Source organism: Enoplosus armatus, chromosome 8, assembly GCF_043641665.1.
Source record: "Enoplosus armatus isolate fEnoArm2 chromosome 8, fEnoArm2.hap1, whole genome shotgun sequence".
In the NCBI taxonomy this organism is placed as follows: domain Eukaryota; kingdom Metazoa; phylum Chordata; class Actinopteri; order Centrarchiformes; family Enoplosidae; genus Enoplosus; species Enoplosus armatus.
This window is the reverse complement of record NC_092187.1, coordinates 6715242-6786278: the sequence shown is the minus strand read 5'-3', so window position 1 is coordinate 6786278 and position 71037 is coordinate 6715242. Positions and strand designations below refer to the sequence as shown.

The 71037-nt window shown below is 41.0% G+C and overlaps 5 protein-coding genes across 6 annotated transcripts in view; 1 reads left to right on the top strand and 4 right to left on the bottom strand.

Moving 5' to 3' along the window:
* Window positions 1–4795: 4795 nt before the first annotated feature.
* LOC139288944 (mitochondrial carrier homolog 1-like) lies at window positions 4796–11045 on the top strand. The gene is made up of 12 exons (XM_070910414.1): window positions 4796–4993; window positions 6492–6576; window positions 6655–6761; window positions 7459–7521; window positions 7788–7845; window positions 8232–8283; window positions 8867–8926; window positions 9013–9106; window positions 9899–9946; window positions 10032–10099; window positions 10302–10377; window positions 10657–11045. The coding sequence occupies exons 1-12, from the start codon at window positions 4841–4843 to the stop codon at window positions 10729–10731; spliced, it is 939 nt and encodes a 312-aa protein (XP_070766515.1). The 5' UTR covers window positions 4796–4840; the 3' UTR covers window positions 10732–11045.
* A 1983-nt stretch (window positions 11046–13028) lies between these two features.
* Window positions 13029–23980, bottom strand: LOC139289054 (serine/threonine-protein kinase 38). Of its 2 annotated transcripts, none has more exons than XM_070910554.1 (14): window positions 23942–23980; window positions 21569–21706; window positions 20902–20953; window positions 20161–20283; window positions 19945–20028; window positions 19733–19856; window positions 19021–19175; window positions 18343–18454; window positions 18107–18168; window positions 17028–17145; window positions 16790–16913; window positions 16562–16657; window positions 15970–16064; window positions 13029–15868 (listed from the first exon to the last, which is right to left on the bottom strand). In XM_070910554.1, exons 2-14 carry the CDS (start codon window positions 21697–21699, stop codon window positions 15732–15734), a joined length of 1413 nt encoding a protein of 470 aa, XP_070766655.1. In that variant the 5' UTR covers window positions 21700–21706; window positions 23942–23980; the 3' UTR covers window positions 13029–15731. The 2 variants fall into 2 exon arrangements, with proteins under 2 accessions (XP_070766655.1, XP_070766656.1); XM_070910555.1 differs by having other exon boundaries at window positions 18352–18454.
* Window positions 23981–26901: 2921 nt separating this feature from the next.
* On the bottom strand, window positions 26902–45708 carry LOC139288746 (DENN domain-containing protein 2D-like). Its single transcript, XM_070910147.1, has 17 exons — window positions 45676–45708; window positions 41898–41964; window positions 41717–41803; window positions 41472–41531; window positions 34320–34358; window positions 33988–34080; window positions 32068–32240; window positions 31808–31920; window positions 31638–31707; window positions 31471–31548; window positions 30132–30272; window positions 28695–28843; window positions 28057–28228; window positions 27896–27946; window positions 27735–27816; window positions 27395–27637; window positions 26902–27239 (listed from the first exon to the last, which is right to left on the bottom strand). The coding sequence occupies exons 1-17, from the start codon at window positions 45694–45696 to the stop codon at window positions 27172–27174; spliced, it is 1707 nt and encodes a 568-aa protein (XP_070766248.1). The 5' UTR covers window positions 45697–45708; the 3' UTR covers window positions 26902–27171.
* A 15733-nt stretch (window positions 45709–61441) lies between these two features.
* On the bottom strand, window positions 61442–66527 carry igf3 (insulin-like growth factor 3). The gene is made up of 4 exons (XM_070911012.1): window positions 66480–66527; window positions 64448–64592; window positions 62680–62867; window positions 61442–61663 (listed from the first exon to the last, which is right to left on the bottom strand). The coding sequence occupies exons 1-4, from the start codon at window positions 66522–66524 to the stop codon at window positions 61442–61444; spliced, it is 600 nt and encodes a 199-aa protein (XP_070767113.1). The 5' UTR covers window positions 66525–66527.
* Window positions 66528–67375: 848 nt separating this feature from the next.
* LOC139288475 (uncharacterized) overlaps window positions 67376–71037 on the bottom strand; it is a 5615-nt gene continuing 1953 nt past the window's right edge. Inside the window, exons 2-4 of the mRNA XM_070909778.1 lie at window positions 70841–71037; window positions 69637–69762; window positions 67376–68614 (exon numbers count right to left, since the gene is read on the bottom strand). The exon at window positions 70841–71037 is cut by the window's right edge and continues 385 nt beyond it. Of these exons, the coding sequence (XP_070765879.1) occupies window positions 68072–68614; window positions 69637–69762; window positions 70841–71037 (866 nt within the window). The 3' untranslated portion in view covers window positions 67376–68071. The remainder of the gene's footprint in view (window positions 68615–69636; window positions 69763–70840) is intronic.

Sequence of the window (71037 nt, the reverse complement as noted above, 5' to 3'; positions counted from 1 at the left end):
AAATCCCAGTTTTGGTGCTTTATCTTCAACTGCTGTACTCGGCGTTCTCCTTCCCCAGATGGTATTATAATCACAGTCATTAGTGTAAGGGAAGTCTGGTCATTTTTCCTGCAGCGCTATGGGGAATCTATCTGTTTGCAGAGATTTTAATGAATGAGCTGGATGGGGGGGGCACTCATTAGTTGGCATCTGTAGTATCACCATGAGAGACTGATGAATAACTATCTTAACCCCAACTTAATAAAGGTACACAAAGGAAATGTGAAAAGGGAATGGGAGCAATGGGAAAAGATGGTGGTTTTTAGTTTTACAAGTTAATATTTCTGTGTTGACAGGAGATTAGAGAACATGAACCTCATGGAGATCTCTGTAGTCTCTGTGGCACAGTCTTCCCCTGATGATGCTCTGGATATACACAGGTTATTAGGTTCATCTTGCTACTTCTAATGCAGTCTAATACAACAGCTCTTGTGCCATAAAACATTAAGTACATCCACGTTGGTGCTCCTGTATTTCAATCCATCGACTTCTATTCCACATCAAACTCTTTATCGTGAAGATGTATTTATTTTTCATCGCTTGAAGTGTCATCGCTTGAAAAATGTCCGTTCATCACATGAAACACTGCTGTTCAAGCTGCTTTATATCAATTTGCACCGCAGACTTTTTCATTTCACGGCATGTAGCCCAGAAACTGCGTCAGAGAAACATACGTCTGTTACCTGTTAACTTTACCAAATCAGACCAGAGGAGTGCACTGGAAAGAAATGCCCATCATTCATCACGTCACATTACATTACAAAGTCTGCAGAGGCTCCTCCTGTGAGACTGACATGGTCTTTATAATCGATTATTACTAAAGAAGAGTTAACTTTAAAGCTGCATATTCCTCTTTTTGGGGGGCTACTTGGGGTCAGACCTCAACAAGAAGCTGGAAATCACACATGTCTGACGTATTATCACTGTATATATTTGATATGATGAACGTGTTAGCAAACACTTATATACACGGCCTGAGAAAGGCCTCAGACACCATCAGGGGTTACCAACCACACAGTCTCTGCCCACTACTTAAACAATCTGACAAGAAAAGAGAAGCGAGTATGATTTAATAACCCAATATACAATTTGTTGACCTGCTTTCAGCTTTTGACCTTGTCTAAACCCGAGCCGACCCCGCTGACCTCACACTGGGTGGAATCCATACAGCAGCGATCCATCCACACCCTGTCCGAGCAGCAGCTAATAAAACACACAAGCTGTGCGTATATATCAAAGAGCAGAAAAATGATGTCCCTGGGATCAATAAAAGATGGAAAGAGAAGACGCTTTTAATTAAAATGAGTCGGGGAAATTTTTACTCGACCCAGTGCGAGAGACTCCATCATTTAAATTTACGATGAGCTGACGGACACAGAGATTTAATTCAAACTTAACAGGAGGAAGAGGAATATAAATTCACACCTCTGTTTGCTCACTCTCATGTTGGGATTTATGAAGCCCATTAAAATGTGACTTACAGTCAGTTCAAAGGCGTCTCGTCACATCAACAGGCGACTACAATCAACACAGTTAATATATCAGCGTGAGACAGATGCTTTTTTTATTTTGATTTTTGGCCATGTTAGCGGTGTGGATCAAGACTGAAATATCTCAACAACTAGACTACTGGACAGAAAGTTTATACAGATATTCATGTTTCTCAGAGGATGAATCCTAGTGAATGTTCATCCAGTGACAAATCATGTTGCCCTAAGGATGAATCATAGTAACTTTGATGATCCTCCGACTTTTCACCTGGCACCTCAGATGCACTTTGTTGTGCTAATAGCATACTACCACTCTAAACTAAGACAGTCAAGCATTATACCTGCTAAACATTAGCATGTTAGCATTTAGCTTAAAGTACTATATAGCCTCACAGAGCCACTGGTGTGGAAGTAGACACTCAGGGCCCTATTTTAACGGGGCACAATGACCGCGGTATGTCTTGGGCACATGTGTTGTCGTCTCCAAGCGCACCAGATGTTTAGTTCATATAGCTGGGGTGTGGTGAGGAACCTCTCAGCCAGTCCCTTTACTTGTTTTACAGCTACAAGTATTTAGTTTGCTCTTGCTGACAGAATCACCAAATTACCAGCTGAAGAGAGACTTTGTGAAAGAAACAATCCCTTTTCTGAGATGTTTATTCTCAGACCCATTTTCCCAAAAACAACTTGCTTTACGCTGCCTTATTTGAATTAAAACCTCTCCTTCTAGTGTGCTCTGTACTGTTCTGGGGACCGAAATACCACACAGTGGGCGAGTTTCAAGGTCTAACACAGGACCGTCATGACTTAGTCTTCTGCAAAGAAAACCTAACACCATCAGAATAGTGTAATAGATTGTGTTTTCAAATACAGACGCTTAAAGCTGACAGAACACATTTTGTTGGAGGCAGCAGAACAAGCTGAAAATACACAGACATATTATGAACTGAGTTGATATGACTAATATGTTAGCAAAGAGTTTCCTATTTCCACTTCCAGCAGTTACAGTGCATCATGATCACTGATTTGTGTTGTGATGGAAGATAGCACTGTTTCTTAAAGGCTCATCTTTACCAGCACTGCATCGCTGCTCAGACAGCAGCAGCATGAAGTAACTGATTTGGCTTCTGTCTGTCAGTGGGAATGGAAACGGTCAGCGGGCTGAAACCAGCTCCTGCCATGATGACAGTAAATCAACTGATCCACAGTGTCTGCGACCAAATCACGCTTGTTTGTGAGGTGTGTGTGTGTGTGTGTGTGTGTGAGAGAGCTCCCCCTCCTTCTACCAGTCATATTGTTTATTCCAGACTCATCAGATCTGGCTTTTTGGCATGTCGTCATGTATGGAAAAAGAGGCCATAAGTATGCATATGATATGATGCTCAATAGTTTACCATGAATGATACGGTGATGATGCCGTGCACAAACAATGACACCAGATGACATGTTGATTAAAGTGTCTCGTTGACATTTCGACGAATCGAGCCTTAAATGGGGATGAATCAGTGTCGTGTTCAGACAGCATTTCTGTGATGATGTGTCTGTGGCCCCAGACCTCCAACACTTGTTTTCACATGTTTTTCTGATGTTTAACGTAACAAAAAATAATATGACACATATAGAGAACTAACAACTGATGATTTCCCAACAGGAAATGTCAGTACAAAGACAGACAGAGGACTAAAATCCATGTAAAGGTGGGGTGTGTGTGCTATTGAGGCAAATGGAGATATATCGGTGAAAGAAAACAAAAAATACCCATATATATATATAAAAGAAAAGTATCAAGCATATAGATGTTTGGCAAAGGTGTGTTTAAAGGGGGTGATAAAGGTTTTTTTTAACTTGTGACCCTTGTGAGATCTACTTGAGAGTCATGACCACGTCTCACAGGTTGCATATGTACATGAGCTGTGAGGAGTTCAACCAAAGAGGGATTTTACCTTCTCAGCTTGTTTTATTTAAATTTGGAGGCAATTTTAGAGGCATGAAAAGGTTAAACTATCAAGTATTTTATGTAGGACATAGTTTGCTACACTGGTCACTGACCACTGGCATAGGACTCCTTTCTTTCTCCTTTTTAAATTCACTTGATGAAGAGTGCGACAGGAATGCTTCTAGTGGTTTACTAAACTGAACAGCACCTGTCGACCCTCAAGGAGCTTATTTGTTGGGGGCTTTGCAGCTTATTTCATATTATTTTATTTATTCCGTTATTGTTTTGGTTATCATCATTATCACTGTATATATATATAATATAATATTAATTCATATTTTCATATTATTACATTGATTCAGGTGGTCTGAGCTCTGTTTCATAATTTTTCCATTCTACGTTTTCTTAAAACAAATTGTCATATTAAAAGGCACAGAAATGCAAAACTAGCTCCTTCAGTTTCAATACAGAATGGTTTCATACCAGTCTGACTTGGTTCATCATCTGAGTTGAATCTGAAGGACACTCACTCTGGGCCTTGTGCTCCATCCTGCTGCTACGGTTTGGGTCCTGGGTGGAGGAGAAGACGCCCAGGACCACTATAAGGATAATAGCTCCACCTGCTGGAATTAAAGTGCTCCTTTGCTCAAATCCATCTGCTGAAAAACATCATCAGATATGAAATACTGATTAACATGAACAACATGTCTCTCAGTTTCTTCTTGCAGCTCCTGATTCTTGTATGTTGGCAGATATTTATTCAGAAACAAATCCCTCACAAAGTCTCATGACGAGATGGGAGAGAGTTTTTTTCTTCACATATACCAGATGTTTTAGATAATGTGGTACGTTTTAATGTGAACTGGCTGAATGACACAAAGTACAGTACTTTCCCTTTGCTTTACAGATACTGAAATGGAAGAAGAAAACAAAACTAAAAAATATACTTAAAATAGTCTTAATATATGGCTTTATAGTGACATTTGATCCTATTTACTCTATTTTGTTATTGCATCTGATACCATCTCTGTCATCCGTGTGGCTGCGCGAGATTAAAGAGAGGTGCGTATGCACGTGTTTATTTGATGGCACGAGCTAGACTCCGCCCATGTGTTGTGGTTCCGCTGTCATGTGACAGATAATAGACTGCTGTTTTTAATCGGAATAAGTTCTGAAATCACAATAAATAAAACCACTGAGCTCATTAGCCGGAGCGATTTATTACAGCTGCATTTTATTCTCGGTAACAGACTCCTAAATCTCATCTGAAGCAGGGAATATTATTTTGAAAGACCAAAGCGGAAGTTGTTTTCACGGTAGTCCGGCTTGACAGTGACCGGGGATGAACAGTCTTCCTCCCTCAAGGTAATTAAAGATGGAATCGCCAGAGAACCTGTCCGGTCAGGCAGTCGGTGTTGAGCCAGATGTAAGACCGACCCCCGTGGATGTGGACACCGCAGTGTTCCTGCTGGGAGCGGGAGTAACGGCCATCACGCACCCGCTGCTGTATGTGAAGCTGCTAATACAGGTAGCTAATGTAGCTGGCTAGCTAACATCAACCATGATAACGGCATCAAAACGCCGCCGGCTGCTGGTCGGCTGCTGGTCGGTACCTCCACGGCCGTTATCCAGGAAGAGGAGTCCCGCTGCGGTGTGTTGTTGTTGTTGTTGTTGTTGTTGTTGTTGTTGTTCCGGGAACAGGAGATGCTGCTCGGCAGAGAACCGCTCCCCAGTGACGGTGTCCGGTGCTGTGGGGTTTTGGCTTATTTATCTTTTATCAAAGAGTCATGCACATTTCGGTCTGTAGTCTTTCCTTATATGCGGCTGCATAGTTGTTCACATGCAAACCCTTTCTCAGTTTTCTGTTTTTCCCTGACTTGAACTGGCTGTTAAGGTGCAGGAACTATGCCAGCACTCATAAACAAGATGATCCCAGTGGATTATAACAGCTCCACCTTTTCCCTTTTCAAGCGTCCTCAAAGGGTTGAGGTCAGGTGACTGGAGAGGAAGCCACTTCCTTTGACATCAACAGGTCCAGAAGAGCTTTGATGCTTAGAGGACCTTGTTGAAAAGGACGTTTCCTGAACTCTTTATTAGTGGCAGAAAGATCCCAAAACAATCCCACAGAGAAACAGTGCCTGAGATACTGTGGACATGTGCAGTTGTCATGTTTGACGCATTAGCATGGACATGTCTACAAGGGTCTGATTGAAGAGGTCAGCTGGCACTCAACGTATTTGTTGTATTGTGATAGACTAAGACACTTAGATATGCCTACAACTACATTATATCCAGCAGATGTGGGGCATCGGGAACGAAAATAAGTGTCAGACAACAGAAACTGCATCTGTGAAACCTCACAACGTCCTGACAAAAAGACTAGCATGTCTTGGCCTTTTCTCAAAAGAGGAATGATCTTGGTGCTGTCAGCTGGAGTGTGTGTCTGCTGTGTCTCTCAGCCAAGTCACAGTGCGACTTTGTGCCTCTACGATCATCTAATCTGACAAAGTGACCATTTTGAAAGACAAACAAAACTGCCAACATCTGATAAGAGGTCAGCACAGCCTGAGTTGGTTAAACATCTGATCGGTCCCCTCCTGCTCTCTATACTGTGTTTGAATACAGGCAAATTCATGACTTAGTTGTTAAGATGAAGAAAATAGTGTTTGATCTAATTTTATCTGCTGAGAACAACGACTGTGCTGTGTGATCGGCTGTATTGATGTAAAATGATTGATCACAGAGAAAGCGGTCTTCTTAACTTTACTGCCACACAGGCCGTGACCATGACCGGGCAGGCTTATGTCACTAAAACAACACGCTGGGGCGTTTTGTGGGGCTGTTTTGGGAAAGCACTGTTTTTGGGTCCAAAGATCACTACTATAGGGTGGACCGGGGCCAGAACTCAGAGAAAAAAGATGCGTTTTAAAATTGAACTGGCTTAATGTGAATATACTTTAAGGGCCATTGTGTTTTTGGTGATTATAGTAGTTCCCATGTTTAATCTCAGTCTTTGTTGTTTCCAGGTGGGACATGAACCTCTTCCCCCAACTGTGGGCACAACTATGTTTGGACGAAGAGTCTTATACCTGCCTGGCTTCTTCTCCTATGGTGAGTGAGGTGTGATTAATCAATGTGTTATTGTTTTGTCAGTTAAGAGCAGGTGACAGAGAGTGATTTTGTTTTCAGCACAGCACATTGTGAAGGTGGATGGAAAGAGTGGACTCTTCCGTGGCCTGTCGCCTCGTATCGTGTCCAGTGCCATCTCCACCGTGGTCAGGAGCAAGGTTAAACAGGTAAGCAAGGACTGAGACTGAGACTGTGCAAATATCATTACAGTTTAACAGTTTTAAGTTATTTGCTAACATGAAGGCGGATGCCAATATGTTTTTGATCCATTTTGTATTTAGCAGTCATCAACACATTTCAATGGAGGACAAATGGATTATTGTTTGGTTTTAATCCCCAACTGGATCCATCCAGTCATGTGTTGTAGACTTGTTGGATTATGAAGAAGTCTACACTTACAGTGCTTCTTAAAGTGGTTGCCATCAGCAAAACACAATCCAAACCTCCAAAGAATCGTAGCAGAACAGGACTCGCTCTGATCTGGCCCTTACCCATCGCTTGTTCACATATCAATGCTTCTGTTCCACCAATTTTCACACCTGTCAATGAAAGAAACGTACAATTTGACTGATTGTGTCACATCTGCGAGGCTCTCCAACAACAGCTGGATCACTAAGTCCACACATGTACCTGTAAACCATCATCATCGTGTAAAGTAATGTATTAAACGTCAGAAATATAATCAATGATTTAGTTTATATCAAGTTGTCACAAGTCGCCTTAAGTCATTCGTATGTGCCACTCTAATGTGTTGACATGAGTCTGGGTGTGTGATTAACAGGAGAAAACGTCTTTGGGTAAGAGCTTGTTTCAAAGCATTGAAAGGTGCAGGTGTTGTCATAGTAACTGTAGTTGTTTATTCAGCAGGTGGAGCGTCTGTCAAAGAAAGATGAGGTGCAGACTTCACTCAGGAAAGTGGTCCAAGAGGTGAGTGGTCAGCTCCTCCTGGACAACATCCCTGCTGACTGCTTTCAAATATGACTAAATATCAACACGTAAATAATAATGAATAATATTCAACTGCAAAATTGAATTTGGCTCCTATAAACATGTTCATATTCCTCAAAGTCAGGTACCAAAGAAAACCAACCTGTTCTACTCAAGACACATCTACACTGTACATTCATTTTTGTTGCTTTATTTCAGAACAAATCGTTTCAACTTGTTGTCTCTTCAACTTGTTTCCTCTCCAGACGTCACATGAGATGATCATCCAGTGCCTGTCCAGAGTAGCCACACATCCTTTTCATGGTACGTCCTCATGAAGGCTGTCGAACTTTATTCCACCATAACAAGGGTGTTTGATCACGTGGCTTTATTCTGGAGGCTTCTGCCTGATCTACAAACATCACAACCAAGACTAGGGCTGCAACTAATCATTTCCATTATTGATTGGTTGTGAAGTTATTTTTTCAATGAATCCTTTAGTCGATAAAAAGTTCTCCAAGGTGACGTCTTCAAATGTCCCAAAGACATTAAACATGCACATAAAACAGAAAAAGTCCTCACACTGGAGAAACTGTGTGCAGTGAAGGTTTGACATTTGTTCTCGTTCTTGAACGATTGGACCATCCGTCCATGTTGTGCTGCCTACAGTGGCTGTTTAGCTGACCGTCTGATTTGTTTTGCTTCGGCAGTTATGTCAGTGCGGTGTATGGCCCAGTTTGTTGGCAGAGAGGCCAAGTACAGGTAAGACTTCCTAATAAATATAAATATATCATGCTACATATATGAGACAACATGTCCTTTTAAAGCCTTTGGCTTCAAGTGTTAACTGCCTCTACAACATGACATACTAAATAAGGTTAAAGTTATGAAAAAAAATCCTTGATCCTTGGTTATTTATTACATTTATAATCCTTGAGGTCTCAGTGACCTCACAGAGCAACCTCTGTGATCAATAGCCACAAAAAAGCCACAGTAAGGTAACACAGCTCTGACACACAGCTCTTTATGTGCAACTTGTAAGGAACTGTGCTTGCAGCCTTTCCTGTGAATCCCACATTCATGGGTACGCAAGGATGAATCCTGTGTGGAAATGGTGGACTCCGCCACTATTAATGAAAACTGCTATATGCAGAGGTAAATACAGAATGTAAATACATTGAATGGCTATTACAGAGAAAATGCAGAACACAAATGGAATCAAAAAGGGGTCTTTTAAATACAAATCTTGAGGATTATAACTTTAACCATGTCTCCATGACATTAAGTATTATCACTAAATAAGTAACAACTTTCTGCACGTGTTAATGGAGTCTGTGTCTTGCAGCGGGATATTCAGTTGTCTTGTCAAGATTTTTAAGGAGGAAGGAGTTGCCGGATTCTATGTGTGAGTCATTCTTATCATTTCACTAATATATAATAACCTTGGTCTTTGACGTCCACCAGTCTGAGCAGCGTTCTGTGTGTTTGCAGGGGTCTCGTGCCCCATGTGGTGGGAGAGGTCCTCTTCCTGTGGTGCTGTAACCTCCTGGCTCACTTTATTAACACCTATGCTGTAGACGAAAGTGTAAGTCCATCTCCTCTTTGGGTGGTAGAAGAGAGACAACCAGCTACTGCCATAAATATCATTTTATATAAACACAATCTATTCATCACTGATAGAAACTGTCTCACAAATTATTATTTTTTTTTTTTTTCTGCAGTAGTCAGGCTATTAAACTGTAACAGAGAAAGTTTAATTTGCTGTGTTTTCATGTTTACCTGTTTTCTTGATAAATTCAGTGTGACGTACTTTTCCTCAGCACTAACTCACTCTGCTGCTCTGAGAGACACATTTACTGAGAAAATGGCGCCATGCCATGTAAAAAAACCAAAACAAAGTGATGTTTAGTTGGTAACGTGTAGTGATTTTACACTTCACTGATGATCAAGTTCAACCATTGGTTTGTGTAACAGTGATCAGATATTGTGTTCGTAAATAAGAAGCCTGATTGCTTCATTCTTCTTTCTAACAGTTGTTATTTATTGAATGCACGTTTCTCTTCCTTTCTTCTGTCTCTTGTTAATCCTGTTTGCGCCTGATCTTCAGAGGCAGAACTGACATTTGCAAATAGCGTGACCTCAGTAAATCCAGCAGAATACATAATCAACCAATGTTAATGTGTCTCTTTGGTGATAGTGATAGTGTTAAAAAGAGAGTCAGAGCAGCAGAGTGGCAAGTATGATGGAGTTAGTGCTGTGGATCATGCTATCACACATCTATAGGAAGATTACATGTAGTTTCGTTGAACTAAATAGCTGTTAATGAACTTAAATGACCCGTTTTACTTCGACATCTCTCCTTGTGTTTCTGTTGCAGTTCAGTCAGGCCTCAGCAGTGCGAAGCTACACTAAGTTTGTGATGGGCGTAAGTTCAACTCTCAAACTGTTGTATGAAATGTCATCTCATGTGCAGCATCACTTCACATTAACAGTGTGTGTTTTTCCTCTAGATTGCAGTGAGTGTTTTAACATATCCATTCATGCTGGTGGCTGATCTCATGGCAGTCAGCAACTGTGGGTGAGCCTTTCGAGTATAGATGGACATTTTACTGTTCAAACACATGATTGATTTAACATGAGGTCAGTTCTTTCAGTCTGGTAGTAGAAAAACTAGAGTCAGGGAGGTTCAGTTAATAAAAACAAATAAAACAAATCCAAATGATTGAATGTTCTTTTGGGTACTCCGGTCCTGATGCTTGGTTGTGGTTTTGTGTTGTCAGTTTGGCTGCAGGTCTTCCTCCTCACTCTCCCGTCTTCAGGTCCTGGCTGCACTGCTGGACTTACCTGAGCCACAAGGTACAGTCACTCTGTTCACTCTGCCTCTCACCTCAGACCTGAGCGCTTGTAGTGACACCGCATGTCCATTCTCTGTCTCACCAAACAGCTGCACCCCGTTTGTTTACTTGTGTTTGTGTTCGTCTGTGTGTCAGCTAGAGGAGCATTGATCTTTTTTTTTTTTTTCCCGTTTGGGTAACGTCTTAAAATCTTGGAGGGAGGGTGTTTTTGGATTGTGGATTGAAGTTTTTATTCCAAGGCATTTAAAGTTAGCATGCCCCGCCCCCTCTCTCCTGTCAGGGCCACCTCTTCAGAGGATCCAGCTTCTTTTTCCGCCGGGTGCCTGTGACCTCCCTGCCCTCCATCGAGGACTGACATCATCATCGTCATCGTCACTTGTTGGGAGGAGCAGCAGAGACACAGTTCACTGAGTGCCAATGAGCTTTTCTTCACAGGAGCTTCAGTTCAGTTCCGGGTGGTGAGGATGGAGGTCACTTCAGAAACTACAAGGTGCAGTGTTTTGATCTCGACCGCAGTGACCAAACATTGTGAATACAACTCTGATGTCATGGCTTCTTCTCCATAGCAACAGCTGCTGAAGCTCATGGGTCATGCAGTACTTAATGCTGTCACACAAACCAAACTGAGGGAAGTTCCTGACATCATCACTAGGTGACCTGACCGAGAGAGTGGAGTGAGGAGGAGTGTCCAATTGCAGACCCCAGTTCTGCGAGCCAATGGGAAGAGGCGTGATGTGTATCCCTTTGTTTACACGACAGCCAACAGGTTCTCTCTTGTGTTGTCACTATCAGTGTTTGATTTTAGTGAATTGTGTTTAAACTTTTTTAAACTTGCCTTCTAAACACAAAATACAAATATTCTCATCCTTTCCCCACAGAATGAGAAGGTAACAGTACCTTAATATTTGCGTAAGAAATAAGAAAGCCACACAGAGTTAAATGTTCAAGTCCTACTGGGCAAAGAGAACATTCCTCTTCCTTCATTCTGTGATTAGAAGTTTGTAACTAATGTTAGCATCTTAACATTAGCATTTTAACATTAGCAAGGTGAGATGAAATAGAGCAGAATCCAACTTAATGCTAATATTAACCGTTAGACAGCTAATGTGCTGTGAAAGATTAGCTTGTTGTATTTTGTGATTGAGTCCTTGACTAACATCACAGGCTAACAACACCTGCCTTTACCTGGTGTCACCTGGGCTGTGTTTATGTAGCTCATTTTACAGAGCATCAGCATGATGTGATCTGGTACTCTATTTTCATTGGCTCGCAGTCCCCAGACATGAGGTGTCCAGTTGGACCCTCCTGGGATTGAGACCCCACAAAGCAGGAAACAACAACACACTCATAAAGTCACTGCACTGCCTGTCTAAGGTTAGCTAGCATTAGCTAACATTAGCCCAGTCAGACCAAGTCTATTGCAACAAAACTGAGCATGGCTGTGTTTTATTGCTGATAACCATGTGTGTTATATCTCATCAAAAGTCATAGTCTTGCTTTAAACTATCCTTAAAATGTATTTATAATATTATTTATAAACTTACTGTGAGAAAAAGACTTCCCCAACCAGCAGCTCCACTCACTGCTCAACATTAAAACAACTATGACAACTAAACATTACGTATCATTACAATCACGCATCACAAATACACAAGAGGTATTTGTGATATGTAATCCTCCCTCAACTTGTTACTCTCAGCCTGTTATTACCAGTAATTACCCTCATCCGCACCCGTACTAAGCGTCATTCATGAGAAGCCACTTCAGTGTTGCAGCTGCATGAGGCTTCAGTTATTCAGGACACACGATGCATCCGAAGGCTCCGCTGTTTCTTTGCGATTCAAAACAAGTGTCTCTGTTTCTGTTTATGGGAACGATGTGTGTGTCAATGTGTGGTTTTGCTGAGACCAACAAAGTATTTTTTTAAGTTTAAAGAAAATCTAAAAACAAACATGTAAACGCATGGGGAAAAATAAATATATATAATATATATGTAAGAAATGCATGGAATATCCCATGGCTGCAAGGTAAAATCTTACATGTGATTATGAAAAAATTTAACATCTCTTCAATTATATAGATGTGCTCAATAGTATATTTGTTGAATTTTAATTTTATACCGTGTAGTTTGAAGAACTTTTTTTTCATTCATTAAACAGTCTGTGTTGCGTTTAAATCCCTAGTTAACTAGTTAAAGCCATACGTACATGTGTCTGTTACCTGAACCGAAGGGCCAATCACCTTCGCTCGCGTGGCTGATGAACCAATGATTTTGACTCCAGTGAAGTCCGAAGTGCCCGTCTATTTGTGTTTTTTATTCACGTGACTGTTTGTTCTCCCTCAATAAAATCTTTGCTGTTTTTAGTTCATGTGAAAATTCTGGGAACCATTTATCTGAGCTGCTGACTTTATTTCGCGTTGAAAGGTTGCCAGGTTGTGTTCCTCCTCCAGCAGAACACTTGCTTTATGTTTTAGATAAAACTCCTCTGGACTGTTTGAACACTGATCTTCTGCACCAAAATCTGTTTATTAACCAACTATCAACATTTACAACTGTAGACTGGATTGATCTGACAGTGATCCTGTTTATTTGACCATCTTAAGACACCTGTGTGCTATCGTTCATTCAGATGTTAAGGACGACACGACACAGTAAGTGCAGAGTAATTCATTGTCAAATAGCAGAAAACAATACAACAGCCACACGCTACAAAGAGAACAGTGGTTTAAATAATGTACACCCACCTTCCCAAAAACCCCACTTCTACCTCTCAGACCACATGTGGTACATGATGACACACACACGCATACACACACACACATCTGAGCCTTGTGTGTAGAAACAACATATAGCTCTTCAAGCAATCCAACACTGCATCGTATTTACTGAGCACGATCACATCCTCACACACACAATCAATAAAACAAGTCATTCCATGTGCTCTATTGCTTTAAGCCGACTCATCTGCTGTTTGGTAAAAGCATGCAGAGCAGGAGCATTCCCGTAACACACAGTGACCCCCCCCCCTGCCATAGAAAGAAGCTCCAATGAGTGCTTTTCTAAAAGGTGTTACAATGTGCTGAGCTTCGTCTACACACTACCTGAATACACTAAGTTTTATATTACAGACAAGAAGAAAAGCCTTCAGACTGAACTGTTATGGATAGATACGGAAGCCCATTCCTGCCCGGAGAAGACAAAAATGAGATGAAATGTTGGTACAACAAAAACTCGCAATTATAAAATACTCTTTGAAGTCAAAGTAATAGAATATGTCAATCTCAAAATATGGTTGTAGTCAAGACTTTAATGTATGTCGTCGATCAGCTGATTCAAAATTAGGTAGTGACATGAGCCAAAATTTCAAATTAAAAGTTATTATAATTTAAATTTAAGTAAAAATGACCTGACAAATCCACATTCTGAGACTTCAGATACTCCAAGACTTGGAGTACTGAGGGAAAGTTATGAAGACTAAATTTTGGCAAAATCTAAATTAGGAAATGTATTGTCAACATTTACTTTTATTTTTACCATTCCTAACTTTTTTGTCTTTTTTTCTAATTTCTGGTGGAACGGGCTTCCACAGCTTAGCTCATGTGCCAGAACGCGGATAAAATAATAATAATAATAAAAAGACTTGTATGGTCCAGGCTACATTCACACAAACAGCATTTTGGAATTATTGTGGCAAAAAAAAAAAAATCTCCATGACTCCATAAACTTAATTTACATTCATTTTAAACAGCATTTTGGATATTGTGTTCACTGGAAAAAGTTCAGCTCTGTGCTCCTAAATGTAAAAAGTAACTCCACACTGGATCTTGTTCGGAGCACTGCTGCATTGTGGAGTTACTCTTTAACATGTCGAGTGTCTTAAAAAAACAACACACATTCAAGGTGACAACCTGACAAAAGCAACGCTACAAGCTCCTGAAATCAATTTCAAACATCCCGACCTCAGGAATCAACCACCACGCTGTTAAACATCCAAATATATTAAAAAACAGAAGTAACTTCTCGTAATCTATCAAACCAATCCAATGTCTAGTGAAGCAGAGGTGCAGATTTAAACAAGAAAACAGAACTGGAACAAATGTGTCCAGGATCATGTGTGGCTGTTTGTTATGAAACCATTATATATTTCTACAAGGCCAGAAACGTCTGACAACCTCATTCACACTCAAACGCATCTTTCCTGTTCCTCTGCATGATTCACTCAACAGTTTTTATTAGGAAAGTTTCTACACAAAGTTTTGCTTCAGGCTCCTTGTTTGTATTCCTGCTGCATTACAACAATAAGACAAGCTCATCAGCCCAACCTGAAACAAAACACTGAGACACTGAAAGCCAGAGAGCTTCAGCAGGACGTGTCTGCACTACAGTGATGTGTCCAGTCTGTAGAACATTAAACAGGTGGAGTGCGTCACCCTACCAGAGTTGCATTAGTTGAAGTTTAAATGGGAAGACATATTGTTTCATGATCTACGTGGGGAAATGGTGACTTCACTCCGCTGTCAAACCCATGTGAGGACAAGCATGTACTTTTCCAGTCCAATAAAACACACATACTAATGAGCTGCAGGCCTGACTGAACTGGAGTCGCATCAAACATCACATAAGGTGCTAAAGATATTTGAACGCAAGTGGGTGAAAATGTAACAAGACTCTTGTGTTTGTACAACAAAATGCATCACTCATATATTCACGCTTTTCAACAAGCAGATCTTGCAAATATCGATCTATAAAACTAAATTTCTAAGTTACAAGAAGTGACGTGACGGAGAGATGGAGCAGAAACATTCAGCTCACAGTCTTTGGTAAGGTCACCTTAAGAAGCCAGCTGCACTTCAGAGAAGTGAGCTCTTGTAGGAAACAAACATTTGGACAGAATCCCTGAAGAGCACCTGATTCACTTCAAGTGACGATTTAATGCAATGTCTCAGTTGATGAGTCTGGTCTGGAGGGAGAAGAGCCCTTGGTAGGTCCACCAGACTGGTGCTGGTTTCTAGAGAGGGAATGTAGATGATGCTGGTGTCAGGAGGGAGGACGTCCCACTGCATCCACTGGTGGAAAATCACAATCACTTTAATCCCAGTTCAGTCTTCACGTGTGAGCAGGAAGTAGGAAGGTACCCTCGGAAGCAGAAGTGAAGGCAGCAGCAGTTCCTATGGTGGAAAGCAACGGGTGAAAATGAGCCCCTTTATTATTTGCAGAGTCCTGTGTGACGAGAATCCTCATCACTCAGGTAACAGAGAGAACAGACGAGTTCTCCTTTCAGGGCTCAGGTTCCTCAGAGAACAGGGGTTTGGACGACTGGTTCAGGTTTCATGGTGGAGTTGGTTAAAAGGTGTTCATCTCTTCCCTGACTTCATGTAGGACGGTATGGCTCCTCGAGCAGTCAGGCCCTCGAAGCGCTTGTAGGTGTAGTTGATGAAGACCCAGTCCTTGTTCTTCAGGTCGGCCTCGGTCTGGTTGGACACCGGGGCGACTGGAGGAGGAGGAGGAGGAGGAGAAAGGTTTTGAATCATTTCAGATCTGACAACAGAGGCACAAAATATGAAATGCGTTCAACAGAAACAGTCAGCGTACCTGTCGGTGTGAGAATATCTGAATCAGGGAATTCATCAAAGTTTGAGGTGTCGTCGATGCTCTTGATCTCTATGGGAATGGCAGCAGGTCTTTCTCTGGAGAACACATCAGTGAAGTTAGAGAACCGAGTCATCTCACCGCTGATGACGGTAAGAACGATCACCAAAACAAGAACAAGACCTATACCACGGTACACCAGAGGGGTGATCCACAAAGACGGTCCTGTTGTGAAAAGCCTTCCGTGAACCAGCTTTCTAACTGAACCAACAGAGTCTTTTATTTACACGATGTTTAAAAATGAGAACAAATGGTGGCCTGGAAACTAGCCTGGTGGGATATGTTGCTATGGTAACTGAAGTCAGACTCATGTAAACCTCTTTTATGAATGAAGCTGCTCGGTACAACCACAGTCTGATGTGTTGGCCACTGAAGGGCGAGGCTCGGGGCCACTTCAGCAGTGGTCACATCTACACACTGTGATCAAAATGTATTTTTAAATACGTTCTGAGCTCATTCACTATTTCCCCTGGAGACGCACTCAGTCACATCCCAGTGTCTCAGTCTGTCTTGAACATGTGGTAACTGCCCCCACCTGATATGGTCGTAGTCCACCCCCTCGAAGAAAGGATTGGACTTGATCTCCTCCACCCCTGCAGCACCAATCCTGTGCTCCTCCTCACAGCAGAACCTGCTCACAACAAGTGTTGAGGTGTTAGGTGCTATTAGATAACTTAAACAAAATAAACACAACACATCCAATCACTGATTAATTACAACAGTACGAGTGAGAGTGATGACATGAACTGAGGGGTGGTCTTGCCTGAGGATGAGGTCTTTGGCCTTCTCTGATATAGGCACTTCTGGAGGAAAGGTCAGCGTCTCTCGCCAGTTCATCACCTTCCTGTACGTCTCCTGAGGCGTCTCTGAGCAGAACGGAGGGTAACCTGGAGGACAGCAACAACACCAACCATCTGTTAGACCACGTCTGGCCTGGTCTAAAACCCCTGAAGGTAAATAAGGTGGCGAAATCAGTCCACATTGTGTCTCTGAGTCATTACCTATCAGCATCTCATACATGATGACACCCAGGCTCCACCAATCACAGAGCTTGTTGTATCCATTCTGCATGAAGACCTCTGGAGCGATGTAGTCAGGTGTTCCAACTGTGGAGAAAGCCTGTTGGGGGGGAGGAAAGCCAGTTATTTCAATGAGCTTCTCACTATGAGCAGTGAGGTTTTAGTTTTCTGACAAAGTTCAAACAGTTGTTTTTTTTGTTTTTTTTTTACACAAGACGTTTCTGGATTTGTGTTTTTCTGGTTTCACTGGTTTGATGTGGGCGGAACTCAGTTGGGAAGGGCTATGTCATGTATTTCAGTGCACCAATCAGGACTGACCAACATTTATATCAAACTTTGAAGACAGCTGTGCATGGATGTATTAAGCAGAACTGGATACCGCGTTCAAAGATGGCAACCCCTTCATTACTATGAAAGCCACAAGAAATCCTTTTATTAAAAGTTGAACCCAAATTCCCACGAACCCATTATTCAGATTCAATTAATGCTATTGAATTCCTACCCTTCCTTCGAGACAAAGGTACTTTTATGATCTATAAATAATAAATAATTGTTATTTTATATTTATCATTTTATCATTTCATTTTAGAGTGAACTGTTGAAGTTTTCTGTCAATAAACTGAATAATTTGTGGGACTGAATACTTTAAATATCATTGCCAATCTTAAAAGCCTTGGTACCGACACCAGAACTATACTTGTTTTAAAACCTTACTTTGAGAAGTACACATCTACAGGACTCTTTTTAATTTAACAAAAGAAGCCAAACTTCTCAATTGTTACAGGTTGTCTAAACACAACCAGCTGTACAAGAACATTGCCACAATAAAATACAATCCAACACACCAAAATGTGGATCTGATCAAAGTCATCAAGATTATTAATCACAGAACCCTAATAATTAGCTGATTTATTGCATAATTTCTTTGCAGGCCTCTGATTGGAGCAAAAACCTGTAATATTGACACCTTTCCTTTGATATTGTTCTTTATGCATTCACAGCTCTTGCACCATGTGGCCAGAATGCTGTCATGGTGTAGTCTCAGCTCTGTTCAGACCTACCAGCTGCCTCCTGTTCCTCTTCCAGGTCTCTGCTTTCCTCTTGGAGTTCATGTTCTGGAAGGCTGTGGAGACACGACGGCTCGTGTTAAAGGCAAGCTGTGACCCTTCTGATGCATTAAACACCTGAATATCTAAACTCTTCAATTATGTGAATATAAAAAAACAACATGAACCAATGCAAGTGGCTGAGGTTGCATGCAATTTAAAGTTGAAATAAATAGAAGGGGTTGCCTGACTTTGCTTACTGAGGTCACTGGGCAGGCTGTGGTTCAGGTTCTTGTAGAACTCAGTGCGGTGAGCCCTCTTCAGCCCCGTGCACAGACCAAAGTCAGAGAGCTTCACGTGACCCTGGAAACACAAAACACACTATTAGAACTACTGACGTCTGCAGCACACAGTGATGTTTCAACAACAGGAGCCCGTGCTCAGGTTAGTGTGTCATCAGTGTCATCAGTCTCATCAGTCTCCAGCTGGGCACATAATAGACAACATAAAGAGCAAATTATAGTAAAGTTCAGTTTCTGCTAAATACACAGACTGGGAAGAGGTAAGACAAGGGGCTGTGTCTGGCTGCTGTGCAGGTGATGTTCTTCTCACCTATTCTTAGCATTCATCTAACTGACAGGGATCTTGTTGTTACTTTCTCAAAGGTCTTTCCTTCACACAGCAGTAAAGTAAAACTACATGAAGTCCAGCTGGAGTCTGAGGGAGTCATTTCAGCACTACATGTCAGTATGGTTTGAATATTATACTAAACAACATGGCGCACAGAGGGAACTCCAAACTGCTTGACATGAAGTTGACATGATGCAATCATTTCAAATCATTCTCAAATCAAGTGCACCAAAGGCTGAGAAGCTGCTTCATAGTGCGTCTAATAAAAAGTGAAAATGGACACCATCGTGGTGACTGACCCTGGAGTCCAGCAGCAGGTTGTCTGGTTTGATGTCTCTGTGAATGAAGCCCAGCTGGTGGATGGAGTCGATGGCCAGCACCGTCTCTGCTATGTAGAACTGCGTAGCCTCTTCTGTCAGAGTGTCCTTCTTCATCAGCAGGGTCATCATGTCTCCTGCACCACAACAGCACAGGCCTCAGCCACACTAGCAAAGAACATTTCTAACAGTCTCTCTCCAATTGGTCAAACAACTGTTCAACTGCTTCAACTGGTGTACTCCAGTGGTACTATCGACATTAGGATGAGGGACGGACATTTCTCTGTTTATTAATGTTTAAATGAAAGTTAGACTTTGCTGTCAGATTCCGATTTGTTTTACAAAATAACGAGTGAAAGAGAGAAATGAAACTTTACTTTCTGATTGTTTCACTGTGGTTACGTTCTAAAACACTTGTTTTTTCACGTGTAAAAATTGCGTTTCAAACGACGCCATGGCTTTTTAACCCATCATCCGTCTAATTTGCCTGATCTTCATGGTGGAAATGGAAACAAGGATGGGCAAAAGGAACTTATAGTTCCTGAGATCAGTTCCTCTGGTTCCATAGCTCCTGAGTGATAATCTTTCCTGGTTAGAAGTGAATCAGAACACCTGTGTTTAGCCACAGGTTAGCTGGCGTGTGATGGGTTCTAGTCTCCCCACAGTACTGTGTTGTAGGGTTAGAGGGTCATACCTCCAGGCAGGAACTCCATGATGAGGTAAAGGTTCATCTTATCCTGGAAGCTGTAGAACATTTTGACCACCCACAGGCTGTCTGCCTCTACCAGGATGTCCCGCTCTGCACGGATATGACCGACCTAACAAACAAACAGGGACACACACAGGTTCCAAGACGTCCAACAGGTGCAACAGCAGCTTTCCAGTGTGTGTTTCTCACTGCCTCACCTGTTCTTTCTCCAGCATGTCGGCTTTGCGGAGGATTTTCATGGCATAGACGTGACCGGTGTCTTTCTTCTGCACCAGACGGACCTGGAGGCAAACAAATCTTTTACTTGGTGTGTTGATTATCAAGACGAAGTTTGTTTGCTTAAAATGAAACTCTTGGGATCACAATGGCACATGGGAATCATTTTCCAAGTATTTCTGTAAAAGGATTGTTACCTCTCCAAAGGCTCCTCGACCAATCACCTTCAGGGACTCAAAGTCCTCCAGACCCAGTCGAGTTCGTTTCAGACGCAGAAACTCTGTCTCTTTCCTCGCATGCTGAGAACGACGCATTCGTTTCTGCAGAGCACAGACACCACTTTTAAATACACCATTGTGTGTGATGTACACATCTTTCATAACTGTATATCTTTAAAGCAATAAGTAAATTATTAGTAATTCACTATTATACAGTTTCTCCAGGAATTTAAGATGTTGTGATGGCGGTTCAACAGTTTTACCTGCAGATATGGCTAAGTTGGAAGAATGCAACATTTCCAAAAACTACTGTTTCCACTGTAAATAAATCATTTCAGAATACTTTTACAAGTCCAGTTCAAACTAAATCAGTCCTCTAAGCAGTCTAACTTCCCTGCAGGTATGTTATTTCCTCTGGGGCTTTATTGCCCCATAAGCTTCTCAGACTACTTCCACGCTGTGTTTTACCACCAACAAACTACAAAGAGTTGTACAACATTATGTGCACTAAATTCTCACAGAAAAAGATGGATGAAATGTGTGGATGGATACATGAAGGAAATAAACATCAAGTACTTCACAGCTCTGTGCCAGCAGATCTAAAAATCCAACCAATGCTGTGACAGCGACTGAAAACAACCTCAGGTCCTTCTAGTGAGTTCTCTCATACTGCCACAAAGCATGCTGGGGAAACGCTGCAGGTGCGTGTTTGTCACTGACCTCTTCATCAGCCAAGCCCTCCTGATCCATCACTTTCTCCAGCTTCTGCTGCCTGAAAAGACAATCTGACCATTACCATTGTTTTAAAGCCACAGACGAATGCAAGTTCATTACATTACATTGGTTATGTAGGGGCTTGCACACTTACTGATGATATAAAAAAAACATTGCTTTATTGAGTTCAACTATGTTTATGAAGTATTTGATTGCGTCCTTATCTCAGCTTGTGCTTGGAGACTACACATTAAGCTACACAGAAAGCTTGTTTTACAAGTTTGAAAGAATTCGATGTTTAATGTTCATATTCTTCAGAATAAATGACAATGTTATCTTTGACCCTCAAACCAACATATGTAGTGAACCATGGATTTTGTGCACCGTTATACTCCTATTATTATCATCAGGTGATTGAAATCTGTATTAAAAAAGCCCCCAATCAGGACAGTTATAAGTATAGTCTGATGTAACTTGTCACAACAGGAAGTGGCCGCTGCCTCAACTTAAATCTGACATAAGCCACACTTACTGATGAAACACAAAGTCATTTTAAAATTTTAATTTGTGTGAGTGTGTGCATGTTTCAGTTTTACTGTGATTTAAATTGTTAGAATGTTTTAATCATGGTCATCAAAAGTCAAAATGTAGATCTGAAACCTGTGGGTGTTACCTCATCTCTCTCTCCTCGTGCTGGGCGATGAGGTTACTGTAGAAGTTCTCCAGGGTCACTTTGGCCATGGTGACCCGCTCCTTGGTGTGGTTACTCATGGAGGAGCACGAGCTCTGGCCAGTCATTGCCATGCTTTACCTGGAAAGACACACAGACGTTGAAGTGAGCAGAGAGCATGTCCACAGTACAATACTTCCCCTGTCAGATCACGCTGCTGAAATAAATGCCCATTCAGACTGCTGCCACATAGCTGAGAAAAAACACTGCACCACTGAGGAATAAAAGGTGGGATAACTGAGGACTGCAAAAAGTCAGCTCTGTTAAACGCACCTTGTTGTTTTGCTTTGGTCAGATGTTACACCACTGAGCTGAGCTCTAAAATATGTGAACTATGAAAAGAGATGACAGTTGGCCCAACAAAAGAGGAAGGAAAGCGTCTGGCTCAGCTGCCTGGGCAGAGCGATGATGATAACATTGTGACACTCATGAAGAAATGATGAGGAAATATGATTTGTGCAAGAACTGGAGTCCTTCTGTTAGAAAGTGTAGTGAGACACAATCATGACACACAATCCTTCAGATAAATGTATTGTCTCACGTCATTCATTTGCAAATTGTGTAATGGTGGACTGACAATGGAAAATGAAAAAATAACTCCACAGTAGGTGCATTCATAGCTACAGCCTGTAGAGTTCATTTGACATTTTGCTGGTGGGAAAGGAGTCTACACAGCAATAGTTAAATCAGTTACAGCTATTTGACAAGTCATAGCAACTGCTGAAATTAATAGTGGCATACTTTTTAACATTACAACCAAAGCTGTTGGCAATACTAAACCAATGTTAGCATTTTCTGCTGCAAGTATTAGAAAAAGTAAGAACTGCATCAACATAATTGGAAAGGACAAGAGTAATCAAAACCAAAACCAAAACAAAACATCATTTCATTCATGCAGTTGGTATGGGCTCCTAGTTCATTCTACTGAGTTTAGTTTCTTAGTGTACAAGAGATGATGGAATAAGAAGTACATTTAATCTCTCTGCCTGTGTGTATTTAAAGGTTAGGTTCAGATTTTTTTTCAAATGTCAAATCTATCTTTATGTTTATCTGAAAGCATTCATTTCAGACTTGTGTAGTGTTGGAAATATGAGAGAAATGTTACTGCTCACAGGTTCTCGGTTTTGCTCTTATTCAGATATGAAACATAAGGATATGAAGTTAATAGACAATTTCACTTAAAGGGACGCATGCTCAAAGATCTGTGGTGGTGTTACTGGTCAGAATCCGAAATGACACATCATTAAATTGATGATAAACATTTTCATGTTTCTATGAAACATTGACCTCTCCATATGGAATACTTCAGCCATCGTTTGCATTGGTTAATTAATTGTCAAATATGTGTTTGGTATGATACAAAACAACCTTCAACAACAGCCTTTATTGGCCTAAAACAGTCTGGGAATGATGTTAAGCTGAACTGTAAAAGTTGCGGAGTTTAATTAGAAAGGCAGTTGCGTACTGTTAAATTCGGTATGTAGGCGAAACGTAGCACGGGAACCTGATACGGATGATAATACGTGTGTTCCGTGTAATGTGGCCTGAAGTTACATTTGTACAGAATTTAAACGAGAGCTCAGCGTGACGTCCTCCATAAATAAACAATACACACAGTGTTGGTGGCTGGTTTAGCTCTTGGTAGAAAACAGACTGACCCAGCCAGTGTCAACACGTAGCTACCAAAGTTGTTAGTTTCGGTTGCAACGTAAGTTAGCCATAACGTACGTGCCATGAACAACCTAAAGAGTAAAGGATAACAGATAGAGGGTCATTTAACTCAACACTTGACGTACTTTAACGTAACCTTAGTTCAATTACAGCTTATTATTTGAAGTTCGTGTGGTTTCGGTTAACCTATAGCCTCATAAACAAATGCTTTAACCTGCTAGCATTAGTTAGCTACCTAGTTAGCTATTAAAGTTCCTGGCTGAGTCAAGTCACGCAGAGAACGTATGGACAACAACGGATACTTCCTTCAAAATAAAACTGTCACTTTCATAAGAAAGACCGTTTCACGCCCTGTTGGGTATTCTGAATTTTATTTTGAAATCTCGTTTGAAAATCTCGATTTCCATTTTGAAGAACTTGACAACTTGAAGTTACCCAAAGCGAATAGCTAAGGGAAAGTTAGCTAGTAAACGTTAGCTACTTATCTGCTAAAATAGCCTGAGTAGTTTGTTTTGAAATGGATCACCATAAGACAGAGGTCGTTCACTATTCATTTAGTAGGACAATTAACGAAAGAAAACCTTCAACATACTGTCTTCTAGTCCTTTCATTCTGTATTTTTAGAGTTGGTCTTTGTTCGCTTACCTTGGTCGAAGGTGCGGTATCTGCCGTCTCTTCCTCTGCTCCGCCGATTGTTGCGTCACCATCAGTCTGAGCTCAGCAGGACACCTAGTGGTCAAAGCACCGCCACCAACTACCTCCTCCTCCTCCCTCTTCGGCTATATATATATTTACATTTGCGAGTAGTCAGTTGCCTGCTTGTGTACATATTTAAGAGTGTGGAAGTTCATCGGAGCTCACTGAGACACTTGATAAATAGGGACCACCCATCACTCATACAAACACAAATACTGTTCATGGCACACTTGAGCTTGGATGATTTGACAAGGAGGACCAACCATACAGTATTACAGTTGCAATCAGACGACAGTAAAAAAACACACATTTATGAGCTGAGAGGAGTAATACAATTAATAAAGACATTCAATTGAATTATCCAGAAACACGTAGGTTTACTATACATAAAAGAGACGTGACGTTAAAGGAATATTTTATGAGGAACATGAAAGTGACAACATCCTGACAGCATTATTAGAATATGGCAGACATCATTATTCCTTGTTACGCCCAGCTTGAGCTGCTTTTTATAGGTGTCCACAGATCTTAAGTTCAATGGGAGAGAGTTCCAAAGTGTAGGAGCGACAACCTCAAAGTCAAAGTCTCCTTTTGTCTTGAGCCTGCAGGGAAGAACAACCAACAAACCCTGATCAGAGGACCTCAGGTTCCTAATGTTGATCCAGGGCTGCAGCAGCTCTTTAATGACCATTCAAGGCTGAATTTGATGGGAAACCAGTGTAAAGAAATTTAAATTGTTGTTACATGAGACCTTTTGGAGGGCTCAAAAGTGTGGCAGCCACATTTTGGACCACTTGTAAGCTGTTCAGGGACGTCTTGCTAAGACTAGTGTACAGGGAACTGAAGTAATCAAGGCACAGTTGTTCCTCAGCTGGTAGAAACAGGAGCGAACCAAACTGTTTATAGTTTACATGCTTGTCAAGACTCAAAGCCCATAGAAACGCCTGGATTATGGAGGGTAAGTTTAACAGAAGAGGAAAGAGAGCCAAGACTTCCCATCACCTTTGGGACAAAGCCAGCTGGGGCAGAAATAAGAACTTTCAACAGTTGAAATAAGTTCAAGGCAGTTTAACGTTAAACTGACAAAGTCCTGACAAAATAATCAGAATGTGGCAGATATAAATTGAAAACATTAGCCTCATATTCTCAGTTAGCTCTCCTCCTGACTTCACAATTGATCTAATCACCCAAACAGGTCCAATCCCATATCTCGAGCCATTTGATCCCGTCCCACCAAAACCTGTTTTTTGTGTCCTTTCCTTCTCCCAGTGAGTCTGCAAACCCCTTTTTGTTGGATGATCTCCATGTCCCCCTCAGATTAAGCATCCGTCTCTGATATTTCTGCCTCCACCCAATACAATACAGGTGACTGGAGGTTTGTTGGTGATGCTCACAGAAGCATCTCTTTCCAGAAACTGTCCCTGTTGCTGTGGATAATCACACGTTATAGTTTTGATAGCGACTATTCTTCAGCAGAAAGTTGCTCCACTGAAAACAACTTCCCACGACAGCAGCCTATCATGTCTGCAGGTTAATTATTGGACTCTAACAGTTCACTCAAATTGTTCAAGAAATGTAAATGGTCATTAATGATACTACCAATATTTTAAGTCATTATATTCATTTGAAGTTTTAAATAAGTATGGGGCCGATATTGTAGCTATACTATTTACAAATTCTGTTTTTGGCAAAAGTCCCTTGTAAAAAGATAGTAAATACCCTTTTGTGTTTTTAAATGTTGCTTTTATAAAATAGTATGTTTTTAGTATGTATAGTTTTTTTTTTCTGGGAATTTCAGAGTATTATCAACGTGGGGAGAGTTTACATTTAACAATAAAAACGTACACATGGTAGGTATTTTACAAGCTGATGTGACAGCCCCCGACCTCAAGGCCTATTGTCTGATTATTAGGTTTTTGGGATCTGGGGAGTGGCTTATCAGGAGTTATGGCTTCCACCTGGGTTGGTGTGACGCCTCACCTATTTATATAGGTGCCTGAGCAGCCAGTCTCTCTCTCCTCCCTGGGTTACTTGGTTTGTTTGGACTGTGGTTGGTTTCGTTTTGTTTTCTTACACCTGTACATACACACACCCACACACTGCACACATTACTGATGGACTGACTGGAGACTTTATTTTACTTTAAAGCGTATTGTGTGGTCTCATTTTGTTCTTCCTTTGAGCCAGGTCGTGACACAGTGAATAAATCCAATTCTCTTCAATGCTGCTGTTTTTTTCTGAAATGTTCTTCCGGTTTGTTTTGCAAAATGTATTTTGCCCTTGATGGCCACCATATTTGACATGTCTGTTGACTGTGGAAAGTGACTGCTGTGCTCACATCAGCTCAATATGTCAAATGATATCAAACAGCAACAATGTTTTCATCTTCAGCTCCACAGAACAAAGTCTTCTGTCTCTTTGGAAAGGCTCCATGAGGCGAGAGGAATGATCTGTCAGGCTTCAGCGAACCCTGGTGGTGTTCACAGTGTCCGTTATTTTAGTCAGTGTTGTTCTTACATGCTGCATATTCCTGATTTAACTGGTGTTTCATCATGCACTATTCTAGCAGAGGTCCCTGTGGGAGGAATGCTGGTCTACAGGGGCCCAGCAGACCCCGTTTGCCGTAAGGCACCGTGGCAGGTTCAAATTTGGCATCTGTGATCGTACTTAATTCTTTGTATCAGTTTGTATTTTGGCAGTTAGAATTCATACATAATTATATTATATTATATTTGGGAGAGAACTGGACTGTTCAAGTTTTCCTACAATTTAGTTACTAAAAAGGAGTTTTTTTGACTTTCATAAATAAGAAAGAAAGGGAGCAATAACAGGTATACAGATAGAAACCAACACAAAAGGCTTCCAGCCATCGGAGCCCGGCTGCCTACAGATCAGAGACTGTAGGTACGTGGACTTAAAAAAACAAGTCTTTATTTGAAATGATTTTCCTGCTCATCAGTGACAGACTGTGGCCACAGTCTGAGAACCATCACGGGAACCGAAGTCTCTGATTCTGCCAGTGTTTCACAGAGTAGCAGCAACATAACCATACAGTAATTCACACATCAGTAAGTCATTATTTAAAACCAAACTGACACAGGACATAAAAACACACAGTGCAACATTCACATCTTTTCCTACGTGCTCCTTTATATACACCCAGGGTCCCACGCTGACAGCTAGTGTTTCCTTGCCTTGTCCTTTTTTTTCTTCTCTTGGTATTCAACGATCTTTTTGTGAAATATTCCTGCAGGACAAAAAGGATAGGTGCTTGAATCAGTGCACTTGTCAAATAAACAAGACTCAGTAACTATGATAATGAAATATGAAATGGTTCTGAATGTGACTCCAGTCCTACAAGGGATCCGGACCTGGATCAGATCTCTGAGATGGAGTCCTCACCTTGCTGCGGTCCAGGCTGCTGCTGCTCCACCTCCTGGATAAACAGGTCAAACATCTGCGTCTGGATGAACTTCTTGACAAAGTGCCGGGTGGTCTTGGACTCGATGGCCTTGTAGAAACTTCTCTTTTCAAACACCCCCCCTCCGGCGCGACTGCGTTTCACATACGAGGCGTAATGGCCGACCGTTTTCACAAAGAAGTGTAGGAAGGCTTCCGACACCACCCGGTTCAGCTCCTCCACCGCTGAAGGAAGGACAGAAAACATGTGATGATCGGACTGCTGCATATTTCTGCTCCTGACTGACACACCTGCGTTTGATTCTGGCTGCAGTTCACTCACTTGATGCTTTTTGTCTGTTACTTAGAGCCTCTAGTATTTCAGTTTGGAGCTTCGGGGGCAGAATAGAGCTTTCATCGCCAATCTGGGAGAAAGAAACATTTTACACAAACGTTTTAACTCTGACAAAATGGTTACTTCACTTCTGTTGATACAACACTTACTGAAACAATGAAGGTCTCCTTTTTATCATCAGACAAGTCGACCACCAGCAGCTGTGTTACAGACAGAAAAAGTAGAGAAGAGCAGAGTCACTCCAACATGCAGTCAAATACACAAACTCTGCCTTTGTACACATGAAGTTGTGTTCTCCATGATGACTCACATCACTCTGGTCGGTGACCAGGTCCAGCAGGTGTTTCTGGACCCCCAGCAGGTAGGGGGTGGGTGCCATCACTACATCGATCAGGATCTCCGGAACAATGGAGATGAGGGTGTGCTGCCAGGTGAAGGGGTAAAGGAGGGCTGCTACTGCATGAATGATCTGGGATAATGTGCTGTGGAGAAGACAAGAGAGCTGACATCAGGACTGATCTATGATCTGTTTCATCATAAACTCTAGTCATCTTAGTTCCTCCTTGTATTTGACTAATCGGGAGGCTGCGACTACAGGCAGCAGTTTGAATGTTTGGGAACCATCTTGGATGATGATTTCCTTTGATGCCAACACAGATTTTATTTATATTAAAGGCAAACCAAAGATTGTTTTTCTTAAGGAGGCTCAGAAGTTTTTGTGTTGAAAGTCTTCTATACTTCTTTTATTGAGTCAGTCCTAATGTGTGTTATGATCTGCTGGTTTGGTAATCTGAAATGTGTGACACAAAAACGAGCTTTGCCACTTGTACAGAGGTGGTCTTACTGGACTCCCAGCAGCCCCTACACAGTCAGTTGTACCTGTGTGTCTACAGCCGACACAAACCCTTTATTCCAACAAATAATGGTGCACAGGTGAGTGTGTAATACCCCAGTTCATCAGCGATGAAAATGATCCGTCTCTCCAGGACGGCGGCAGCAAACACCAGTAACACCTCCTCGTCCGTCAGGCAGCCAAAGAGCGTGGCGAAGTTCACGTGTTCCAGCCAGGAATCCAGCGGCCGGGTCAGACTGATGATCTGGAGGAGAGTCATCACCGTCACAAACATGTCAACAGGGGCACCAGCATGTCAACACTGGCATCACCTTTGTCTGATTATAATAAAGTTTTGTTTAGCTCTAAAGGAAGGGATGAGATGCAGGTTAGTCTGAGTGCTTTTCATGATTTATTTCTTCCACATTACATGATTGTTCATATTTGGAGCAGCGCCCTCAACTGCCATCATATACAAGAGTCTTAACATGAGTCTTAGCACAGCCAGAGAGCCGTGTCTTTGTCCTGCCTTCACCCTGAGGGCTGGTCACAGTAACTGCAGCACAAACAATGGCCAGCATCAGTGAATACGTGAGATGGCTGTGAGCTGTTGGAACGTGGTATGTGGCCTGCTGGGAGAAGTGTAAGGTTTCTGCTCTGAGGTAAAGGTTGGGGAATACAGGACAGGCTCAGACACAACCCCACACAAACACACCCACCTGGAGGATCTCACTGCATAAAGTCACTGGGTTACACACACAACTGCCTCTGCATTCACTGTCTGATGGTCTGAGTGAAACAGCCTCCTGCAGCTCAATCCACTGTCCCAACTGTTAGTCATAAAATGTTGTCAGGAGACGTTCTCCAACATTACTGCCTAAAGCAGCCAAGAGACAAGATTTAAGACTTTTGTCTTTTCACCCCGAGTACTGTCCATCACTTCAGTTACACTAACAGTTATGATATCACTGTACTCATCAAAATAACTGCTGAGATCTCAGAACCTGTGACATCGTTAAAAACAGCTCAAACTGGGCCAGGAACACGAGCAGTCAGACAGGTTGGAAACAAGCCGACAGTTTAGACAGATGATCTAAACCATATAATTTGGAGGTAGAACTGAATGTCAGAGACTGAGACAATTTGGGTGATAGCTTTAGTGTTCGCCTTCATTTTCTCTTCCAAGTACCTGTCTGATCATCTGACTGCTTGTGTTTCTTCTTCTTTTTAAAGATGTTGCCACAGATTGAATGCTATCATAGAACCAGTGACCAGAGCTGCAGAAGTAAAAGCCTCGTTGTAACATAGCATAGTGCCCCTTTAAATATTATGGGTTAATTATGTAATTGTGTTTGTAAATGCATGACATTTTGTTCTCTCTGTATACAAGACAAGGACATGCAGCTTATCTGATTTTAAACGTCAGTAAACCTGAACTATTCTGAATCTTTAACTTTAAAAAAACACTCACTAGTCTTTTGCTTTTGGTTTGCTTTTCATATCTGTAACATCAAACTTTAAGTGGAATGAGCAGAAGGGGGTTTTGGTCTGACCTCAGTGCCCGACTCAGGAATGAAGCTCTTAATCTCCACAGTGTTTCCCGGAGCTGGGAATGAAGCCTCCCTCAGCTTCTGCATGAATGGGTAGATCATGGCCATGGAGATCTGCCGCCGCTTCTCCACCTCATCAAATATCTGCGCACACACACACACACACACACACACACACACACACATACACAGTCATGATACAATACTAATATAACCCAACTCAGTCTTTATGGATTCTCAGAAGTTCTTAAATAAAAGCCAGTATTCAACCACAGCTGTCTAAAACAGGGGTGGTGTTACCAATATGATAAATTCAGCCAGTTCATTATCACATTGGCAGTTCCATCAGTACAGCATCAGAGTCGTGTCATACTAACCAATATGCGGAGAACACTCAGCTGCTCTTTAAGCCGCTGGCAGGCTTTTAATGTGAAATATCTCTGGAGGATGCTGAACAGCAAATGGAAATAAAAGTCAGGACAGCAGAGTGGCGAGTGTGACGTGACTCTGATGGAATAAATGCTGTGAAGTGTACATTAAAATGAATTACCAAAACAACAAGTAAACATGGAGGAAGTGGTGAAATTAAAAAGGAACAGATCAGAAAACACGTCAGACCCGTCTCTCTGGACACATGTTACAGCTGTTACAATCCCTGCTACAGAACAGACTTCAGTGTCCTCAGTGTACTCGATTGTACAGCCCAAATTCTGACAATCATTTCTTCACAGCAGCGTTTTGCTCCCTTTGACCTTCAGGCTGCATTTAGAGCAAGTGACACGCATCACTAAGCAAACCTGAAACAACCTGACAACAGGTGTGTTTTCTGGTTAGTAATGAACAGATGAGACGCCCTTGACATACTCACTGTTCTGCCAGTATAAGGTCACCACAGAGCCCCCTTTACATACAATATACAAATACATATAAATCAATATATATATATATATATATATATATATATATATATATATATATATATATATATATATATATAGCAGAATGATTTATTTTTTTCCAGTGGATAATAGGTATTGATCCCTACATTACATTTAGGTTACACTTGCACATTGCTTGTATAGTACCTGCATGTTTGGGAGGCAGAGAGAAGTTAATCAGTGAGTCAAAATTACAACCAACCAAGTTACAAGTAAAAGATGCCAAATGATGGGCCTCTACACCTAGTTTGGCATGTCGCCAGGAGCTGAAGGCAAAACCACTATCCAATATTTTATATTTTATAAGACAGTTTGATATTTTGGGAATTCATAATGTTTGTAGAGAAGCACAGCTAAGTTTAGTCACAGCTCTGAGAAGGATTTCCTCTTTTAGTTGAACTAACCTTGGAGAAGAGGCCGAAACAAGCCAGCGAGCTGATGATACAGTAGGCCTCAGGTGGTCGAGCTCCTTTCCCTCCAGGCTGCAAATTGGAGAGTGAAAGGAGGGGACATTTAATGAACACTACAACATGACGACACATTGAAGACTCCTACAGTCTGCAACACTGACCAGTAACCTCCTGCAGTATCCATTTCTTCTGCTGCCATCAATCTCAGTCAGAACAAAGGAGAAGGTCTCACTGGAAATACACAAGGAAAACTCAGAACAAGGGATTTACACTCATGTAAAACAACCTGAACCCTAAATACAGCAATAAAGTGACAGAGGAGCAGTCGTACCTGTGGTACTCAGTCAGAGGAGCCCAGTTGATGCCCTCTGGGAAACAAAAGAGAGTGATCGCCTTCAGCGTCTTCTCCTCCTCCTCCTTCTGAAACCTCGCCATCCCGTCTCTCTGAAACACACACACACACAACTTCACAACTACCCTGTGCATCTGTGGGCAAGATATACTGGACAGAGCACACAGCTTTGTCTTTTCCAGGTGGACGGTGCGTGACTGTAATCTGTCTCCGGTTTACTTTGTGAGGCTGACCATCACCTTGGGAAACTGGTAGGAGATCTGAGGTTCATAGCTGCTGCCGTCCTTGGTCTTCTTGAGGCTGACCACCACCAGAAACTCAAAGAAGTTCTGTCCGCTGACGTAGCGGTGCTGCCTGGATGTGTCTGCCACCACCGGGTCCAGCGGCTCCTCAGGCTCAGTGTCTTTGACTCCTACACAGAAAGCATGCAGGGTTACTGTGATCCAGATGGAAAGGTTTACAGGTCTCATTAGACCAGCACTTGGTCCCGGACCTGTGATGGCTCATGTCACAGTAGTGCAATGCATTTCAGCGTGGACTCAATACAGGCCTTCAGAGACTTCATACTCCCTGCTGGGGAGATTGGAGGTTCTTACAGACTGTGTGAGAGCCTGGGAGGACAGGGAAACACTTACTTTGGATGAGACGGGGGACAGAGAGACACAGCCAGGTGAAAATCAGATGAACTGCAACTAAATAACTTTAAAGAATACCCTCCATAACCCACTTCTTTTTCTTTCTGAGAGTGAGATGAGAGCATGACAAGAGCAAGACATGGTTAGCCTAGCTTAGCATAATCATTGGAAGCAGAGGGACAGCTAACCTGGCTCTGTCCAGAGTTCAGAAATACACCTTCCAACACTTCATAAGCTCACTGACTAACATGTTTTATCTCGTTTGTTTAATCTGTACACAAACAGAAATGTAAAAACAACAATTTGCACACATCCAAGAGGTGTATTTCCCCAAATGTTGAACACTTCCTTCCTTTAAATCATGCCTCTAACTACCCACCTCTCCTGTTGACTGCACTCTCCTGCTCTGCTCAGAGTCCTGTATTCACCAGCCCAGCTTCACCCTGTCTCCTTCACAGGCTGCCAGCCTGCTCATGTATTCTCTGCTGCATTCCTCCCTTTTTGTCTAAAATAAAAGCACCCAGCAACGTTTTTTTTCCTCAGCTCTGCAGCCTTGTGTCTCTGTGTGTTTCAGGCCTGCTGGTGCAAACCTGCATAAACATTCTAAGTTGGCCTCTGCGTAGTTTGATGATCATAAGTGTGACACCGCGGGCCCCCTCAGACAACTGAGCCTTAGTTGTGTACTATATATTAATAGTGCAAATCAAAAAACCTCATTATCAATTTTGTTAGTCTTGTTATTCTCTGTCTTACTCCTCTGGGGATAATCATGTTCAAAGTTTTGGAAATACAGTTCCCATGATGCTTTGGGGACGTAAACAGGAACTATAATGTTGCTATGGATTCAGTGAGTTACGCTGTGGGCTACTACATTTTTTTTAGCCAATATTTGTTAACATTTTGGCAAATATATGCTGAATTAGCCATTAGCAGCTCCTGTTTGCAATGAACCCAAAGATGTACTGACAACTGTCACTGGATTACTGTGATAAGAAAACTTAAAAACAGGATGATTCTCATGCAAGTTCTGCTGTTATAAGGAGCTTTTTTTCTATGATTTCTAAGCAGAGTTCAGTGTCTTTGTGTCTCTCCCTTCACGCCCCTCTTCAACTCTCTTGCGGCCCCCCAGGGAGGCGCCTCACAGTTTGAAAACCTCTGCACCAAATGCAATGTAAGAGTTATTTAACCAGTACTTCCTGTGCTGTGACAGCGAGGAAGAGACACGATACAGATAGGGAAACCAGCCATGTTAACCAAATGGAAAGGACCTAGTGTCTGCAGTAGCTCAACACTGTTTGTAAGGTCAGTGTTCAGTATCTTTACAGGACAGCAATTCTACTCCTGACTAGAAAATATCAGAAGTCGTGTAACCTCTGATCACAATGTGACCAAACATCCAGCAACACCTTTTTTAAGAAGATGCACAAATTAATTTCACTGGGACACAATCTGTTCTGACTGGGCACAAAGGTAGTGCTTGCAATACAAACAAGTGAATCATTTTCCTTGTAATGTAATACTCACTATCTCTTTTCCCTCTGCGGAAGGAGGACCACATGGCACTAAACCTCTTGAGGGCCCCTTGTCGTCCCCCTTCATCTTCACCTGATGGGATGGCTGTGGGAGAAACAAAACCAGCAGTTGCTTAATACTGAAACCTTCACATGTCAACATTAGCTTCCCCTAGTGTCTACTAAAAACTTTAGAGCCACCTTTCAGGCTTACAGGTGCAGGGTATTAGTACTTAGTTTTGGCAGACCATTCTTTTAACAATGATTAGGCAAAATCTTGTCTTTACAGTCAAAAGAAAAGTGTAAAATGGAGAAAATAGCTCTTGTTCTGGCTACTGTACTTACCTGCGACGTCAGAGATGAGGTTCCCTTTGGGCTGCTCACCTGGACAACACAGAGAAAAGTTGGGTGAATAAACTGTTCTGAGACGGCCTCTTTCCATTAGAAACCACGTTTGCTAAATACTGTTACTTACATCACTCAGAAAAGACTCATTTTATGTTCTGTTTGCTTCCACTTGCATTTTCTTGAGCAGGAAGGCTCTGAAAGGTCAACAACCTGAACCGGGATTCATTTGTGTCATGAAAAACACTCACAGCTGATGAGATGAGAGCAGGTCCAGTCTGGTTTAAGAACTGCTCTTTCTTGTCTTGGACATGTGTGTTTCCTTTCTATCATGAATGCAGAGAATTAATGTGTGAGGTGTCTAAGATGCAACGTGACAAGTATGAAATATGACCCCAGCCAGGTAACTTATTTCAGAGCAATAAAACAAGTTAATTAGCATTTCTTGAAGTTCCCTGAGTTGGATTTTGCTGTTTGATTTAATTTGTGACATAATGGTTCCCATATGATGCTTCTTAATAAAAAAGTATTTCTGTAATTACATTTAAAACAATAGTAAATACGGTAATGCAGTACCTTCCGGCTGTAGCCATGGGTCAAAGTTACTTATTAGCTTTAATTTAGGTAGTCAAACAGCCTGAAGCAAATATTTGCAGAGAGGCTAGAAGCACATAGGTGGTCTAGAATACTATGCAGATACTTGAAATCGACTAAGGTCTGAATTTTGAATTTACTTGGGAGGAACTTTTGTACAGAGTGCTGTGTTTCAGTGTGGTAGATTGACTGTAACGCTGGTTAAGTCTTAGGTGAAGCTAAGCCTGAAAACTAGCTTGACTACCTGAATGCAGGCTTGATTTACAGCTGGACGTTGCGGCTGATATCACACATGCTGAAGACTGCAGCAGAATACACAAGCTAACATTCTCATCGTGTCTGTACTGTGTTTTAACATTCGATGCATGATGTCTCTGGTTGTTGTGGAGCATATGATCTCTATTACGCCTCCTCGAGCTGCCTGGTGTAAATAACACATGCAGTCTGAGTTTAATCTATTTGGATCGGCAATTATCCATCATCAACATCTCCCTGTTGCCTAACAACAAAGGTTTTGAAACACAGGTCTTCCCCATTAATCCTCTGTGTATACTGCAGCACCAACAGTCTGCTGAATCATTTGTTTACTTCAGACCCTGAGGAAAGAATTTTCAATCTTGTGCTGCATTTGTGTAATGTGGGAAAAACCAGCTTTCTACAGGAAAAAGTCTGTCAAACTCATCTTTCAGACAGTAAATAAACCACAACGGGGAAAAGCTGGTAAATATTATCTTAAATGTACAATTCACTGTGTGATTTGGCTTGTAACTACTTACTTTTTGGAATTACAAACAAGAAATACCTCAAGTCAAGAGTATGAAATTAATTCATTACAAAAAAAGAGAAAATTCCACAACTCAAGGAACCTTGCTAAACGTAAGCCGAAGTACTCAATATCAAAAGCAAAAGTAAGCTGTAAGAAAATCACTGAAAAGTACAAATTAATCTTACTTAACCTGGACATAAAATAGAAATTGTCTGGAGACGCAGAACAGTCGTAAGATCTGTATTTTCAGTTAATTTTGTAATAAATGATGGTAGTGGGGAAACTGTACTGACTGTCAGTTTTACTTAGTGAAAATGAATGTAGTTAAAAATGACTAATTGAGCAAAGATACAATGTCGTCAAGAGGCAGACAGGAGACGTGGACAGACAGAGAGGAGGAAGACATGCAGAGTTCCCCAACCAGAAGCGAACTGGGGATGAACTGGTCCCAGCCTCTCGGCCACCACGGAGCCTTAATGGAATAGTTCGATATTTTGGGAAATACACAGAAGATCGATATCACTCTCATGCCTGTACGGTTACAAGGCTACAGCCAACATCTGTTAGCTTAGCTTGCATAAAGACTGGAGACAGGTAGACTGCTAGCCTGGCTCCGTCCAAAGGTGACAAAAACCACCTGCCAGCACCTCTAAAGCTCACTGATTAGCACGTTATATCTCGTTTGTTTAATCTGTACAAAAATCGAAGTGCAAGGGCAACGCAACCTCAGGGAGACGACAAGACTTCAGCAAGTTCCCATAATGCCGAACTATTCCTTTAAGTCTTTGTTTTTACATAACATTTCATGTTTTTTTTCTTGTAAATGTATTTAAACTCCAAATTGATTCAGGAAATCTGTATACGCCTCATAAGAAAGGTCCGGACCACCACTGAATGTCTTGCATGCAGAAGAGAAAATCATAAATATGAGGGGAAAAAAATCACTTGAAGGTTCTATTAAGAACAAATCTGTCTGAACAAGTGCTTTACGAAGACACCTTGCTGTTGAATTTGGTCAAATGTAATTCTTCAAAGCTCTGAGGAACACAGACAAACATCCATCCACTTTTACTGTATTGGAGTGGAGGCAGAATGTTCACAGGTGGATATCTCAAAACCTGGGCACAAAAAAACGAAACTATCAATAAGTTATAGTTATTTGTACCTTTAATACTGCAAGTGTGCAAAGCAACAAAAGCCCATTTATAATTGTCCTGACACAAGATATTGCAGTTAAACCAGTTTACTATAAAAGGGACAGACGCAGATCAGCCCAGTGAGGACAAATATGGGTTGAACAAGTGTCCTTAGTGGAAAAAGAGATCCCGAGCTTAATGAATCATTGTGTTGAACTGTGAAGACCGCCACACAGAAACTGGAGCGCTAATCCCAAGCGAATCACTTTAAGACAAAACTGGTAACACTTCACCACAAACTGCATTCCTGTTGGTTTGTGGCCGTCACTGCAATGTTTGGTTCGCTGTCAAACATGGTCTCACATTTGTCACCCTCTTAGACGTACGTGTTAAGTTAAAAAGCTGAGTGAGCACACACAGTCCATGAAGAATGAGTTCAACTGAATGTATCCTTGATGACCTATAGCTGGAGCAGACAAAACAGGACCCCCACTGGACATTGTCCAGGTTTCACTTTCAATCTGGCTCTCATCCCTGGTTCCCGACAACAACATTTACTGAAGCCTCAAGTCCGCAACACACAACCTCTGATGGGCCAAGGTGTCAATAGCAAAGGCAGTGTTTACCCACACAATGCCTTGCAGTTGAACAACTTTGCACTCACACAGAAAAAGGTTTGAGTGTCATTTTGTTTTTACCCATTAACAATTACAGCAGAGCAAGCTTCTTAAGCCTACACTCTTTGCCTAGTTGTGCTACTGCTGTTCAGCAATGATGTGGGTGTAAGTAACAGTCCTGTTTAACAACTTCACGCCCTGAGGCTCCTGAACATGTTACAACACCATGCTGTCAATCCTGTAAGAACAAGGAATGTCGCAGTCACTAAAACTGCCTGGATCCTTCGTATGTTCCTTTTCTTTCACAAAACCTGCAAACCTTCAAATAAAATCAGTTCACTTATCCGTTTATCTATTTGCCTACTTAAATCCAATACATAGCTTCTTAATTCTGTTTCATCAGTGATCCTTTTCTTTGTCGACAGTAACATTTCTGCAGAACCTCACCTGGGGTTTGCTCTGTTAAAAAACGTTTTCGACTATATGAAAGGTGGCTTGGTATTTCTATTACTTCAAACTGACTGCAACAAAAAGTCATTTCTGTCACTTCAGCTCCTGAGGCTTCAAAGTAATCCAAATTCTACAAATGAATACATTAAATAGCTAAGAGTTGATGGACTAAGATCATGGACAGGTTTAAAGGTATGAAGTTAGGCAGCATGTTGAAGTAGAGCATGTGCATTGTCACAGCCAAAAATCTGGTTTGGATCGTGAATCCCATGGTTACAATGTTGTTTTACAGGAACACAACATCAGTTTAAAATTCCAATATCCACTTGCCGCGAAAGGAATTATTATACCAAACTGCATTCAGTAAAAAGTGAATTTAATGCTGCCGTCCTTGTCGTTTGAGGTACATAACTCCCAGCGCTAAAAAAACAGATCTTAGAGTCCATTAGTCAATTCGTCATGTTTATATGTCACCGTGATGCACTCTATTTCACTTTATTTGTATTTAACTACAATAATACACAGTTTAAGAGAAATAATGTAGAAGTCTGTGTTTTCTTAACATGAAGTGGTTGACTAGTTGATACCCGGATATACAACCTGCACTACACAGGTCGACATCGCACGTTCCGACAGGTATAATAAACACATCGCTCAACATTAACCTAAGATTGTTTTTCATCCACGTGTTATCGCTCCGTGGTCTTTCACGGGCTTTGGCTCTGTTTCTCAAATAACTGATGCAATCTACATAGTTGGACTCAGTCACATTAATGACAGTGAGCAGCCTCGGCTCTGCCAGCTGCCGATAAACCAAGTTACTTACTCCATCTGCTCCTCAGGTTCGTCCGCCCTTTTCCTCTCCTCGTTACCGCTTCACTCATCGCTGCTCAGCCCCACAGACACCCGGTAGTCCTCTCAAACTCAGTAACACCACAGCGGCACTTTATCGTCTCCATTCCCGCACATACATAGCATCCAGGCTCGCGTTCACCACCGGCCCGCGTGCCTCAGACGCTGAAACAGCTCTGTTGGGCGCGTGCCCAAACGGTCCTCTCCTGTGCTGCGTTCAAGTCACGTGCGTAAAACGGCCGATAATGACTTCTCTACTGTTCATCAGTATGTTTATGTGTTATCAGTTCAATCTTCATTGTCCGTGATGGCACACCTGCTCACACACCAACTTCAAAACAGGAACAACCAACGTAAACACACTTGACACCCCCACACACAACAGACTCAACACACCCAAAGGACAGCACTCATATATATATATATATATATATATATATATATTGTTTGTTTGTTTTTGTTTGGTTAATTCTGGTCCACTGTCTAATATAGTGGGTGGTGGTAATGCACCTTAACGCTGGTTGCCACCCGCCATAAAACAGAACAAGAAGAAGAAGAATGTCAGCACTCCCGCCGTAATAGTCTAAAAGACGTCATAGAAGCGGGCCAACAGCAGCAGCAACAAAACATTGTGTAGTTCTTTAAGTCCTTCCAGCTGTAGCCCTGAAGCAACAACCAGCAGGCCCTGACTCAAACTCCTTGAGTGAGTGCAGGCCAGAATAGCTTTTACTTTCCTTGGAAGCTGTTAAATGTCAGAGAGCTGAATCAGACTTCCTTTAATGCCTTTTCTTCCACTCTGACAACACTGTATAGACAGGTTGAGCTTCCTGGAAAAATGCTGTTTATTAGAAATACTGAAAGTGAAATACTTCACCTACCAGAACTACAAAATAAATCTGTCAAGTAGCCCTCGAAACCCAACTAGCTAACTTTCAGCTGTTCGCCGTCGTACGAGTAACATGCGGTATGAATTGTAATTTAATTGTAATTTAGTAATACTTTAATAAAATATGTTTAAAACAATGGTTATGGTTAAATAATGGTTGGGTTAAGCTCCAAAAACGCTGGATCCATAAACTATATAACAGACTTTAAAGAGCTCCTCCTCCACAGAAGACTAGTAAATTGACCTAAAATGTAAATGTATAACTGGTGGCGTGCCCCTTTAATAATCCATTAAAGGATTTGGCCAGATAACCATTTTAGCACCTGGGAAACAACGGTGATTACTTATTAGTCTCTGAGTATTATGTTGTAATGTATAGGCCGATAATGTCACTCTTCAAGTGAATTATTACATTGTTTGCCATGCTGCATATTGTGCAGGAAATTAGGGCCATGTGAAAACCTGTACTTTCTGTGACTAATCTCAGAGATCTGATAAATTCACAGATTTATACCTTTAATCTCAGAACTCAAAACTTTTATTATTCCTTGTGGCCCTATCGTCTTTCAAAGGGATCAATATGTCATTCCATCTTAAAACTGTTATGGGCACATTGCCTATGAACTCTTTTATTCTCTTATCTTACACTTCATCCTGTGTCTAGTTGGCTCAGTTCAGTCTCTTAAATGGATTTTGTCTATGGAGACGACAGAGTGGAAATTTACCTCCAGAGTGAGAACCACAGAAAAATGGCTGGAAATGTGTCACACAGCCTCTGTTTGTACCTGTATTCAAGTGCAAGAAAAGAGTTTGCCTATTTATATTAAAATAAAACACATTAAAACTGTTTTTACATCCCTGTCTCTGAAAAATGAGGTATATGTACTACTAAAACGTTTTGTGTAATAAGGATTATAAATTGTGTTCACTGGAAATGTTTTCCAGTCCAGGAAGTGTTATGTTGTGTGGTGCATCCCACAAGTGGTGAAGTTCAGGCTTCTAAAACTCTTGGTTAGGGAAAGATCTTGGCTTTGGTAAAATATTGACAAAGAAAACAAATCCTGTCTTATACTTCAAGTCGCTGTTGAAAGTTTAAATATTTAAGACCACCATCTTTCCCTAACTTTAACCAAATACTACAGTCATTCAGTATGAATATTCTGTTGTTAAAATTTTAATACAGGCAGCATTATCTTTTTTTTTAAATGTCTTGGCTGTTGCAGATTAGTAGTACATAAATGTCATTTTTAGGAGACCGGGTTGTTGTTTTTTTTACCACACAAGCTGTGTTGGAACTCTTGCAATGGCCAGGCTAAACAGACGTAGCTGGAGGAACAAGCTAATCAGCAGCGCAATGCAGAAGGTTATGGGGCATTTTTCAAATACATTTGACTTCCATTTAGTCAAGGAGTTGACCATTTATAGAAAATGGTGATACAGTTGAATTAGCAATACCAAAAACAAAACAGGAGGAGGGTGGGGTGGTGGAAGCCGCTGCAGAAGCAGTAAATGGCGTTGGCATGAGTATATCAGCAGAGTTAAGGTGTGTTTCGACCGAACTTGAAGCAATTATTCACCTTGCGTCTGAAATTGTCTTTACATTCTGTATGAACATATCTGGATAGTGAGAATATCAGGTTATAAAAGTCACACTCTACACCTGCATGAATATGATAGCTGGTCAGCTGGTAGCCAAGCAGCTGATGAATGAGCCAGTGAAGCATGAGTGTAACAGGCGATGCCGATCAGCTAATGCAAACGTGACTTCAGTGCGCTGCCTTAAAGAACGCTGTGCTGCATTGAGCATGCCACGCTTTGTCCGCTTAATGCTCATGTTACCTTCATACATACCTGTCTTCTTCACCTGCCTACTGAACAGCTGCGACGCACCGTCTTCTTCTGGGACTGACTCTAGGATTAAAAATTAAAGAGGTTTGCATTAAAAGCTGTTGGAGTTCTTCGTGATGGAACAAACTGCTTTGTCATGTTATTGTATGAGAATGTGATTATTGTTATCCTCTTGGTAGATTTAATAAGTAATCAGTATATAATAAGAGAAGTTGGCTGACTGGGACTCATGACAGTATATTGTTTACCCTTTCTCGATGCCTCTCGTACTGATGAAAAAGACAGCAGCCCTCTCCGCCTTGTAAATCCACCCTCATCATTGCTGTTGTGCCTTTCTGCAGAAAATCCACATTGACATGATGAGTTACCAATAAATAATAAGTGTATAATAATTGTAATTATTGTATAATAATAGAGCCACTGTCTTACTTTTAATACGGAGAGATGAGAAGCTGAAACTCCTCCTTGTGTTTGGAGACAGTTGCTGCTCCAAATTCTGAGAGAAAAGAGAATTAAGACACATTTAAATTTAATATAAAATGATGATTCCTAATGATTTTGGTGACCCGGTTCACCTTTCATCTGTTGGGTCTAACTAATGGTTGGGTTTCCAAGAAATCCTCTAAAGATGTTGTTGGTCCCCAGATGACGAACCCTTTTCATTTCGACAACTTCAACAACTTTTTAATACCTAGATTATCATGAAACTTGCTGTGTATGTTTGTGGTGGTCAGAGGATGAATCTCAGTCTTTTTCATAACCTCTTTCATTTTCTCCCCATGCTCAGGTAGCACAGCAGATATTCAGGCACCAGATTGCCACGATTTGTTCTGTGGGTAATCACGGTCCCCAGTGTACAAAACCGTATGGATTTTGTTGATCCTGTAGTGCCAACCTGTTTGGCCCTCTAGTGGCAAGTCTCAAAATAATCAGTGCAACTTTAAACTCTTGTAAAGAGTTTTGACTGCAACACTGTACATTTCCACTTATTGTTTATGGTAGATACTAAGGACACAGTATGTTGGTCTGAGCCTATTATACCGTGGTGTACGGGCTCACTCTGTCTAGTCTTCACTTCAGGCTCTACTAGCTTGTTTGCTCCGCTGTGACCTTAGAAACTCAAGTCAGTGTCCAGCCCGGGTCACTGACACGAGCTAATACCAGTTTACGGATACCATTCCTTTACTACCTCCAAGTCACTGTTGTTTTGGTTTGTTGCTGCAGCTTTTATAGTTAGTTGGGCTGCTGACCATGTTTGAATACTCAGCTGGAAGCTCATGCTGCATGCACCGTATATGAGCATTATTGGCTCTGCATGGGAAGTTATTCACTATTTATAGCCAACCAAAATGACAGGACATGACGATGCCCTATGGGAAAACTCCCCAGCAATATAAACCACCAGTGTACAAGTGGAATGCATCAAGGCAGGGTTAGTGGAGTATAACATAAAGTATTTGTAATATTAGTTTGTTAAAGTAGAAACACATTATCTGTTTTCTGCTTTTGCTGTCAGTGGAATTGCCACATTTCAGTTTCTGAAAACTTTACCATTTGCTCTTTAGTCAGTCATTGATCTTTCCTGGGAAAAATCCTCTGGTACAGGAAGCAATGAGTTTTATGTTTCTTGTTTGTTTTGAATAAATTAGAGAGCAGCGAAGGAAAAGAAACAAGCAAAGAGCGCCACCTACATTAAGTCAAAGCTCTTAAGAGTGAAAAGATGCCCCAGTACACTGACTGAGACCATCAGAAGACATGGGGGAGTGCAGTACAAAGCAGCACTGCAATCACTGCTTATCAAATACGGAGATTAAAAACACTCATAACAATGAATGGTTAGTACTAAAAATGGAAACAAACAAAACATTTTTGCTTTTCAAAAACAGCTTGTGAATCAGATTGATAAACTCAGAGGGCTGAAATCTCACTGATGAATCCCCATTAGTTAGTTTAAAGAATGTACACATTCACTTAAGTCATGACTTGGTTTTGCTGTTGCTACTAAACACTAACTAAACCTTCTTACTTAAGAGCACTTCAGAGCACTGGTTTAATGGAACCAAATCTGACAACCTTGCAGTGACTTCGTGAAGCTTTGCACCATTACTGTGACCGGCTGTTGTTTGTCAAGAAATAGTTCCAGCATGTAGCTCCCACTATAAAAACAAGCTGTCATTTTTACATTGTGTAAGGATTAAACAAACATGATTCAGATACTTTAGAGGTGTTGGTAGACTGAACTTTGGACAGAGCCAGGCTAACTGTTTTTCCCTCCCTCCAGGCTTTATGCTAAGCTAGGCTAACACCAGATTTATGTTGATATTCCTCTTTATCTTACACTCAGAAAGATTGCAAATAAGGAGCTATCCCAAAGTCCCAGAGAGCTGAGTAGAGTTGGAAATGAGTCAACTTCGAACCTCCCAGTGATAGTATGAAAAAAAAAAGACACAGTAAAGACACCCTCAAACAAAACAATGCCATGAGAATAAGATAATAATTATAATCACATACAAGCTCCACACTTAGAGGATTTAAATTAAATCAAACCCTGCTGTTGCCTCTAAAAGTCACATCAGACCACCAAAATGCAAATGCTATTTTAGGCCTCTGGCTCGTGGCTGTAGCATTTTAGGCCTGTGCACACATGTCCTTCCTCTGGCTTATCATTCTCTTCAAACAACAGATGGCTTCAGACCACGCCTGTAAGTACACAATACATGATGTGGCTGACGCCATCACAAACATACTCATTTATGACAAAATGAGTGTGTTTCTTTAGCTTATCTCTTCAACTTCTATAGCAAAAGGTCATTATATTCTCTGCTGTATTATCGCCCATGTTAAACTTTTACTTGGGTTAGGGTTAGGGTTAGTGGTAGTTTTGGATTATTAACTTCTTCTACCACTGACAGCTACCCTGGGGCCCCAGACCCTCAAGGGCCCGGAAGGCTCGAGGGTCACTGTGAAGTGGTGGTGGAAGACATATTCAGATCATTTATTTAAGTAAATGTAATACTACAACAGTGTAAAAATACTCTTACTCTTGTTTTAATATTGTAATATGTTCTATAAATGAATGTCTGTATGACTGAATGTCTGTATTCTGAAACAACAGACTAAGGCAGGTTGCAGTCATTTGTATTATTATAGGTTGAAATGTACCTACTCGATCTTCTTCTTGTAAAAACTGTATATGCTTTGTATGAAAAATAATATAAAAAATATGCAAAGTAACCAGCAGCTACAGCTGTAAACAAAGTAAAGTGCAATTACCTCAAAACTGTATTTCAGTACAGTAGTTGAGTAAATGTACTTTGTTACATTCCACCACTGAAAAGCACATCTCCCCATCAATATCTTGAGATTATTTATATAAAGCTGAGGGGCCCCGAGTTCTCAGTTTAACCGAAAACTACAAACTAATACACACACAGAGTACAGAAAGTGGGAGAAATGAGGGTAGATCAGCACCTGCTCTGATACCTGTAGTATATGTTATGATACCAAGGTGTGGAAAAATAAATACCCTGGTGGAATAAAGTAATCAAACGCTGTGTGTGTTTACAGTGATGGTGTGATGTAAACAGTGCAGTGGAGTAGACCCAGGTAAGCAGGATACCATTTAGAATTATGTGATTTCACACCACAACAAATGCAATATTTAGCAGGTCATTTGTGATCAATCCTACATTTTACTGTGAGCCAATAAAGCGAGGCATCATTGAAGTCTGGCTGCAGCACGTTAGTAGTAACTCTGGTCTGGAAAGAGTCAGGTGTGCAGGAAGCTGCAATAGCTGATAATTGAGGTTACCAATATTTTGAGGCTACGTTTCATGTGTCTACACACGATCACCCTCAAGTCATAAACATCACCATCCTCCCCTCCTCCCCCCGGCATCAACATCAAAATGGTGTGAAGAAAATTCTTACTACAGGAAGTAAAAGTGAAGTTGACAAGATCAAAGTTCTCTATTCCTCCAGTCATGTGATATTCACAGGAAATGTCTCAGATGTATCCCTGTACACATTTGCAGTTAGCCACCGACTGTACAGAATATTGCACTTTCATTTCAGATATATTTCAGATACTGATATCGATGAATCACATGGTTAAGCAGGTTAATCACAGCTGAGCCCGTTCAAAGGAGCGGTGCAGCCTTGAACTCACAAACACAAAGAGCAAGGTTTATGGAAGGAGCACACTCACCACCTGTGATGCCTTGTCCATTTGTCTTTGCTGAGCAGATAAAACAAATGGATTTATCTACTGGATCCAGTACTGATGTTATGACTTTGTCATAACTTTGACTTTATTTCTTCATCAATAAATTCCAATGAAACTGTTCTCTTCCTCAGCAGGCAGTGTATCGAGCTGTTAATAGAAACAGTGAAGCAGCAAGTGCACATGGATGAGGAAGTGCACTTCTTTAAGCATGCGGTTGATGGACTTCAGTCTCAGGCTGGGATTTCCTCTTTCAATGTTAAACCAAAGTGCAGTGACGTACACAACACAACATGTGTGTGTGTGTGTGTGTGTGTGTGTGTGTGTGTGTGTGTGTGTATCGAGCAGTGAAACCTGGTCAGTAACTTCTGAAACCAGTTAGTCTGTGTACCACTTGGAGTCTGCTTGTGTTAGCAGTCAAACCAGGTAAGCCTGGATGTGTCAAAAGACTTTTACAGTTCACCCAGGGTCAAGTCAAGTCAAGTTTATTTGTAGCTATTATTAGCTAATCTAATATCACATATAATGTCTCAGTGGGTTTTACAGGCCAACAACTGCAGGCAGTGCACTGCACAGCAGTCCCAGACTCAGCTCAAGTTCTCGAAGGAGAAGAGAAACCTCCTCCCTCCAAAATATGTAGCACTTAAAAGAAGAATTGTCAGGAGACGCAATTCATAGAGAGATCCTGATCCTTTAACAGGTGACTGTGTAATAATGTTTTGGGTATGCAGAGTATACATGCAGCTTTAATGGGAGGTTTGGTACTGATGCCTGCCCAGTATTCCCCCATACTGGAAGAGCCTCCATTGAGACATAAACATTGCAGAACATAACTAACTTGGGAGCTGTGCCCCCCCCCTCCATAAGGCAGGTATAGCAGCCCAAGTCTCAGTCTAGATCTTTTTGTTATTCCAAATGAATTTACTAAAAATACTATTAAGCTTCTCAAAAAATGATTTTGTTAGTAGGAGATGGACTGGTACTATATCCACTCTGAGCATCCAGTGACAGCACACTGTACTTCATGGATCATGTTAAAAACTCTTCTAATACGATGAAATCCAAAAACATTCTGATCATTATGAACTTGAACTTGAAAGGATCTAATCTTCCTTCTGGATCTTTGCAAAGTATTTTTGTGTCACATCCAATTGGTCTTGTTGGTCTAAATGAGGAACTCTGTAGAAAGTTTGCCTGGTTTCAAGATCAGTGTTGTCATTGCCAGCCTTAAAGAGGGTGGCTGAGTTTCATTTCGATAGGATTCATCAAACATATTTAAGAGTGGGACTAGTCATTTTTATTGACATTGTAAATATTTTGGACATCCTGTGATATCTCTTCAACTGTTAAACCACTAACATCTAGCTCCCTTTTTTAATGGCAGAGTGGAGCACAGCAGTGGAACGCAAACACAGGCAGGAAACACAAATGCAACAGGCAGGATTAGCCAGCTGGCACGCATACACGACTAACTGCTGTAGATGCTGAGGCAGAAGCAGCAGGGGAACGTGGGCTCATCTGGTGTGGAAGTAATCAGGTAGCAGGAGGGGCCGATGTGTTGCAGCTGTGAAGAGTCAGATTCAGGTGGGAACTCTGGGAAAGACAGGATCTGAACAGTAAGAGCTGTGAGCTGTCATGTAAAACTGAAAAAAGGAACTTAAATGTTCTGATGAAGGTGGAGTCCTTTTCTCACATCACTTGAAATATTCTCACCCACCCATCAGCTTGTGAAGCTGTGAATGTCCTCTAAAAGCTTCTGCTACAAACCAATAGCATGTATGGCTTTTTGATATTTTGAAATACATATGGTTGCCATGCCAACACACCATCAGCCATGTAAACCCAGGCCCTTCTTGTTGTAAGCCACAGTGCTAATCACTATCTCTCTGCTGGGGCACCTGAGCATGTGTTTGCACGTACTGGATAAGCATGCAAAGTTCATGCAGTCTAAGTTTCTGTTTTCAGACATTTAAAGCAGATGAGCATGCAAAGTGGAACCAGCCTCCACATAAATCACGCACAGCCTCCTTTGGATCATGTGGCAAATGCAATGCAGCACCATTTTAGTCAACATGACCCTTTCATCACAGTATGTTTTCCTCACATGCCTGCTGCCTAACCAACGAGGGCAACAGGAAATTGCCTGTGGAAGTGTGGATACAGATGCAGCTTTACAGTCAACTTAAAGAAACAACAAGTCTTAAATTGAAATATTTCTTTAATCAATGTAAAAAATGTTAAGTTCTAAGATTATTGGAGGCTCACTACCAAGGCTGTCACTTTTTATTCAAAATTCTACCATTCAAATGCTGGGAAAAGCTGAATATAGAATCTGTGATGATCTGTTTGCGTTCTGACTGATCTTGCCTGGAAGCACATAAGCGTCAAGGCTAGACAGTTTGCTCTCAACGGATATAAAGATGTCGCTCACCTCTGAGCCGGAAGATGGACATGGTAAGACGTGCGGCCTTTTGCTGCTTGGTGTTGACATGTTTTTGGTCTGAGGTTTCTTGACCCATGTTGGCGGGTATTTGTAAAGTCCAAATGTGAAAATGCTTAATGTGAGCTTTCTTTCTCTTTCAGTTTTTCTTCTTACTACAGAGCATTTTAACCTGTCTGCTGCTGCTACAAAAGATTAGTTTGTTTAATTTGTTCAAATACTGATAGCAGCTCAGACTGCTGCGGGAACGTTTCTATATTAGGGTCCTTGAACTGGTACCAATTTGTGACCGCTCCCATCTGTAGCATCACTCTTCCTTCAGCGGTCACATATGGCTGTAATGTTCAGGTGTCCACATACTTTTGCCCATTTCGTGCATGTTTGTTGCTATAACTAAGTAATTCAAACCTCATACTTTTCCACATGACTTCTTTGAATTTTTTGTATCATCATCATTGCTTATTATTATAAAGAATACTAGACCTGCTCTATATGAAAAGTGTCCTGAGATAAAGTCTGTTATGATTTGGTGCTATATAAATAAAACTGAATTGAATTGCTGCCACCACATCCTGTATATCATCCTGTACTTTCTGTGCATAATGTTGTGTCACTGGCCCTGTGGGTTCACTCCTCCCTGTGAAAGACTGAATAACCGTTCTTCTTCTTCTCTTCTACTGAGCTTGCGCCGCCTTTCTTTTTAAATCTCATAAACCACTATGGTATACATGGTAGTGTGAAAGTCATGGCCAGCAGGAGGTTTTTGAGATATCATTTATATAAACATTATAAAGGTTATTGTGCAAGATGGGACTTTTTTGGGCAGCTTCATTTTCTTAGATTAGATCTGTTGGGACAACACAGGAACTTGTGCAAATCAGCAGTTGCTACGCAACTGTGAAATGTGTGTGTGCATGTGTGCTGCAGAGGTTATGTGCTGCACATCTCCTCGCACTGTATCAGATAGGTGCCATGTTTGTTATCTGTGCAGCTCGGTTTAAGAAAATGACCAACCTTGACCGTGCTCATGTTGGACAGAAGGTGTTGAGAAGCGCTGACACTGAAGTGGAGCCGCAGTCTGTGTGGCGGTTTGTCTGTCAGCGGCGTCACTGGATGGCATCAGAGGTCAGCAAACTAGAGCTGAGAGCCAGTGGTGTAGAGAGGACTTTGGACCAGAGGAGACGGGGCTGCGGGAGTTCTGAGATGGAGATGGAGGGTTTTTTTAAAGGCTGAATCTCTGAGCAAATCAGGAAACTGAATTTGATTTAACGAAAATAAGCATTACAAAAAACTTGTTCCACAAGATCCCTTTCACATACTTTCACCACAACAACAACAACAACAACATATTACTTCATCTCAATATATCAGAAAACACACTTGTTATTACGGAATACTAATGCATCTTGTTAAAACAGGAAATGTTTGTCCTTATTACAACATAGCGACTTATCTCATTTAAACAAGACACTTCTCTCATGATAACATGTTAAGTTGGTTTGATGTTATTACAAGAAACTTCCGGATGTTGTCATAACGAGGAAAAGATCCTGAAGAGGAGACGATGTACACATTTGCTGCCTTCAGCAGCCGGAAACATTAAGTTTACGTGGTGTGATTATGATTTGTTTTATGCTCCAGATGAGACATGACAAAAGTATCATTCATGTCATCATTTGAAAAATAAAAATGTAAATAAAGACATGAAATATATGCTGATGATATGGACATTGTGCACTACTAACATGAGTTGTTCTAACATGTGGACAAATGTTCTTTATCATCTTGTTCTCAAGGGCTCTAAGTCAGAATCAGATGAGATCTCCTCTGTTATATCACTTGATATTGTGCTCACATGGTTCCTAATCCTTTACAAAATTCACTTTACAAAATCTCTGCAAGCTTATTGACACAATGCCAAGTAATATTCCAGAATTAAGGTTGTTTTGCTCAAAGTGTCATTATGGATATTGTTACCCCTTGTCCTGCTGCTTTCCTCCAGTCTTTAATATCATTCAATAAAAGGCCTTATACCTCCCAAACAGGTCTTGATGAGTACAGGATGTTTTGAGTGGTGAACACTGGGGCCCCCTAGTGGATTAATCTGGCACCGCCCCCTGATTCGGATCCTGACAGAGTCCATTCCTTTGGTTCATGACCTGGTGAACCGTATATTCAGATACTAATATAAATCATTACTGACATCTCTGTCACATGATGCCAGTATACAGACCAGCAGGCTTCACACAGATAGTGTATGTGAGGCTTTGTTAGGCTTCATGGTTCATTCAGAGCAAGTTGGAATACTTTACTAAGTATATTTGAGATATGATGTTGTATATACACAGCTATATGCCACTTCTCATACATATCTATATGCAACTCACCAAGAAGCTACTTGAGATGAGTAATGTGTGTTCCTCATTGTGTATATTTTGGATGTTGGATACAAGTTTACTGATATTTTTATATTTGCACTTTCATTTTATATTTGCACTCTTTCCTGCTTTGTTCTGAAGCTGCTGCACAACGATTTCCCTCAGGGTAAATAAAAAAACCTTCTATCTTATCTGTTAATGTCTGAACAATTTTGAAGTACTTGTTCTTGTATTTCCATTTTATTTTACTTTATACTTCTACTCCAACTTAGATTTATCTGACAGCTTTAGTTACTTTGCAGATTTAGATTATTTATACAAAATATAATCAACAAATAACTTTTGATGTATTCTCACAGATTAAACTATCCAGCAGTCAAATACAGTAAAGTAACTGAAACGAGTTCCGCCATTACCAGCTGCAACACTAACACATTAATGCATCAATAATAATAATCCAACCATAGCACTATATTTACTGTCCGCCATTTTATTTGTCTCTGAGTGTGAAATTAATACTTTTTATAGGGCCCTCAAAAATCCTCACTATGGAATGAAAAACGTGGTGTATTGGGCACGTTCACTACTTCTGCTAACTATCCTGCAATGCAATGTGTCGCATTTAATAGGTGCGAAAATTGCAGTCATGTGACACTACATTTGGACACAGCCATTGTGCTACAGGGATGACGTACTTTGAACGGCAAACCCGGAAGTTAGCATCGCCCTGGTTCTCTCGACAAAAAGCCACTTTTATGATTTTTGAAACATAAATGGAATCGCCATAGGTAAAAAGCTAATGTTAGGCTAGGGGTTACACAGCTGCAAAGGTACTTGTTGTGCCTTGGCTGCCGTTCCTGTGAATGCACATGGCGATTGACTGTACCACAATGTAGATATTTTTCTCTCTCATATATCTGGACTGTAACTCTGGACTCTCATATCTAAATCTAAATAGTCTGAACAGTAAGTCTGTCATTTTACTCCAGAAGTTCAGTGATAAACACATCACGTCCTTTGCGATAAGCCTCACAAACTGGAGTAGGTCACATCAGCCATATAATCTTTAACCTACACTATGTTACATGATGGCCAGCCTGATATCAACCTCTTGTTTGATACTATTTATTTTTCTTACGCGAGGATAAAGACAGACCTTCAGTATGACAATAAGTTCAACATGATAATAAAGCTGATACTGTCTTGAGGGCTGTATGTTCAATGTTCAAACATGAAGTGTTATCGGTAATGAAGGAATAGCGAGTAGTAAGTTAATGGAGCTACTTTTGTCATGTTGAATAAGTGCAACACAAGGAGCAGTAATCAAACTCAGAACAGTCTTACTGCAGTGATATCCATATTTCTATTAATACTAATTTCAGCTAAACTAATTTAGGACACAAAGGTCACTGAGAAGCCATTCGTTCCCTACAGGGGAGCCCGTCAGTACAAGTGACAGACTGTACTGTCTGTTTAGTTCCCTTTGAAATGAGAGGGTGTAAACTGCACTGTGAAAGATGGAGCTATCCTTTAGCTGAAATGTATTCCTTAACTCCAAATCAATCACTCCGTTATATGCAGATATGTCAACTCAGTAAAGCAAAACTATTGTCCTCAATAGAATGAGTGTTTCCCTGCTGAGCCGTGGAGGAGGAGGTCCTGATAGTCATATGTAGGTTTGTTATTGGGACAATAAAACTACACACTTTAGACTCTTTTTAAAATCCTCTGTTGGAGGAGATCATGTAGAATGTTACAAATACTGAAGATATAAAACAGCAGAGTTTTATATGATGAAGTGGTGAAAACATCCAAATAATATGATTATGTGTCTTATCTCTTCAGACTGATGTGTTCCTGCCTGTCACTCATCCTGTGCTGTGACATGTGATAATGGACAGACTGGATCAGGACGTCACTCAGAGCCACACAGTCTGGACATGTTAGAGAAACGGGTCACAGACAAGGACTAATCACAAAGTCCTTGTCCCACATGTTGGTGTTTCATCATGTCTCTAGTCTAAAAAGCACGAAACTGAGCACATCAAAGATAAATCTCTTACATAATGCCTGTCAAAGTTCAAACATCAGATCCCATCAGACAGCAGAGACACTTAAAGACAAAGACTCATGTATGAGCTCTTTTTCTTTTACATCACTGCAGAATTTACATCATATTATCTTAATAATCCTAATTTAGAGCGACACATGGAAATGTTTTCTGATCTGACGTCTCTATCAGCAGGACGACGTCATCTGATGGAAAATAAACCTGTGACACTTTTTGGTTTTGTTAGGTTTAGGGAAAGATCATAGTTTGGGTTAAAATAAAATGACATCGTTAAGGTTAGGGTAGCTTTGTCACCATGGTAACAATAATGACCATGTGGTTAGGGTTTGGGAGTGGTCATGGTTACAAGAACACTGACTCTTCGTTGGAAACAGGAAGTGAACAGCTGGCAGAGCCAGCAGGAGGAGCACTGATGCACATGCGCAACTGCACAACATGGAAGTAGGAGTGGAGGAGTCACCTTGTCTGCCTCCTTCTCATGACATGGACAGCTTGGCTTTAATAAAATGCTTCTTGGTGTCTAGGGTCTAAGGACAGAGGGAGTGAGATGCTGTGTTTTGTGATATTGGGCTTTATAAATAAAATTGACTTGACGTGTTTGTATGTTATGTTTTCATCTGCTGATTTCTGACAGTCGGACTTAAAGCTCCGCGGTGTGAACACAATCAGGTAGCTTGAATGGAAATTTAGTGCCATTGACCATGCTAACGATCAAATCTCACACTTACTGGGAAGACTCGTTCAAACCTCACAGGAAGAAATAAGAGAGATTTATGTTCTTGCATGAGGCCCAATATTGGCTACTCTTGTAAAAATGAAACAGTTTGAGCTGTTCGGTTCGTGTAAAATGAAGCTTTCATTTCCATTTTATTTTACAGAAGTTATGAAAGCAACAGATAAAAGAAAGGTCAAAAGACTAAGCGACAAACCGCTGAATAAAAAAAGGTTTGAGAGGATGATACACTCTCTCCTGGTCACACTCAGTAATCATCTGTGTGTTTACATCCTCACTAATCTTAACAGTGTAAACACCAAACACTTATCACAATCTACTGTACGCTTGTTTCTCTGGTCAGATCCACTCCAACACTGTGCAACACAACAATGAAGATCAGGAGACAATGAGTAGCTTGATAAGTCAAGTTTGTTGGAGGTGACTGAACTCATACACGCTGACATCCATACAGCCTCCTGCAGCTACAGGAAACACAGGATTTACTGCAGTCAGACATTTAGACAATCCTACAACTCCACAAACAACACACACACATACCTGCCTCACTGAGTTCTGATCTCTCATTGTGTCCAGTGATAGCAACTCTTACTAGGTTAACATGCACTCACACACTGGATCACATGAAACGTTGGTAGAGATTCAAACTTCAGCACTAGAACAACGCTGGCATTGGGACACGCTTGTGTCTAATCCTTTGGACAGTAACGCCTCCTGAACTAGCGAGCACTGTCCATGCACAGTGTGTGTCTGGCTGCCTGCTTTGAAGGTCCAATAAAGGCAGGCAGACATACACTGGCCTGTGTTTACATGGTTGCAGGTTTAATAAGAAGGCAACAAAGCTGAGGAGGTGGTTGGTGGCTGGCCAGGTTTTCCCACTGGTTGAATCAACCATGAACACTGCAGATAAGGAATCTCAGACATGACAGAGGGACTGAGTACACTGTAGTCTCACTGTGAGGAATGAAATGTGAAATCATATACAGACTGGATGTTTTTGTTAAACTGCTAACACAGTCAAAAACTGGGTCGGGGGGAAAGGAGAGAGTGTATACAACAGACTTACTTAAAATAAATGTAATATGTTGAAAATAAAGTCAACACAAAACAAACAATTGAGTGGGTAGATCAGCAATGAAAGCAGTGCATGGACGTGTGTCATGTGTGCTGTTGTGGTGTTGAAGGTGCAAAACCAAAAGACAATGATGCAGGGTGGATGTCAGCTGAGCACATGGGCCAGGTGAACTAGATCAGCTGATGACCCTACCATGTCAGCCAGGACAACCTGCAAGACGGTGGGAGGGGCGTCACAGTATACATTCAATGTTGGGTATGCTGTTTGTGTATGCTGCTGACACTGTTCTTTTATTAAAGATGGGATCTGGAGCAACATGATAAATTTGATGCAGTTTGATGGTGTATTGACTGTAGGGTTGATCAGCGCTACAGTGTTGGGTCCATGGGACGACTGGAAGCTCCACCGAATCCATGGAGACATTTTCAGACAAAGCTTTTACTGTCCACCCCTACTGAGCAGGTACTGACCAACAAGTAAGAGTTGATAGTGCAGCAACAAGAATGAGATCCCTCATTGGCTTCCCACCCCACAAACTGGGAGTCAAACCCCAGATCTCTGCAGCGGTGGATGACCTTGAGCCAACTTTGTGTCCTTAGACTTCATTCCCACCTGGTATTAACATGTGATCTGTATCTGGATATCTTATCTGGATCAGGAAAAAGACATGTTGAGATAGGATCACCCAGACCACATCTGGAGGCAACTGTGATAGGATCTCAGCAGGGAAAAATGACATCATCATAATACAGCAGGAGACTCTCAAGGGGGCCAAGCAAGACAAGGGTCACAGAGCCAAGCTTGCAGTAGTGCCAGCAAGCCTCTCCACTGACTCTGATGATTGTCTTATAAATGTTAGCTTAGTAAGGAAGGCCACTGAACAGTAGTCCTCTGATGCCTTTAACTGTCAATGCACAGACCTGTGATCAGATGTCATTATCCATATAACATATCCAGATACAGATCACATGTTAACACCAGATTTATATATTTGTTTACACGTTTTTATTTTTACCATACTTAATTTACGTTAATCATCAAGCTCTTCTCTTTATCTGAACGTTTGATTTTTTTTGGTGCTATAATTAGTACAGTTACATTATAATTATTGTCTTTGATTACTGGTCATCATTCACTGATGATGATGATGTTCTTTGGATTAAGGTAGTAATGAAATCCATGCAATCCCACCTATATATATGTGCAAAGCACAGATCAAGTGAACCAATGAAACAGCATGATAAAGGCCTACAGGCTTAACAGAGAGAGGGGAAAACAATTACAAGTTAATTAGCTGTTCAGCCCAAAAATGTTTTGGCACAGTGAAGCAGTTTATTCTGGAGATCAGGGACCAAAGGTGAAAAACATTAACTCTATTACAATTAGAAACCACTTATGTAATTCCTAGACAGCTCGAGGTAAAAGTTTGTCTCTGTGATGGCAGATGCTGTCAGCTGTTGATGCTCTCAGATGATGTGTTGTTGGTACAGGTTGAGTGCTGGCTGTTAGCGTGTCATTGTGTTTGCAGCTGCTCTGCAGGCAGATACGACCCTGCTGATACGGCAGCAGGAAAAAGAGAGCATCCAGATCCTTCAGCAGCCTTGACAGAGAGATAGGACACAGCCTCGGTGAACTCCTGCAGTCAGAAGCAGGTGGACCTGTTGACAGTCTATTCAGGTTTTGTACACAGAAAAGCAGGCTGGCATGTTGTGCCCATTTTGTGCATGCACAGCAAAAATGTCTGTGAGAGTGTAACATCAACAGCATGTCAGTGTTTCTGAGGATTTATCATATTGCAGCTAATTTAATTGTCAAATATCTGCTTCAGAGATGAATGAGCTTTACGGGTGCTGCACTGAGAATGACAGGGCCCCTATTGGCCCCCACCATACCACCCACAGTAACCCTCATTGTGCATTGTGTATATACACTGTCACCTCCAAGCTCCAAGGATTTATTCCGGAAATATGCACAAAATGAGCACAGGGCCCCTCTTTAAGATGGGGCCACAAAATAAGCTAATAATGCAGGACGAATTAGTCAAAACTTTTAATTTATCTGACAAATTTGCAATTAAACAAATAGCCAAAACCACTTGACATGCAGAGAACCTGCTTTGCATGGTACGTCATCCAGCCTTGACTGTGAGGTATGAGCAAGGTAAACCTTCTGTTAAAATAGCCTTTTTTCATAAGAACTATTTTTACTTGCAAGCTAGTTAGCTAGCTAAATATTTAGCTCAGTTCTCAAAATACATATGCCCGTTTTTGGAAGCAGAAAATGTAATGCCATCCACCAATTTAAGTCACACACCATTAATAACATGAAAACAAAGTTAGTGACAAAGTTGAATATTTTATTTAAATGTTAAACTTGTTTCCTTTCACTTTTTCATACACTTCTGTAGTGCAAATGGAAAATATGCATATGTAATTTTGTCCAAACTACAAGAGTTTGTAGACTAAAAGGCCTGTTTGCCTTATCAACAGTGAATGTTGGTTGCTTTTAATCATGACCTGATCTTTCCCTAACCATAACCAAGTTTCAGTTGTCTAAACCCAACCACACCTTAACCAGAGAGGCAATGCTAGCTTGTTCGCTAGCACAGAGCTAGCCAGGTAGCAGGCTAAATAGTTAGCTCTATTCTCAAAATGTATATACCGCCATCCAGAAGCATAAATATGATGCCTCCTACCCCCTGTACAATATTGGAGAAAGCAGTTATAAAACAAGCCAAGATGAATTTAAACATTAAACTGTTTTTTTATTTTTGCCTGGGGCCCCCTAAAAGGTAATCCAGCCCTGCATAGAGGTGGCAGATCACAAAACACTTACATGAATCTTTATTGTAAGTCATTTGTAACAGTTTTGGAAGACACAAAGAAATAATGTTGCACTGCCGATAGAAGCTAAAGATCAGAAAACACTCACATGGGTTAGAAATTATTTATTTTGTATCTAAGTAACTTATTTTGTTCATTAGGGTGGAGGACTTGTTGCATGTATCCCATCCTTACACATTTTACATCCACATATTGCATATGGTGCGATGCCCTGGACATTGTCTGACAAGTCTGCATGAAAGGTATATCTGTGTATTTTTATTTCCTGTAAACAATTGGAGCAGAAAACCAAACAGAGCTGCTGATGACAGACGATGGAAATGTTGCTGCACATCGTGTAAATCAACAGTTTCTGACAGATGACGCTGCAGAAGAAAGTTTCCGTAGTCCTTCATCACCGATTTGTGAAGCTTGTCAACAATATAATGTGTGCAAAATGTTACAACATTTACCCGTTCGGGCCGACAACAACAGCTCTCTCATGGCCATGAGAATCAAATGTGAGAGGGGTCTTTATGAGGATAGCTCCGCATGGGAAGAGATGGGAGTGAATAACGCTATCTGGCTGTGACGCAAGCGGCCACAAGGAGAAAGCTCTCCCCTCCTGCCTTATCAAGCTGACTGTGACCAGCTGTTACTATGTTGTGGAGTCAAAAGGCCAGAAACACCTTCCTGCCTGAGAAGAGCAGCAAAAGAACTCCCGCGATTCTATCTACCTGTTTAACATGTTACTATAAACTCATACTCCAGATAAAATCCAGATGAGATGTCATGTACACTGAGCCACAGATGTGCATTTCAATCACAAATCTCATTGCATTCTGTCTTGGTTTTTTCAGCGATATGTAAATCAGGGTCGACCCTCCTCTAGTCCAGAAGGAGGTGATGCAGCTGAGGCTGAAGTCCTTAAAGGCAGGTTAGGGTAGGTCAGAAATTCATAATATATTTTAGTAGCCTGTTATATTTTTTGTTTCCACTGTACCATCTTACACAGTCTACTGTAACTTCTCACACACTGATACCTACCAAACACACATTAGTCAGGACAGTCACTGTCTTGTGGTCATTGTAACATGGCTGTGTGCATTGCGAGCACCCCTGCACTGCACAGCGCATAGTAGACAGACAGATGTGGCATCTCCAGTGTTTTAGTGGTTATGAGTTCCTCAGCTGAAACGTTTCAGATTCTGTACAAACCAAAGACTTCGAAAGTGTCCATCAGTTTTTGGAAGCCGTGGCACTTCTTTCCTTTTCTCCAGCCACAACAGCTGAAGCCAGAGGTTTTCCAGGAAAGTGTGACGCTTGTGAGATCTTCTGGCTTTCCAAGTTTGAAATTTGAACGAGATACAACATGTTAATCCGTGAGCTTTAGAGGCATTGGTAGGTGTATTTTAGACCTTTGGACAGCTAGCCTGGCTAACTGTTTTCCCCTGCTTCTGGTCTCTATGCTAAGCTAAAGCTAAAGAGACTGGTGGTGTATTCTTTGTGTCATATCCATGACATTGAGAGCATTTATCATAAATGTCACCTGCTCTGCACTCTGTTTTGTAAAAAAGCAGGTATTTGGAAGTACTCATCCTCTGTGGCCTTTTATGGTGCAGCCTGAAGAATCAGCTGTGCCACCACCGTCCTGCAGTCTAAGCTGTGTCTCCTAAAATCCAACCAATATCCTGTCCTAAATCTGCTCTGCACCAGCACAGCTCCGGGCAGGCTTTAGCCAGCTACTTGGCAGTACTGTTACATTCCAGCTGTGAGTATGAGTTAACTGCTCACATCAGACAACAACATAAAGTACCTCTGAACTCAGGTACCCTCTCAAAGATTTGTCCAGAATTTGGTTCAATATTAATTGAGATAGCGCACCTCTCCTGTAAATCAGCTAACTTTCAATCTGGGACTTTTACAAAGACGTTATCTGTACAAAGACGCAGCAGTGGATTGTTGTTTCTGAGCTACTTTTGCATTTTCTCCAAATACATACAGGAGCTCTGAGGATGGATCTAGAAGAGGAATCCTCTATGAAAAACTTTGAAATCAGAGGGTATAAAAAGACTTAAGATGGGCAAGAAAGCAATTGTTCAACATTTTGGGAAATACGCTCATTCTGTGTCTTGCTGAGAGTTACATGAGAAGATTGATAGCACTCTGTACCGTCAATATGAAGCTACAGCCAGCAGCCAGTTAGGTTAGCGTAGCATTAGCTGTCTCTGTCGAGCCTGGCTCTGTCTTAAGAAATAACCAGTTGCTTTTACATTTTGGTTTTTATATGAAGTTCGCTGCATCATCTGGGAAGAAGTCAAAGGTCATCAACCAGGAGTCAGTGGATGACTGGAGGATTCACATCCGACACCAGAGACCATCTTTGAACAAATACCATCATATAACCACTTGTTATCATGTCATCAAAGACCCATACTTTGGTCATATGATGACAACTGACGAAGTTTCATCCACTGAGAAAGACCATGAGATGCAGTTGAACTCTCCAGAAACAGGAAGTAAATTCACCTTGAATTAGGATTATTGTTTATGAGGTTTATACGCACATGCTTGCATGCCAGTATCTACCATATCCTCTTTTCCCTTCAATGAAAACTGAGACTTTGTTTGGCATTACTCTGTAATGACAGAATACTGCTTATTAAGCATAGAAGAGCCATTCGTTTTATCAGGCTGCTCTCTCTCAGAAGGCTGAGATGGCCTTCATAGCTCTTGGAAAGGTCTTGGAAAGAGACGATAACTTAAGTCATGTCAAAGTAAAATGAGTCGGCTGTTTATGATCGCATTGAGGCTGAACGTCAAAACAAAAGATCAAGTTGTGTTGAATATTATATTGTTATAAAATCTTACGAAATTCAAAACAACTCTGTGAGCTGAATGAAAATCAGCAGAGGAAGAATGGCATGGCCTTACCTCAAAGACCAGATCAGGCCCATAACAACATGAACACCACAAAGATGTAGCTGTATACAGTTTTCATATTTATTATAGTCAGATATTGTCATAGTGAAATAAATAATGAATGCATTCATAGTGAAATAATAAACATATCATACTTGATAATCTCAGTTCTATCAGAGCCATTCAATAAGTACACAAACTTCTTCAGTATATTCTGCCCTGCTAATGCCTGTACCCAAAACACACAGTAATACCACATACTGTAATTCAGTCCAAAGTGCTATAAAAAAAGTCTCAAAATGCAAGTGAGCGGATGCAGTCTACTGTATTCCACACTACACAGATGCAGCAGGTGTGTCACATATGTATCACATATATGTAAATCATAAATATATGATAATTACTGTTAAACAAGACTAATCAGAAAATATCGTTAGCTACAGTGGCTAACAAGATAACATCTCAGTGACATCATGATGAGCTCTATGTCAAAAATAGCACAGAAATGAAGCTAAGTAGACACGTTATCTGACTAATCTGACCTGATCTGGAAACACAAGAAAGAACCGAGTACCAGAACTTCACCAGGGTCTTAAAAGTTCAGGTTATTGGAAAAAGGCCAGAATGAAACTGGCACTACCAGGTTCAGTTCAAGAAGTAAGAAAACCTCGTACACAATAATTTGTAATAAGGCAAATTAATAAAAATCAATAAAATGTCATTTGGTACAATCGATGTCTGGGCAGGGAAGGTAAACAATGTAATATTGTTGTTTGTTTAATATTTAGCAGCCTTTAACCAACACCATTTCCCACAAGCCCAAGACCATCATGGGTTAAACATCACCAGACTGAGGCCAGGAAGTAGTAAGCTATCAGAATGGACTTCAATCTTTCTAGTTACAGTTGTGTGTAGTACTCTGTGTATTTAGTGTGGGTGGACATCAGGGATAAGGGAGAAACGGTTACACTTACGTATAATACATGCACTGACACTTTGTTCCAGATGTAAGAAAGGCTCAGTGAGAGATTCCACTGACTTCCAAAGGCTAGCATAGCAGCGGCTAGCCCAGAGGGGGTGTCAGGACTTCAGTTGTCTATTTTGTCCTTGAGCCGAGGACCTCCAATATGGCTGCCAGTGGGTGTGTTATGTCACCTGGCAAATCTCTGTTTCCCTCCAAATCTGTTTGTGATTTTTGATCACTGTGATCCCTACTTAGCAGAGAGTTCATATCACAACAGTCGACATCAGTCTTTCAAACTTGCTGGATCCAGTAACTAAAAATATTCAGCTTTCCGCAAGGTCAAAGGTCATGACTCAGATCTCATCATCCTCTGAAGGGGAGTCCCAGAGGCTGAAGGAGGACTGCTGGTCATGCTCTGTTTGTTAATCCTCCTGCGTGATGATGAAACTTTGCTTTTCCGTCGATGTGAAGGCTGTGTTTTCTTTCTGTAAACTTCCCTCTTTGGACTGTTAGGAGCCCCCAGGTGCTCTAAAAGTCTCTTCTGAAATACTGCTTGGAACTGCTGCTCCTGCAAGACAGAGATAAGAGTAAGTTGATTCAAGGACATGTAGCTTGGCTGCAGCAGGTAACCTTGTGGGGCCTGCACCAATCAGCTAGGATTTATCACGGATATCAACTTTATTATGGGTTATTTTTGGTTTAGATATTGAAGTCCCTATTCTTTCCAGCTTATGTTCATCTGTTATATTGTGTGCAGGACAATTTCTGTGAGAGAATGGATTCAAATCTGCACTAAGTTAATATTTTAGTGGAATGACATTCTAACAAGTTGGTTCTTCTTGTTGTTGTTGTCTTCTCCAAAGTGGAGGACAAAGTTAACTTCAGACAGCAGCAGACAGAATATTCTTAACACTAGAGTTTGCTTTAGTTTTTATGATATCGAGCACCAGTCATGTGAAAACGGGTGGTCAGAATTTAGGGGAGATTATAATCCTGGACTTGGTTCAAGGATGGTCTTTGGCATTGGATGTGAATGGCCTCTTTGTAGAGGTTTACGCGGGATCACATGGGTCCTAGTAACTGACACTCTTAGACCAAAGTTGGGCTGGGTCCAAATTATACTGAGTCAGGTTTGGTAGAGTCCTCTTGTATTGCCGTGGGTCTCTCTTGGATCAGGTCTAATTATCCTCTGGTCCAATCCGAACGGGGCCCTTTCAGATTTGGTTTCTGTTTGTTTGAAAATCTATTTATGTTTATGTTGGATTCGGGTAGGATTTCCATGGGTCTGTTTCAAATCGGGTACAAAATTTTGCCCCCATGAGGACCTTTACCTCCTTGGTCTCTCGGCTCCCATCCACCAACTCCCCGACACCAAACACCATCCTTGAACAGAGACAGGGGTTACATCCCCCACCAAAGATCTATACTTAAGTCACATGATGACAACTGAGCCAACTCCAGTCGCTGCTGAGGACCATGACAGCCCTGGAAAAAGCTAGTAAGTGAACCTTGAGTTAAGACTATTTTGTCCAACTGCTATTCCAAAGATGAAGAACTTTCAAGGTCAAGCAGAAGAGGTCATACCGTGTCTAGCTGAGTGGTGGTATGCGGTGCTGTGGTTGTAGCTGGGTAAGCTGTGGTGTGCTGCTGGGACTTTGGTTTAGCACAGTACATCTCCAGATGCTGAAGTTCACAGCCAGACGGCCGACAGCACTGGTCCACTATTCCCTTCCCTCTGGGCCGAGCACCATAACCAGACCACGTACCTTTACCTGAAGAGAGAGAAATGTCCAAAATGAGATGTCAATCAGCAAACATTAGCCTGCTAACACGCTAAACTAAGGTGATGAACATGGTAAACATTATACATGCTAAATATCAACAAGTTAACACTGTGTCAATGTGAGCATGTTAGCATTTAGCTAAAAGCACTAAACTACCATATACGAAATATTTTAGTTTTAATAAGCATAATCTTGTTTGAAATGCAAATCATGCAGAACACCATCATAAGCAAAGTCTATGAATTGTCAGTGAGCTTAAACTCAGTTGTCTTCTGAATAAAGGTTCTCTGCTGTTTCTCCCTTTCTGCACCTTTCTTTGTTATTAGTGTGGAAGCTGTGCTGGTCTAAGATAACAAGTGTTTTAACAATAAAGCTATCACACACCGAGGCACAGTGTCCTGGTGAGTATGCTGCCATTTTGGACTGCCACCACTCTGATAGCAGATGGAGAAGGTGGCCTTGGTCAGAATAGGGGAAAGGTAATCAAGTGAAAGGGCCTGTGGGTAATTCTCTGAATGCAGCAGGAGATATTATTTTCTAATAATCTGAAGTTTTTCAAATGAAATGCTGCAACGTGCCTTACAGTATAAGGACCACTGTGAGGTGTTTGGCCCCCCTCAATCCAATCCGTATTGTACCAGTCAGCTCATTTACATGCACACATTTGTATCTAAAGATGAACCTCTATTGTATAAGTGGGATCAAATTTTAATATTATATTGCATCAAACTGTGAGTTTCTTCGCTTGCTGCTGAGACCTACAGTGCAGAAGAGAAGTGTTGTGACTAGTCTTCATGTAAATAAATGAACAGGACGCATTTTGTTGTTGTGGAGCTGATAGCTCGCTCAGTTACTGCCGTGTTTTCATGTGGACACGATGACCATGACCATATCTGCGTTATACACCTCTGCTAGTGAAAGTGGTAACACACAGGGTAGAATAACCTTGATAGCATATGAGCCTATCAGCTTTTTATATGATTATTCAAATCTACAGTAGAAGAAATACTATCAATCTGCATTTCTGTCATAACAAGATACAATCTACCAATTTATACCTCCATTACAGCTAATGTTTTTAATCATTTTCCCCTCCCTCTGCTAGCATTAGAGCCTGATATCTGTAAAACGCTTTGTTTAAAGAACATGCCACAATAGCTACACAGCTTATATTGGCCATGTTGCATAATAAAAAAATAAAATGGAGGTTGTGCATGCAATGGGAGGAGGCCCAGATAAAATTAAATCTATTGACACAAATCTGATTAGCTTTCTTGGCTATTTTGCATGCACTTTTAAGACGGCCCCTAACTTCAGCTCGTCATCGTGCAACGTGCCAGCATCAATATTGGATCATGTGTTCAGAGCACATCATCTGTTTATATCTGAAGAATGCATTTGTGTTCACTTGCTTCCCAGTTTCCAGAGGATGGAACCTAATGATGTTGGTGACCTCCTGACCTCCCATTTACTGCCACAATAACAGTTTCCACTTGTATACCAGAAAATTCTATGTGACATTAGATAGTTAGTTGCAAAACAAGTGGATAACGTGAATATAGACTTACCTAAATAGATTCCACGGTCCCCACATACAAATATGAGGTCACTGAGGAGATCAGAACCACAGCGGAGTCTGGCTGCCTCTGAGGAGAGCGGCCAGCCTGCCAGACACATGGTGGAGTAGAACATACACATCCGAACGCACAACACCTGAAGAAGAGAGGGAAAACTCTTAATGCTCTCTTAATAAAGTTTTTACACGAAGCCTGAAACATACAGAAGAGTTGATGGTTTTTCTGTGCAAGCCTGTGATTCAAAACTGATTAAATCATGTCCTCAGGGTTTAAGGTGCCAATCATCAAACTTAAATTCCCTCATCTCTGTCTCTCTCCTCATTTCCTGTCATCTCTCTACTGTTGGCTGTCTCATAAAGGCATAAAAAGACAAATAATGCCTCTAAAAATGAATGTGCTCATAATTTCCTCTTGCTCTTCACCTGTCAGATGACGGCAGAGAAAATCTGTGATGCGCAAGTGACTCCTGTTCTCTAAACTATTATTATTAACGTCAACTTCCTGTATACTGGTCAGTGTTTTATTAAAGGGCTTTTATTTAGTATGCAGGCATCTCAGTCAGGGACCTTGCTTCCACTGACATACTGTGTATTGTATCAGGGTCATTTTCTGTCATATTAATAAGGTAATTTATGAATTTAAATGAAATAGCAAATTAAACTGATACACATAAAAACACCAGTATTTCTAAAATCCATGCTCTTTATAATTGATCATTAATAATGATGATCAATGTTAACTTTTCTGATTTTGTTTAAGATTCAGAATGTGAAGTAGTGTTGTGGTAACTGAGGAAATGGCGACACCATGAATACGTATTCTCTGATTTCTTATTTAATGGTATCGTGTCAGAGTAGATGTACATTAAATTTACATCAGAGGCACTTGAGAAATAAATAAAATAGGTTTTTCAGACTTTTCTGTTTTAGGTGCCAAAGTTGTCATGACCCCATTCAGCAATTAGACCACGCTCAAGTTGTAAATTAGATTATGATTTATACTTTATACTGTTGTAATCCAGTTTAAAGAGCACTCAGTGGATTGATGATAGACATCTTGTTGATGTGAGGAAACCATCACGACTCCATCCACGGAGACGGACAGTGAGATGTGGTGAAAGCTCTGGAAAATGCTAATACAACAAAAACAAATTTGTATATAGAAATTTGAAAGTTGCTGCCTAAATTCCTTTCGTATTACAAATATATCAACTATTAAAAAACATGTATAGTAATAATCTTATAAATTTCCCACCCACTATGATGTGCTGATGGACATCAAGTGACCCCAGGTGGGTCTGAACTTCATTTCCGTTATTGATTGTTCATCAGCAGTTCTCAAAGTTAAAGTCATGTCCTTCAACTGCTTGTTTTGTCTGATAAACAGTTCAAAACCCAAACGGCTCCGTTCACAAAGAGATGAAGTTATGCTTTATTTTATGGCTCCATAATTTCTCAATCATTTCTGAGGATGTTTCCTGGAAGGAACTATGTTCAGGTAGTAATTATAGGCAAAATAAAGACAACGTTCTGAGACAGTTCTCTGAGTTTATCAGCATTTGTTGATTTCCAGGGGAATTTCCTCGAAATAACCTCTCCCTTTAAATCCAAGTAAATGTTCCTCCTTTATTCATTGTGTTGGAAACTTTATTCTCCATATATGTTGAATTGTATGTTTGTCTGTAGACACGTTTTTGCACGTTCAGCTGCCCTGCAGTGCACTAGACATAATCAATACAAGTATACCAATTCAAATGTTCCTGCATATTCCTATATACCATCAGAACCAAATGACAATCAATAACCTTCCTATGAATTCACAGTGACAGATCAGTTCCTTTCTTACAGGAAACTATTGTACCCATAATATAAAGCGCGACCAGAGAGGACGCACAGAGAGGTGCAGGAAGCCTTCAGCAGGAACCAACTGGTTCAATTAAATCAACAAATCATTTTAACTCTCCGATGAGAAGCAGTTTCCTGCGCTACAACAGGGACGTGAACGGAGTGAAACAAAGTCTTACCTTCAGTGTCTGTGGTCTGGCAGAAGGGCAGCATGAGGAGTGCATCCTGTCTGTGTAGCCAGACTTCAGGAGACCTGCAGTCTTATAGTCAGGCAGCAGGAGGGGAGGACCACAGCACCGAAGTTTCCTCCCTCCACTCCTCTCACTGTTTCACACTCAAATCTCATCCGGACCTCATATCAGATGACTTAACGTACTTTCACTGGGGATGAACTTGTTCTGCGGTGTTCTTGCCATGTTTGTAACAGGATATTCATCATAGTCAGAAACATGATATCCACCTCTGAAGGCTGAAACCAACTTTTGATGAGTGCATACACCAGTTTATGAGAGCCACCTCGCTAAAACCAATATAATAAACCCTTCCTTTGTGAAGGTTATAATGTTCAATTGTTGAACTGTTTAAGAGAGATGTTGGGTCAACTGTCAGATCACTTTGGAGGATGCAGTTTGTGACCCTGTTGAATTGTATTGAGTTATACGGACAGGTGTTTCCATTATTTTGTCCACCCCATTACTATCAATGAGGGTAGCGTAAATATTAGAAACACCTCTCAGTATAACTCAATACAATTCAACAACCCACAAACTCCATCCTCAAAAATCATAAAGAAGATTGTGTGATCCTGTCGAAGGCTCCAGACCAGCTACTAAATGGACCTTGTGGTGAGACTATGTTTGTTTCCAATGTCAAGAATGAACTTTCAATCTCAACCAACATGGACAAGAAGAAGTCCTTCAAATGCTCAAAAAAATTTAAATGTGATTTGACTGTATCAAACAAACTAACTCTCAGTCAAAGCAGTCAGAGACGGGTGACTTTAGATTCTTACAGTATCATGTACTTCACATGAGTTGCTGAATGCTCCTTTAAATAAAAACGTAAAATGTCCTGTACACACACTCATTTCTTTATTGCAAACAGATATTTATAGTAACAGAAATTTCATCTGAAAAAGTCAATACACACGAGTGAGTGAGTCCTCGTTGAAAATGATATTTGATCAGAGGCACAAGCACATAAGTGAGCTAATTTTAAGCAATTCGTTGAAACAAGAGAAGGGAGCAGCTAATCAGGCGTACAACAGATGAGCAACTGGTTTCAGGCTTTTCAGAAAGTTGGCAAGTACGACTCATACTCTTAAGTCAACCAATAATAGGAGCAAATGGGCTTGACAGGAGGTGTCTCACAACAAAACAGCAAAAATGACAGCGGAAAAGTTACATTAATCTACATATAATGTTACTATTATTTCTCAAGCTAGTAAGATAATGATAATAATGGTGATAATAATAATAGTCATGAGCCCAAATTAATGGTTTGATATCTCAGGCTTCAAAGATCACCACAATAACTACCAAAGCCTTCAGTGTCTCCAGAGGGAGCTGTGTGAAGTCTAATATATGTCCAACAAGCACTTGAAGTGTCCAGGTTTCTGATGGTTTGTGTCAGTGCAGACACATTCTGTACTGAGTTACACCAGCAGTTTGAGAATGGGAACTCAATGTAAAAGCTTTCTAATGAACTCTATGAGAGTTTAATTTTGGGGGAACTGAATCATTATTACTGTTGGTGACTGACTGAGCTGTCATTACTGGTGCAGGTTGTGGAGCGCTGCTTCACGCTGTTTGAGTTTGGCCTTCATCCGAGCGATCATCTCCTCTTGTGCCAGCTCCTTAAAGTCAAACTGTAGTGATGTGGAGGCATGAGGTGCACCCTGAGACTCTCTCCTGGTCCAGCTCTGGTTGCCACTTTGCTCTACAGTGTTGTCAGGTTCACCACTGTCAGTTTGTGTATCACAGTCCATGTCATTATTTTGATTGGTGCTCTCAGCTTCTTCCCCTCCCAGGTCCTGCATGTCACTGTCATTGTTGGCCACCTCCTCTTGCTGCGCCAGAGGCTGGAGCAAAGATGGCTCCGGGCCTGCTGCTTCCTCTGCAGCCTGCTCACCTCCAGCATCCTTATGATGATGGCTGTGCACTTTGTGCAAACTGTCGGTGGACTGAGGGGCAGAACGTGCAGTCTTGGATGAGGAAACACCCCTTCCTTTGGGCGTAACATCCTTCCTGTTTTCACTGTGCGTTACTTTACATGCAGGGCGTTTCAACTTGGGCCTGTTGTCATTTAGCAGCTCCTAAAGGACATACAAAGTAGTATCACATAAGGCTCATTTCATTTGTTGGGATTCATAGTAATGGTACATGATTAGCCTGAATCCACAGGTCCGCAGCAGAGGCTTAGAACAAAAAGTACATGACAGCAGAGAACTGCCATATTTTCATTTCTGTCAGGTTTTTATTGGTTATTGTAAATGAACTGGCTTTTACCTTTGGTCAGTGGATTCACCCAGACCAACATCTAACTCAACCACATTGGTTGTAACAGACGACTTGGTTCATCTCTCTCTGACAGGCATTTTCTCAGGAACTTGGCAGCCCCATTTTCTTGTCTACAAAACTTGCTTTCGGTGTACCCCAAGGCTTTTCTTTTCTCTATTTACATGCTTCCCCTTGGTCACATAATTAGTAGACACTACAGACTGGATCCTGGATCAATTGATAGTGTAATAAAGTGATTGTTACTATTTAACTCACTGTTAACAAACATTTCCTGCACTGATGTTTCACATAAAAAGCCTTCCTGCAGCTGAAAGGGCACACTCCATTCTGGGTAGGCCTTTAACTTCGAACATCAGCAGGAAGGATGCCAACCAGTATCAAGCCCTCTGCCCATAATTTGGGGGTAGTTTTCAATTCAAATCTGAACCTCAATAACCAAGTTATTAAGTCTTGTTTTCACCGTATCTCAAGTATTTCAAGTATCTCTAAAATCAAACCATTTCTGTCTGCCACTGACCTGGAGAAAGATATTCATGCCTTTATTTGAAACTAAAATTATTCTATTAATCACTTATAAGGGTGACATGACACCTAAATGGTGGAATGAACCACCGTTTATTATCCATACCACTGCTTCCATTCGATACTTTCTAAACATCACATAAGACACTCCTTTTTAAACACATCTTTACAGTTTTTTCTCAAGTTATTTTGCTTCACTTTTCACTGTGTCTTGTGTTCTTTGTTAATACATTTTGTAACTATGTTAAGAAAAGTGCTATACAAAAAGACTCATTATGATTTTCATTATTCTCACCTGAACTGAGGTGGATTGATTGTCTGTTTTTGTGAGAAGATCCTTTGGCTGTTTTGGGGAGATTTGGGGCAAAGTGACACGCAATCTCTTCCTTGGTAGTTCATTGTCTGCAGGTTGAACAGAAGCCTGGGGGTCATTGGAACCGCGGGGAGGATAAACAACACAGATAAATGTTACTGTGGACAAAATCTCTCTGAAAGAGTAACAGTCAAACATCTGATTTAAACTGCATACCATCAAAAATACAATTTTCAATAAGCAAGATAAAATGCAGGCCCACTAGCACCCCCTTGAGGTTGAAACATTAATTGCACCACAAAAATCAAAAGTGTAGCACAGAACAAACACACTCATGATTCAGCTATTATTAGAGCTAAGGAACAAACTAAGTAGTGTAGCTAATAATATAAAGTTTATCCTGAGGGTGGTGCTAGAAGAAAGGTCACAGAGTCAGTCAAATTAAAAGGGTTCATCCTCTGAGGAGCATGAATGTGCTCAGTACATTTCATGGCAATTTTGTTAGTGAGCCAGCAAAAACATTAGAATTCATCCTCCAAGGACTATGAATATCTACAGCTACAAAGAATTGCTGAAGTCTAGGGGCTCAAACCAGGTGCTCTATAGCCACTAGTTGTGTAGGGTTAGGGTCAAGTGGTCCACTACTTCAGTCCAAAATATCTCAACAGCCAGTGAATGGAATCCAATGAAATCTGTACAGACATTCATGGTCCCAGAGGATGAATACTAATAATTTCAGTGAACCCTCTGACTTAGCACCACTAACACTGAAATTACTCAAACTCTACTACTTGTACTGACACTACATTTTAAAATTATTTTTTTTTTTTACAGACATTCATGGTCTCCAGACGGTGAATCCTATCTGTCGTAATCTAGCGCCACCATGAGGTTGACATTTTTGGCTTTGAGTGACATGTCTGAAGGATTGCCATGACATTTGGTACACACATTCATGTTCCCCTCAGGATGAGTTAATGTCTTTGGTGATCCTCTGACTTTTCATCAGGTCAAAATTTTAATTTGTTCAATACTTTGGTTTGTGTTCAAATACCTGCATTAACAAATGAATGACCTGAATGAATACATGAATTAACAAATGTTATCATGCTAACTAAGATGGTGAACATGGTAAAACATTGTTGCTGCGACTTGAATGTAATCACCAACTGAAATGTGAAGTTACCTTCTTCTGGCTTTTAGATGACACTTCTGACGTTGAAGGCATGGAGGACTGGGAGGCTGGCTGCAGTTGATGTGCCTCTTGTTGAATCTGGCTTTGACTGGGCTTCCTGATAGACAGGTAAATGCGTCCGCGGTAGATGATGACAACAGCATCTTTGAAGGTCCGTGTTGCCGAGCCCGGAGGTAACGAGGAGGTTT

Bases quoted from the DNA above. Each gene is read 5' to 3' on its own strand.
- LOC139288944 (XM_070910414.1), top strand. From the start codon at position 4,841: ATGGAATCGCCAGAGAACCTGTCCGGTCAGGCAGTCGGTGTTGAGCCA. The intron at 7,846-8,231 runs GTACGTCCTCAT...TTGCTTCGGCAG, and splicing joins AGCCACACATCCTTTTCATG to TTATGTCAGTGCGGTGTATG. The intron at 9,947-10,031 runs GTAAGTTCAACT...TTTTTCCTCTAG, and splicing joins ACACTAAGTTTGTGATGGGC to ATTGCAGTGAGTGTTTTAAC.
- LOC139289054 (XM_070910554.1), bottom strand. From the start codon at position 21,699: ATGGCAATGACTGGCCAGAGCTCGTGCTCCTCCATGAGTAACCACACC. The intron at 20,284-20,901 runs GTCAGTGACAAA...TGTGCTCTGCAG, and splicing joins AGGGCTTGGCTGATGAAGAG to AAACGAATGCGTCGTTCTCA. The intron at 16,658-16,789 runs GCAAGACCACCC...TGTTGTGAGCAG, and splicing joins GCCAAAGACCTCATCCTCAG to GTTCTGCTGTGAGGAGGAGC.
- LOC139288746 (XM_070910147.1), bottom strand. From the start codon at position 45,696: ATGGACAAGGCATCACAGGTG. The intron at 34,081-34,319 runs GTAAGTACAGTA...TTTCTCCCACAG, and splicing joins CCTCATCTCTGACGTCGCAG to CCATCCCATCAGGTGAAGAT. The intron at 28,844-30,131 runs GTCAGACCAAAA...ACTCTCCTCCAG, and splicing joins TTCCTGAGTCGGGCACTGAG to ATCATCAGTCTGACCCGGCC.
- igf3 (XM_070911012.1), bottom strand. From the start codon at position 66,524: ATGCACTCCTCATGCTGCCCTTCTGCCAGACCACAGACACTGAAG. The intron at 64,593-66,479 runs GTAAGACTTTGT...TCTCTTCTTCAG, and splicing joins CCAGACCACAGACACTGAAG to GTGTTGTGCGTTCGGATGTG. The intron at 61,664-62,679 runs GTATGACCTCTT...TCTGTCTTGCAG, and splicing joins CCACCACTCAGCTAGACACG to GAGCAGCAGTTCCAAGCAGT.